We start from the raw sequence: 72,089 nt of genomic DNA on the forward strand, positions 1-72,089 counted from the left end.
CCTCTCACCAGGTTGACCCGGAAGGGTGTTGCTTTTTCATGGGGTCCGGAGCAGCAGACCTCGTTTGAGACACTTCGCCAGAAGTTATGCGAAGCCCCTGTGTTAGCCCTCCCGGAAGGGATGGAGGATTTTGTGGTGTATTGTGACGCATCGATATCGGGGTTGGGTGTAGTGCTTATGCAGAGGGGGCATGTGATAGCGTATGCATCGAGGCAGCTGAAGCCTCATGAGACGAGATATCCCACCCACGATCTGGAGTTGGGGGCAGTGGTGTTCGCCCTCAAGATCTGGCGTCACTATTTGTATGGGGTTCGGTGTACTATATACACGGACCACAAGAGCTTGAAGTATTTAATGGATCAGGCCAATCTGAATATGCGTCAGAGGAGATGGTTGGACGTGGTAAAGGATTACGATTGTGAGATCCTGTACCACCCGGGCAAAGCTAATGTTGTAGCTGATGCACTGAGCCGTAGGGCGGAGAGTGCCCCGATTCGAGGCACTTGTATGAGATTGACAGTGATGACCCCGGTGTTGGACACCATTCGGGAGGCCCAGGCAGAGGTCGTGATACCGGAGAACCGCAAGAGGGAGCGGGTGATCGGGCAGGTGTCCGAGTTCGTTACCGATAGTCGAGGGCTGATGACCTTTTAGGGTCGGATTTGGGTGTCGCATGCAGGCGGGGCACGTACCATTCTGATGGAGGAGGCGTATAGATCGAGGTTCTCGATCCATTCCGGGGCCACGAAGATGTATTTGGACCTGAAGAAAGATTATTGGTAGCCCTGTATGAAGAGGGATGTCGCGTGGTTTGTCGAGAGGTGCTTGACCTGTCGCAAGGTTAAGGCCGAGCACCAGCGTCCGCATGGCAAGTTGCAGCCACTTGAGGTTCCCCAGTGGAAGTGGGAACAGATTTCCATGGATTTCATCACCAAATTGCCGAGGACCGCGAGGGGTGTCGATGCAATTTGGGTGATCGTCGACCGGCTGACGAAGAGCGCGCATTTTCTTGCTATCAGTGAGAGCTCTTCTGCTGAGAGGTTGGCAGAGTTGTATGTGAGGGAGGTGGTATCGCGTCATGGAGTACCGATCTCGATTGTGTCAGATCGAGATGTACGTTTCACTTCCAGGTTCTGGAAGAAGTTCCACGAGGAGTTGGGCACGAGGTTGCACTTCAGTACCGCTTACCACCCCCAGACGGACGGACAGAGTGAGCGGACGATTCAGACGCTCGAGGACATGCTTCGAGCATGTGTGTTGGACTTCGGAGGAAGTTGGGACACGTACTTGCCGTTGGCTGAGTTCTCCTACAACAACAACCACCATTCTAGTATTGGTATGCCTCCCTTCGAGTTGTTGTACGGGAGGAGGTGTCGGACTCCCATTTGCTGGGGAAAGGTAGGGCAGCGTGTGATGGGTAGCACTGAGATAGTGCTTCAGACGACAGAGCAGATACAGAAGGTTAGACAGAGATTACTGACGGCTTAGAGTCGTCAGAAGAGTTATGCGGATAGATGACGATCCGAGCTTGAGTTCCAGGTAGGAGACTTCGTACTCCTGAAAGTATCTCCTTGGAAAGGAGTGATCCGATTCAGGAAGAGGGGCAAGCTGGGGCCCCGGTACATCGGCCCGTTCAGGGTGACCACGAGGGTGGGCAAGGTAGCATATCGGTTGGAGATACCTGCGGAGTTGAGTCAGATTCATGATACCTTCCACGTGTCTCAGTTGAGGAAGTGTATAGCCGACGAGTCGACGGTGGTACCGCTGGAGGATATTCAGGTGGATGCGAGCCTGAATTATGCTGAGAAACCAATCGCGATCCGGGATCGGAAGATCAAGGTTATGAGGAATAAGGAGGTGCCCCTGGTTCAGGTCCAGTGGCAGCATCGGAGGGGGTCCGAGTTGACTTGGGAGCCAGAGTCAGAGATGCGGGAGCAGCATCCGGAGTTGTTTACAGCATGAGACTTCGAGGGCGAAGTCTGGTTCTAGTTGTTGGATTAGTGTCTAAGTCCGTAACTATATTTGGTATGTACTTGACCCGAGTGTGCATGGTCCTTTTGGGTTGCCTTCACCAAAGCAACTTGACAAGGTAATTTGATATGAGAGAGAAGATATTATGGTTTATTAATATATTATAAGAATAATATATTAAAGGAGAAATCATATTTATTTAATTAGTATTAGTCATAAATTAATTAGGAATTAATTTGGTGACTAAAAGAGATTAATTAAATAAAGGGGTATAAACTGTCAAATGTGTGATAGTTGAGTTTTGGGCTGAGAAACCTTATGGACTAAGGGGGAACGAAATTATGATGAGGGATCATCATATTTTCGTCCAAGGGCCTCATTCCAGAAGGTTCCTTGGGCTGCTTGGTGGCTAAGCTATCCATTAGGGTTTAGACTGAAACCCTAGCACCCTACAGTATAAATAGATGCCCTATGCTTCAATTTTAGGCCACTTGATTCCAAGGGAAACCCTAGGGCCGAAATTAGCATCCTTCCCCTCTCTCTCTTAATTGCCTTCTTGCTTCAAGGTGTTTGTGAGCCATTAGAGGCACTACAATTGTGGTGCTTGCTTTCAAGAGTTCAAGAGATCAAGGAAACTAGTTGTTATTGCAATATAACAACAAAGGTATGTCTTCTACACTTCTATATGATTTTCGAAAATTATAGAAGCATGCTAGGGTTTATTTTGTGTTCATATAGTTGTATGTCTTATAGTGAAAACATAGATCCAATTAGGGTTGCATGCACACATAGGATTGTTTGTATAAAACCTATCAGTGGTATCAGAGACTTTGGTTTTTGTTTTCAATTTGATTTGATACATATTATGAATTTGACAAATTAGGGTTTATGGCAAGTAAACCCTAAGGCTTGGTGGTTTTCGAAAATAGGGTTAAGAAACCCTAGTTGGCGATTTTTGTAGGGTTCTTAAACTTTTTTGCCTAGCCTCCAAATTTCGAAATTAGGGTTATGAAACCCTAGGGATTTCGAAAATCCCTTGCCCCCCAAGACAAGATCCCAAAATTTTAGAGATTTGGATAATGCCATCTTTGTGATTATCAACTTAATTGTTTAAACTAGATAATTGAAGATCTTGAATTATCCTTTCCATAAATTTCGAAATCTAGGGGATAAAAAGGATTAGGATAAATTAATTGTTTAATTTTATGATAATCCTTCATGATTTAATAATTTAAATTAATTGTTTAATTTTGATAATTATTAAATCAAAGATTTTTGGTGTTTAAAATTTTAAATTAAATTGTCTAATTTTCGAAAATTTTAAATGCAACAAAGACACTAGTATTTTAAAATGTTTTAAAATACACCCTTATACAATTATGATATTATAAGATTAATTATTATATATATATGTATAAGAATAAGCTAGTCTTATCGCTAGTAGGCCTCATTCACGAAGCCAGTCTATAAGGTGGGTATAAGGTTGCTGCCTATAAAATGGCGCTTAATGGATGTACACTCACATCTACCGCTTGCTTGACTGGTGGAGGGTCGTTAGCCGAACGGATAGGATAGGGCACTTAATTCCTCATTATAAGTATAATGGAAATATTAAAGTAACTACATTGTTTTACAAATTCCCACTCTTAGTTACTTTAGGGTAAAATGTGAAAATGATGCTATTCCATGGAATTACACTTTGTACCCCTGTCAAACGTTAGTGGAGCGTGCGTGGTTAACCAGCACACTAATTTGGGATTGACATTGGTGACAAAGGGTGGCTCGATGTCTTATCATAGATCAATGGAGCGTGCGTGGCTAACCAGCACATTGATTAGGTGATGAAGACATTGAGTGCACCATGATGATTCGCATGGTTATTCACAAACTTGTTTGCGATCCTCGGCATCCCAGTCGCAAATTTGAAGTGCATATCGAGATTTAAACATGCCATTGAAATGTTCAATGAATCTCAAAAGAAATCTAGGAATTTTCAAATACATTTAAAACTTAACCTCTTTCGTTTTTCATGGTGAAAATTAGTGAATCGTCATTCACTTACCTTCAAATTATTTACTTTTAGATTACGGCATCCCTTTTCTAAGTTGTAAATAATGTTGTTGGATCCTAGCCCTAATTTCTCATGTGGGTGTTTAATTAGGGATTCATTCTAATCAAACTTTGTTCCTTTCTATTTCAGATGTCAAACGCAAACGCAAACAACAACACTTCTGGGTCATTCTCGTTGATGAACCTGTGTCAAAAAGTGACATTTGATGGCTCGAACTTCAACGAGTGGATGAGATACATTCGCATGATAACTCGTTATGAGGACAAAGAATATGTCCTAGACGAGAAGCTTGAAAGGATCAACCCAGAAGAAGCTACTCCTGAAGAGATGGCCGCCTTTGAGGCCCACGGGCGTGATGCAACGAAAGTTCATTGTATCATGTTGGCCACCATGAACCTCGAACTCCAAAAGTCCTATGAGGACATGTATCCATATGAGATGCATCAAGATTTGCTGGACAGGTACCACCAGAGCGCGAGGCAAGAGCGCTATGAGATCATCACCAACATGATCACCGCTAAGATGGGGAGTGGAGAATCCCTAACTGCTCATTTGCAAAGAATGCAAAGATATGTTGATCGTCTTCTCAAACTTAATGTTAAGTTTGATGAGGATTTGGCTATCGACATCATCCTCCACTCCTTGCCTTCCTGCTACAGCCAGTTCAGAATGACCTACCACATGAATAAGGAAGAGGTCACCCTAAGTAAGCTTCAAGGGCTCCTGAGGACAGCTGAGAGCAACCTCAAGGACAAATCTGTTGCATCATCCTCTACTGTAGCTGCTCCTGTGTTGGCAATTGGCCAAGGAAAGGGAAAGAAGAGGAAGGCTCCTTGCAAGAGCCACCATAAGGGTAAGACCCAAGATGGTTCCTCTTCTAGTGGGACCAAAGCAGGTTCTATTAAGCCCTCTTCTGACCCCAAGGAAGCAGAGTGCTTCTACTGCCACCAGAAGGGCCACTGGAAACGAAGCTGCCCTAAATATCTGCAAGATATTAAGGATGGGAAGATAAAGCCCACCTTTGCAGGTATGTATTTAATTAAATCTAATAACTCATCATTTGCTACTTCATGGGTTCTTGATACAGGGTGTGGTTACCACATTTGTTCTGATATGCAGGGCCTAAAAAGAAGTAGGGAAGTGGAGCATGGAAGGATAAGCTTGATCATGGGAAACAAGAAGTCTTCACCAGTAACCAAGATCGGAGTTTATTCCTTAGTGTTGAGTAATGGGTTAGGACTAGATTTAAATAATTGTTGCTATTCGCCAGATATGGCAAGGAACATCATTTCTTTTCATGGTTTGTTTAGACAAGGTTTCAGATATTCATTTGATAATAGTAATGGTTCTATTAATGCTTATTTGAATGGTGTCTTTTATTTCAATGCATTACTTTGTAATGGGATTTATGAATCTGTGTTAGTTATTGACAATTTAGGAAATGATGTTTTGAATATTGATTCGTCCACAAGTTTGGACAAAGCATGCTTGTGGCATTGTCGCCTTGGCCATGTGAACAAGAAACGCATAGCCCAACTCCAAAAGGATGGAGTCTTGGAGTCTTTCGACCTTAGGGACGATGACGTGTGTGAGTCTTGTTTACTTGGGAAGATGACCAAGTCACCCTTTACTGGCACATGTGAAAGGGGTGAGGGTGTATTGGATCTCATACACACAGATGTATGTGGACCCTTTAGATCCACCACAAGGGACGCTTGTCGCTTCTACGTGACTTTTACAGATGATTATAGCAGATATGGATATATCTACTTAATCAAGCAGAAGTCAGAAACCTTTGAAAAGTTCAAAGAGTTCAAGAATGAAGTAGAGAATCAGTTGGTCAGGAAAATCAAGATGCTTCGATCTGATCGAGGGGGAGAGTACCTAAGTCTTGAGTTTCACGACTATCTGAAAGAGTGTGGAATAGTTTCACAATTGACGCCTCCTAGAACGCCACAATTGAATGGTGTGGCTGAGAGACGTAATCGAACCTTGTTGGACATGGTTCGCTCTATGATGAGTCGTGCTTCGTTACCAATCTCATTCTGGGGGTATGCCTTGGAGACTGCCGCCCATATCCTTAACTTAGTTCCCACCAAGAAGGTTACCAAAACACCTCACGAGATGTGGACAGGGAAAGCTCCCTCGTTAGCACATATCAAGGTTTGGGGTTGTGAAGCTTTCGTAAGACGAGAGACTCACGACAAGCTAGAACCTCATAGTGAGAAGTGTTATTTCATCGGCTATCCACAGAAGTCTTTTGGTTATCTCTTCTATAGACCAAATGACAATGTTGTCTTTGTTGCTAGGAGAGGGGTTTTCAGAGAAAGAGAACTCATAAGCCAAGAAGACAGTGGGAGTCAAATTGACCTTGAAGAGCTTCAAGAGTCAGGAGAAGAAGGAACCTCTGACACTGGCATGCAACCTGAGGAGGAAACTCCTGTTGAACCTATTGACCAGTCCTTACCTCTTAGACGTTCAAGTAGAGTTATTGTTCCACCCCAGTTTTATGGTTTCCATATTACTACTGACGGGGATACGTTTATTAGTGATAGTACACTAGTGAATCTGGACGAACCTAACAGCTACAAGGAAGCCATGGCAGGCCCAGAGTCTGCTAAATGGAAAGAGGCAATGGACAGCGAGATTCAGTCCATGTATGACAACCAAGTTTGGAATTTGGTTGATAATGTACCAGGTCGTAAGACAGTCGGGTGCAAGTGGATCTTCAAGAAGAAGACAGACATGGATGGGAAAGTGCACACTTATAAAGCGCGATTGGTCGCGAAGGGCTTTACTCAAACTCCTGGAGTTGACTATGATGAGACCTTCTCACCAGTTGCGAAAATAAAGTCTATTAGGGTAATGCTTGCAATAGCTGCGTTTCATGATTATGAAATCTGGCAGATGGACGTAAAAACCGCTTTCCTAAATGGGAAGCTGGCTGAGGATGTTTACATGAATCAGCCAGAGGGTTTTGTCAATGCGAAGCATCCAAATAGAGTGTGCAAGCTTGAGAAATCCATTTATGGATTAAAGCAAGCATCTCGCAGGTGGAATCTTTGTTTTGACGAGAAGGTCAAAGAGTTTGGTTTTCTGCGAAATGAAGATGAGTCATGTGTATATGTCAAGGCCAGTGGGAGTATAGTGAGCTTCCTCGTATTGTATGTCGATGACATACTACTCATAGGAAACGACATCCCAACATTGCAGGAGGTCAAGTCCTGGCTTGGGAAGTGTTTCGCTATGAAGGACCTCGGAGAGGCTGCATATATTCTGGGAATAAGGATAGTGAGAGACAGAAGCAAGAGACTGATAGGACTCAGTCAGGATACATACTTGGAAAAGGTACTAAAACGTTTTAGTATGGAAAATTCCAAGAAAGGGGAGTTACCAATCCAATGCAATACCAAACTGAGTAAGACTCAGAGCCCGAGTACAGAGGCAGAGATAGCTGATATGAGCCGAGTACCTTACGCTTCCGCAGTTGGCTCGATTATGTATGCTATGACTTGTACTCGCCCTGATGTGGCTTTCGCTTTGAGCATGGTCAGCAGATATCAAGGGAACCCTGGTAGGGCACATTGGATTGCTGTCAAGAATATTCTTAAGTACCTACGAAGGACCAAGGAATGGTTTCTAGTCCTCGGTGGGAGTGATGACTTAAGGGTGCGAGGGTACAGTGACGCTAGTTTCCAGACAGATCGGGATAATTACCGATCACAGTCGGGCTGGGTCTTTACCCTGAATGGAGGAGCAGTGACTTGGAAAAGTTCCAAGCAAGAAACTGTAGCTGATTCAACGTGCGAATCAGAGTACATTGCGGCGAGCGAGGAGTCAAAGGAGGCTATATGGTTGAAGAACTTCATTGGAGACCTTGGAGTTGTGCCATCCATAAAGGAGCCCATGGAAATTTTCTGTGATAATGAAGGAGCGGTTGCCTTAACCAAGGAACCAAGGGATCATGGCAGATCTCGACATATCGACAGGAAATACCATTTTATTAGACATCGGGTAGAAGAGGGACTCCTCGTTGTGAAGAGGGTATCGTCAGAAGATAACCCAGCAGATCCCCTCACGAAGGGACTGAGTAGGGTTAAACATTTGCAGCACGCTAGGAGCGTAGGGCTGAAGGACGATATTAGTTTAGATTAGATAGGTAGGAAACTTGTAATGGATGATCATGTATTCAACATTTGATGATTAAATAAAGGTATGTTATTTATAAGAAAGCTTCTATCTTGTGTTGATTATTTATCTATTGTTTCAATTTTGCATGTTTTGACTTCCTGAATAATAAGATTATTCGAACAGTCCACAATCGTTCATATGTTGGAAGTAGATATGAAGGAAGATTGTCATAAATTTGTTTGTAGATTGTCTGAAAAGTTTTAGACATAGCAAAGGTTTGCTGCAAAGTTTATGAGTGCTTATGAAATTTGTATTGAGCATTGGAATAGACCCACACTTGCTGGTATCACTTCATGAATGTTATCACAAGTGATCGCAAGATGATAATATCATATAATCTTTAAACCTAGAGATATGGTTATTGTTTGCTGGTTGATTATACATTGATAATGCGAAAACGCATCAGTAACTTGATGTCATAAAACGCATTATTGTGTGTGGTTTAACTAGTAAATGATAAAGGCATATTAGTCGACGTTTTTCTGTTCCTTTTATTCTATGAGAATAAAAGCGATATCTTGGCCACTTGATGATTTGGTTTGACTTATGTGCCGGGCCCGGTCAGGATGAAGTTGATGTGTTCAACTGAGTTCTATGTCGAACAAATCAGAGATCAAGAAATAAAATGCTAAACAATAAGTATTGTTAGCATGATATCTAGAACAGAGGATTATACGATCCCTTATCTGAAGGACAGATTATTGGTCAGAGTTGACAGCGGCTATTGAAAGCTACGATTGCTAATCGGATACGGAAGTCATATGTGAGATGTGGTTACTAGACTTATCCAAGTGGGAGACTGTTGGATTAGTGTCTAAGTCCGTAACTATATTTGGTATGTACTTGACCCGAGTGTGCATGGTCCTTTTGGGTTGCCTTCACCAAAGCAACTTGACAAGGTAATTTGATATGAGAGAGAAGATATTATGGTTTATTAATATATTATAAGAATAATATATTAAAGGAGAAATCATATTTATTTAATTAGTATTAGTCATAAATTAATTAGGAATTAATTTGGTGACTAAAAGAGATTAATTAAATAAAGGGGTATAAACTGTCAAATGTGTGATAGTTGAGTTTTGGGCTGAGAAACCTTATGGACTAAGGGGGAACGAAATTATGATGAGGGATCATCATATTTTCGTCTAAGGGCCTCATTCCAGAACGTTCCTTGGGCTGCTTGGTGGCTAAGCTATCCATTAGGGTTTAGACTGAAACCCTAGCACCCTACAGTATAAATAGATGCCCTATGCTTCAATTTTAGGCCACTTGATTCCAAGGGAAACCCTAGGGCCGAAATTAGCATCCTTCCCCTCTCTCTCTTAATTGCCTTCTTGCTTCAAGGTGTTTGTGAGCCATTAGAGGCACTACAATTGTGGTGCTTGCTTTCAAGAGTTCAAGAGATCAAGGAAACTAGTTGTTATTGCAATATAACAACAAAGGTATGTCTTCTACACTTCTATATGATTTTCGAAAATTATAGAAGCATGCTAGGGTTTATTTTGTGTTCATATAGTTGTATGTCTTATAGTGAAAACATAGATCCAATTAGGGTTGCATGCACACATAGGATTGTTTGTATAAAACCTATCACTAGTGGGGGAGAACTGTAACATCCCGAAATTCAGGTACAACTATTTAACCCTTCTCTATTGTCAAGTTGTCAAGATTGGTCCCTGAGTGGGAAATGTTGCAAATGAGCATGCCGGGCGTACTGGAGAGTACGTTGCGCGTACTCATGCGCTTGAAATGGATGCAGACTCTTTAAGGTACGCTGGGCGTACCAAAGTTACGCTGGGCGTAACTGGTCCAGACTCAAAACCCTAAATGAGACTTAAGCCCTATATAAAGAAAGCTTTGGCCTTATCCTCAGCCACCATATGAGAGAGTGAAACCCTAAAAAAGAGCCAACCTTTGTTCTAAGCTGGTGTGAGTGTTTTTGGAGCTAAAAGTGCCTTTATGTGTTAGTAAAGAAGAAGAGGAGATTCTTGTGAAGGCTAGAAGTTGGAGTATGAAACTGGGAATTACGCAGGGCGTAATCCCAGTTCGCGCAGCGTAGGGGGCCGCATATCCCGATTCTGTGAATGGGCGGGTACGCTCAGCGTACAGTCTTGGTACGCGCAGCGTAACCCGGAGAATTGACCTTCGTTGACTTTTAGGGTTTTGGTGGGAAGAGTTTGGTCGTGCATTAGGATTTGCGGTTGTGGTGGCCATGACTTGGGAGGAGTTTGTTACGAGATTCCAGGAGTAGTTTCCACTACCGATAAAGGTGCAACAGCTGGTGAGGGAGTTTCAGGACCTTCGTCAGACTACTGATACTGTGGCAGAGATCACTGTCAATTTTCGAGAGAAGGATTTGTTAGTTTCGCAGTATTCTGCGGACGAGGAGATGAAAAAGTCAAGGTATCACGATATGTTGAGGGATGGCATCAGAGAGTTTATGAGCCTTTTAGAGTGCAAGACCCTGAATGACATGATTTCTAGAGCCAAGAGCGGGAGATTGAGTTGCAACTTCGATTGAAGCGCGGGCCGGAGAAGATTCAGACCGCAGTGGGCCATGCGAAAAGGCCCAAGACCGAGGATTCGCAATTGGGAGGCCACCAGGGTCGAGGCCATTGTGCCAAGTGTGGGAGGGCTCATGAGGGGAGCTATCGTGAGAAAGGAAGGGGTTGTTTTAGTTGCGGTCAGACTGGTCATTTTAGCAGGGATTATCCTCGAGGCTCGATTCCGATGTGTTTTCACTGCAATCAGGTGGGCCACAAGAAGACAGATTTTCCAAGGTTGATGAATGGAGTAGTGAGAGCACCCACTCCAGTTATATTGAGGATTACTAATGGCCATGAGGGCAGGGCGGAGGCTCCAGCAGCGAGGATCCGAGCATTGCAAATGAAGGCAGGGGAGACCAGAGTTTCATCAGATGCTATCGCGTGTATGTTTCAGTTTTATTTTCTTCATGCATTATATATATATATATATATATATATATATATATATATATATATATATATACACTTTTGGATCATGAGTTTGTATGTGTAAGACATTATTTTCGGTTTAGTTACCCCCCCCCCCTAAAAATCATAGTTCTTTATGATTGACAAGTTATTATTATCGAGGGTCGCCATATGTCATTTTGCACACTGAGAGTCATGATTGGAGCACATCTTGTTGAGATGTACATAGGCTTTCAGACATTATTAGTGTGGGACCTTGGTGTGAGCGAACTGGGGGTCTTTCTCAGAGAGTCAGTAATCAGATCGACGTGTTAGTTTAGCACAAGGGGTCAAAGGGAGTTGTCGTGTAAGCTTGTTTGATTATTGGAATTCGAAATGGTTGAAGAGTGTAAGGGATTGGTCAGAACGCGAGTGCAAGGGAGTTGCTACAAGGTTCATGTTTTCAGTATTGTGAGTGTGTTCCTCACATCAGAAGATTTTAGGAAAATATATCATGGAAGCTGGTTGTCCCCTTCTAGGACAACGAAGTCATAGTTCAGAAGTACTTGTATATCTTAGGTTGGATGTCAACTGATTGTTGATTAGATCTTTGATCCAATCGTTACCATTAGTAGGGTATGAGCGGTAGTGGCTTATCAGTCGTGGGAGTGGGTGATGCTTTGGTCGCATGTTTTGTTCAGACGTTGGGATTGTCAAGAAAATTTAAATTGTATCTGTTGGTGATATACTGAGTGCATCGATCTTTCGTCAACTGGTTTGTTGTATTGGTGATTCGTCCATTCTGGTCAAGGGTTTATTGTTCTTTGTCATTAGCTGAGGTGGCCCAAAGTTTAGGAATTGAGATTCAGGATAATGCTTTAGATGTCGCAATGTCTTCTTGCTTGGGCAGCGAAGCATTTAATCTGTTATGGGGTGTGGGTACCTTAGCTTGTATAGTATTGGAATCTTAATTCTGGTAAGCTCATGAGAATAATAGTGGAGTAGTGAAGTTGCGAGATGGTTCGGAAAACCATTGATTCCGAGGTTTCCATAGTGTAGTTGAATCCAAGTGGGGGAGAACCATTTAGATTAATGGGAATAATTCCAGGTGCGAAACAAAGAGGAATTCCATACCATATTCAAGTGGAGAGCTGGTTCTAGTTGCAGTTTGGATTGAGGTTTGCACAAGAAATGGGGATTCAAGAAATTCCACCCGAATGTGTGACATATAAGTAGTGATGCATGTCGCATTTGTGATTAGGTTTAGGTTGAGGGTTGTGTTAGAGCCTATCTGCATGTTCTTGTTTGATAAAGGATTTTGGGTTCGAAACATGACCCAGACACCTGATTGGGGTATAGTCGGATGCGGTTTCAACTCATGATTGATTATGGTTTGGTATGGTTAATGGAGGGCAAGACCATGGGATAGGCCCATGGCTTTTATGGGATTTTTGTAAGACTATGGGGTTGCCGTAGCATACACAAGGTTAATAGGATGTTTTGGATGTGTTGTAAGTCTAGGATGAAGTCATGGCATACACCAGGATGAGATAGACCATCGCAGGAGTGGTTGTTGGACTGTATGAGGATCACAACGCATGCATGGGTTAAGTCGGAGTTGTGTTGGTATTTAAGGGTTTTACATGCAATAATGCAGATAAATCCTTATACACTTAAGGGTACATGCAACCTATTAGATCTAGGCATAACACTATTGAACTAATATTCTATTGAACAAAAAGAACCCTATAACCCTAGCTAATTTCGAAAATTATAAACAACTTAGGGATTACATACCTTTTGATTGTTGTAGTAAACAATCAAACAATCCTTCTTGAGAATCTATTGGAAGCTAGCACCAAAAATCTCGTGCCTCTGATGGTACACACCCAAACCCTAACAACTAGGAAACTTGAAGAGAAGAGGAGAGAGACAAAATTTTGGCTATGCTCTTGGTTATGAATGAATGGCTGAAAATTGTTGGGTGAAAGGCTCTATTTATAGTTGATAAAGAAACCCTAGATAACCCTTACTTGGTTAAAATAATAATATCTTAAATCAGGTAATTATCTGGTTTCCTAATTATCTCCAAGGGATATTCTAGAACCTTAAGGAAACCTATAATTTTTGGCCAACCTTGGACTATTCTAGAATCTCTCTCTTGTTCAACTATTGAACAAATACAACTTAGGTCCTTGCACTTTTAATTTATCCAATTAATCTCAAAATTAATTCCAATTAATTTCTGATTAATTCTTAATTAAATAGTACTATTTCTAAATAATATATTATTCTTATAACATATTAATAAATTCATTTATTGCTATTTATTAATCATATAATAAATCAATAAATCAGTATCTCTCTCCAAAAGTCTTCCTATTCAATTACCAGGTTTGAGGGCAACCCAAAAGAACTTTGTTAATAACTCAAGTATATACCAATTTAGTTAGTGGCTTAGACACCTAATCCAACAGTCTCCCACTTGGATAAGTCTATAACTACAATTTCCAATATAACTTCTAAATTATCAGCAAATGGTGCTTCTAAAATCAACTCCATTCTCTGATCTGATCAAACATTAGTCCTAAGATAAGTAATTAAATATTCCTTCATTATACAAGATATCGTATGGAAACGAGACATGGATTAGAATCAATCTCATTGTCCAAAATTATGTTTCCCGATTTCCTGATTTGTGAAACGTCCCAAATTTCAAAGGCAAATTTTTCATTTTTATTTATTAAAAATATAAGTCTTATAAAACATTGCGATCTATTATTATATAAGAGATTACCTTATCGAAAGTCTATAAAATTTTGTTGTAACATCCCGAAATTCAGGTACAGCTATTTAACCCTTCTCTATTGTCAAGTTGTCAAGATTGGTCCCTTAGTGGGAAATGTTGCAAATGAGTACGCCGGGCGTACTGGAGAGTACGCTGCGCGTACTCATGCGCTTGAAATGGACGCGTAATCTTTAAGGTACGCTGGGCATACCAAAGTTACGCTGGGCATAACTGGTCCAGACTCAAAACCCTAAATGAGACTTGAGCCCTATATAAAGAAAGCTATGGCCTTATCCTCAGCCACCATATGAGAGAGTGAAACCCTAAAAAAAGAGCCAACCTTCGTTCTAAGCTGGTGTGAGTGTTTTTGGAGCTAAAAGTGCCTTTGTGTGTTATTAAAGAAGAAGAGGAGATTTTTGTGAAGGCTAGAAGTTGGAGTGCAAGCTTGGATCTGAGTTCTACAGAGGGAGAAAATTCACTTGGAGGTAAAAAGTTCAGAACTTTCCTTGTTGTTATTGTTGTGTGCTTCTTGGACCAATTTTTAGGGTTTTTGGTCCCAAGGTGGAGACTTTATGAGCAAAAGGTCTCCATAATCTTAGATCCTCTATATTTCAGAGTGTTATGAGTTGTGGATTCATAAAAATCCAACCTTGGACGTGGATCTTAAGTCATGCATGAGATCTAAGCTTTATGAGGAAAGAGGAGAGGTGTTAGAGTGATTAGTGACCTTTACAGCGATGCAAAGGCTTAAAGGTTCCGACTTTATGGAATAAGAAGCTTAGAGGAAGTCATATCTGATAGTTGGATAAATGTCTGAACCGATTAAGACCCAAAATCAAAAGGAGTATGAAACTGGGAATTACGCGGGGCGTAATCCCAGTACGCGCAGCGTAGGGGGCCGCGTACCCCGATTCTGTGAATGGGCGGGTACGCTCAGCGTACAGTCTTGGTACGCGCAGCGTAACCCGGAGAATTGACCTTCGTTGACTTTTAGGGTTTTGGTCAACATTTGGACTTTTAGGTCGGGGAGGGGTAAAATGGTCTTTTACCCTTCTGTGGGATTGTGGAAAGGATTTAATTTAGCCTTGAGAGCCGTTAATGATTTGAAATAATTACTTTATGTGATTAGGCGGGGCTAGGTCGTTGTTTCGAGATTCAGGGATATCAAGCACGTGAGTTACTAGACATCATACGAGGTGAGTCTTCTCACTATACTGTACCTGGAAGGGTACTTATGTGTGACCGGAAGGTCTTGTATGCTATGAGATGTATGTGATATATGCGGTTATGTGATATGTATGTTATGTATGGTATGGACCGAAAGGTCAAGATGATATGGACCGGAAGGTCAAGAGGTTACGGACCGGAAGGTCGATACAGGTAGGACCGGAAGGTCTACCTGGATTTGGGACGGAAGTCCCTGAGACACATGGATCGGAAGATCCTACAGAGTTATGGCCTGGAAAGGCGTATGTGTGGTATGTGGTATTTTGGGGAACTCACTAAGCATTTATGCTTACAGTTGTTATGTTATGTGTTTCAGGTACGAGCGAGGATCGCGGGAAGGCGCCGGCATGATCCGTACACACTGAGAGGATTTATGTATTTGGAGATCTTGGGATTTGTTTATTGTGTTAACATGAGATACATTAGATTACTATGATATTTTATGAATGAAAGTATGTTTTAAAAATGAAAAATTGTTTTGAAAATTCACGTTGTTACATTTATTGACATTACGATGTCGATACAGTCATAGGTGAGCCTTTCCACAGTCAGATGAAGAAGTTGTAAAGCAATTATTCAACAACTGTAAGCCGAGGCTTAGTAAATTCCCTCAAAATATTCCATAGCACAACACAACAAATGCATACACATAATGGCCTTCAACATACAGTTGGTACGCCCTATCTTTGCCTACAACATATAGTTGGACCGTACCTTGGCCTTTAGCATAAATCTAGTCTGCCCGAGTCTAATGGCCTTCAGCTCAAGGCTGGTCACCCCTCAACTCCATAGATAATAACATACACATATAACAACAGTCCACATAATAGGCAACTAACTGTCCTAACCTAATTGCCTAAGTGCATAGTACATGGTTGCTATATCCTAACATACAGAGGATACATACTGGAGTATACAATATAATTAGCAGAACTCACCATGATAGATTCTCAGAGGATTAACAGTCAATCGGTCAGTTTAGTTGACGACCAACACTTTAACCATGATTAACCTATATTACTATAGTTTATTAGTTTAATGGGAATATGTAATGTAGGATAGACCTAACACTAATCCCAATGAATGTCGATAGTTCTATCAAATAAGGATCAGCTAGGTCGGACAGTTAGGAGGCAGGATCATTTCGGCGTATAGCTTTTATGAAATCCAATAAACAAGCCAACGTGACCATTCTAGGCACTTTTCCTATAATTAGATCAATTTTTATTACAACTTGGGATTACTGCTAAATCTTAATTATAGGTTCCTAGTAACGTCTTATAACTACAATTATAAATTACACAGAGGCAGAGTAAGTGTAGCTCACTTACAGACTGCTATTGATGAGAACCGGGATCTAAGCGGGCGGAATACTAACTCGGGTGATGGGGAATTTCGGTTACAACTAGAATGCCATAAGCAGAAAACAATCAAAACAATTCAATTGATTAGGTCACATGCAACCTAGTTTGATCTATGTCTTTAATCTATTAGCAACATACTATGAATCACTAGCATAAAAAACTTTCCTATGAATAAACTAATTCATAAGATAAGAAAACTAACCTTTAGATTGTTATTGTAAACAATTTTGAATCCTTCTTCTTCAAAAACTTTGGTAGCTAGCACCACAAGCGTCGTGCCTCTGATGGTTCACTCCCAAGGCTAGCAACTAAGGATTATGGAGAGGGAGGAGGAGAATTTCGGCCAGAAGTCTCTTAGGGTTAGGAGTGCCGAAAATGTGAAGGCCAAGGATCCTTATAAAGGTGAGGTAACTTACAGCCAAAGCTAGGGTTTAAGGGAAGAAACCCTAATGTTGGGTTTTAGATCGAAAATAGTTTCATAAACTTGAAAAATATGGCAACGGAAGACTTTAATTTTTGAAATTACATAAACATTTTATACTCACCAAGCATCTTCTTGCAAGTTACAGAAAGATTAAAACACCAACCAAAGAAGAGGTGAAGAAATAACAACCTTTGTAGTTCTTTGGGTCCTCTTGGGAGGCTTGGAAGTTGATGAATAATGTGGAACCTTTGAGACACCAACAATGACTCAACTTGATGTAGATGCTAGTCCAAAACCCTTAAACCCTTTAGCTTTAAGTTCATAACCAATATGAACTTAAAGAGGGCATGTGAAAGCAAGTAATCTCCAAATCTTCAAAGCAAAACTAGAGAGAATAAGAGGGAAGAAAACTAGTTTCGACCACTAGTAGGGAAGAAGGAATGGTGCACTCATTCAAGAGTGAAAGCCTCTTATTTATATGCATAAAGTGAAGGTATTAACCATTAGGTCTTAACACTTTAAGCACATATGTCCCCATGTCATAAACATGTCTCCCATGCTTCATTACTTTTGAATAAACTACTGGAAAGACCATACTTTTCATCTTTTTATGCAAATTTCAAAATTTATATATAAAAGAGAAAAGTTGGTTTAAATTTTATAAACTCAAGGTTTATAAAATATAAACTTTGTCTTTTGAGTAAAAGACAAAAAGGTTTCAACTAGTCCAAAAAGGTGTACACAACTTATTAATTCTTACCATATGAATTATGTAATGTTACTTGCTAATATAAAACTATTATTTCCATGAAATAAATAATTTCCAATTTAATTATAAGAGTTTTATTGAATATTTATGAAAATAAATTTCTAATATATAATCAATTGTATCAAGTTGTTGTTAGTGTGACCCATCAGTATCATATGTTATTTAGCAATATCACTTTAATATGACTCTTCAACATACTGGATCTTTACCCTAATCCCTTAGCTTGGTGACCAAGCAGCCCACAAGCCTCCATCCAATAGAGGTTTGTGACCAAGCAACACCATTGCCATGTCTAGAGCAACACCATTGCCATGTCTAGAGCAACACTTTAATTTATTGATCTTTACCCTAATCCCTTAGCTTGGTGACCAAGCAACACCATTGCCATGTCTAAAACTCTTTAGACAATCTACAATTCAAATCATGATAGTCTTGATTCACTACTTACTTTCAAAAGTATGATCGATTGTGGATGTTTGAATACTCCAATTATTTGGGAAGTAAAACATGAAAAATGAAACACAAACTAAACAATAGACAAAATGTAGTAATCCAACTCATAAATAAATCTCCATTATTTAATCACCAAAAATCAGTTACATTTATTTTGTTACAAGTTTCAGAACTAACAACTACTAAAACTAATATCATCTTTCAGACCAATGCTCCTAGCATGTTGAACATGCTTGACCTTACTCAGACCCTTTGTGAGAGGATCTGCAGGATTCTCTTCTGATGATACCCTCTTCGCGACAAGGTGACCTTTTTTTACTCTATGTATGATGAAATAGTATTTTATGTCGATATGTCTTGATCTTCCATGATCTCTTGGTCCCTTTGTTAAGGCAACCGCCCCTTCATTATCACATAAAATTTCCATTGGCTCCTTGATGGCTGGAACAACTCCAAGGTCTCCAATGAAGTTATTCAACCAAATAGCCTCCTTTGATGTTTCGCTCGCCGCTATGTACTCTGATTCACAGGTAGAATCAACCACCGTCTCCTATTTGGAACTTTTCCAGGTTATCGCTCCTCCATTTATGGTAAACACCCAACCAGATTGAGAACGGAAGTTGTCTCTATCTGTTTGAAAGTTGGCGTCATTATACCCAGTTACTATCAACGTATCACTGCCACCAAGCACAAGGACCCAGTCCTTAGTTCTTCGCAGGTACTTGAGAATATTCTTAACTGCTATCTAGTAAGATCTACCTGGATTTCCCTGATAACGAGTGACCATGCTCAAAACAAAATCCATATTAGGGCGAGTACATGACATAGCATACATGATAGATTCAACTGCAGAAGCATATAGAACTCTACTCATTTATGCTATCTCTGCATCAGTACTCAGGCTCCGAGTCTTACTCAGTTTGGTATTACTGTATATAGGCATTTTTGCTTTCTTGGAATTCTCCATACTAAAACGGTTTAGCACCTTTTCCAAGTATATACTTTGACTAAGTCCAATTAGTCTTTTACTCTTGTCTCTCAAAATTCTTATCCCTAGAATATATGCAACCTCGCCCATATCCTTCATAGCGAAACACTTTCCAAGCGAAGACTTAACCTCTTGCAAGATTGGAATTTCGTTTCCTATGAGAAGTATGTCATCAGCATACAATACTAGGAAGGTTATTATACTCCCACTGGCTTTGACATATACACAAGATTTATCTTCACTTCTAGAGAAGCCAAACTCTTTGGCCTTCTCGTCAAAGCAAAGATTCCATCTACGAGAAGCTTGTTTCAATCCATAGATTGATTTCTCAAGCTTACACACTCTATTCGGATAATTTGCATCCACAAAACCCTCTGACTGACTCATGTAAACATACTCAGTCAACTTCCCATTAAGGAAAGCGGTTTTGACATCCATCTGCCAAATTTCATAGTCATGAAACGCAGCCATGGCTAGCATTACCCTAATAGATTTTATCTTAGCGATTGGTGAGAAGGTCTCATCATATTTAACCCCTGGGGTTTGAGTAAATCCCTTCGCAACCAATTGAGCCTTGAAAGTGTGTACCTTTCCATCCATGTCGGTCTTCTTCTTGAAGATCCATTTGCACCCAACTGTCTTACGACCTGGTACATTATCAACCAAATTCCAAACTTGGTTGTCATACATGGACTTGATCTCGTTGTCCAGTGCCTCTTTCCATTTGGTAGCCTTAGGGCCTGCCAGTACTTCCATGTAGTTAATGGGTTCATCCAAATTTACCAGTGTACTATCACTGATAAACGTATCACCATCTTTAGTAATATGGAAACCATAGAACTCAGATGTGATTCTAACTCTACTGGAACACCTAAGAGGTAATTACTCGCCAATTGGTTCAACAGGAATTTCTTCATCAGGTCGAGCCCTAGCGTCTTCAGCGATTCCTTCATCGTTTGATTCCTGAATTTCTTCAAGATCAATTGTACTCCCACTGTTCTCTTTGCATATAAGCTCTTTCTCTTGAAATACTCCCCTTCGTGCTACAAAGACCACGTTCTCACTAGGTCTGTAGAATAAATATCCAAAGGATTTTGTGGATATCTGATGAAAATACATCTCTCACTTCGAGGTTCAAGCTTGTCGTGAGTCTCTCTTCTAACGAAAGCTTCACAACCCCAAACCTTGATATGTGTTAACGAGGGAACCTTGCCTATCCACATCTCGTGAGCTGTTTTGGCAACCTTCTTAGTTGTCACAAGATTTAGAATGTTCACGACAGTCTCTAAGGAATACCCCCAGAATGAAATTGGACGAAAAGCTCGACTCATCATGGAACGAACCATGTCCAACAAGGTTCGATTATGTCTCTCAGACACACCATTAAGTTGTGGTGTCCTAGGAGGTGTTAATTATGAAACTATTCCACATTACTTGAGGTAGTCGTGGAACTCGATACTAAGATACTCACCGCCTCTATCGGATCTAAGCATTTTTATCTTCCTGCCCAATTGATTCTCGACTTCATGTTTAAACTATTTGAATTTTTCAAAGGTTTCTGACTTATGCTTGATTAAGTAGATATAGCCATATCTTCTATAATCTTAAGTAAAATTCATATGGAATCGATTTGCATCCCTTGTGGTAGATCTGAAGGGCCCACACACATCTGTGTGTATGAGATCCAATAATTTCACCTCTTTCAAAAGAGCCAGTGAAAGGTTATTTTGTCATCTTTCCCAATAAACAAGACTCGCATGTATCATCTGACCTTAAGTCAAATGATTCCAACACTCCATCCTTTTGGAGTTGGGCCATACGTTTCTTGTTAACGTGTCCAAGACGACAATGCCACAAACTCGCTTTGTCTATGCCATTTGACGAATCAATTTGAAAAACACTATTACCTAAATTGTCTACAATCATCATAATTTCATACACACCATTACAGGGTAAAGCTTCAAAATAAAAAACACCATTTTTATATGCAGAAATAGAATCATTCTCATCATCAAAAGAATATCTAGAACCTTGTTTAAACAATGCGTGAAAATAAATGATGTTTCATGTCATATCTGACGAGTAGCAATATTTTATTAAATCTAATCCTAACCCGCTACTAAGCACTAAGCCATAAACTCCAATCTTGGTGACAGGTGAAGAACGCCTATTCCCCATGATTAAGTTCATCCTTCCATGATCCACATCCTCACGTCTTTTTAGCCCCTGCAAATCAGAACAAATGTGAAACCCGCATCCTGTATGTGGGACCCAAGAACGAGAATATGATGAGTTATTAGATAAGATAGTGTAAATACCTTCCGAGGCTGGATTCACCTTGCCATCCTTGATATCCTGCAAGTATTTCAAGCAACTTCGTTTCCAATGTCCCTTGTCATTGCAGTAGATGCAAGTGGCCTCTTTGGGGTCAGAGATAGGGGAGCACCAAAACTAGATTTTCCTTTGGGTCCTGTACTTGACGACCCAACTTGGGACTTTCCTTTACAGTTTTGCTTGGGAGGACCTTTCCTCTTTTTCCCTTTCCCTTGTCCTATGGCCAAAACAGGAGCACTAGCAGGAGTGAAGGCAATACCTTTTCCCTTTATTCCTGCTTCAGCTGTTCGAAGGAGGTTGCGCAATTGAGACAAATTAGTTTCATTGTTGTTCAAATGATAGATCAATATGAACTGATCATAACAACTAGGCAAAGAGTTCAACACTATGTCAATTGCCAACTCTTCATCAAAATTCACGTTGAGCTTGATTAGCTTATCCACGTATCATTGCATTCTCTGAACGTGGCTACTAACAGACTCACCCTCCTTCATCTTGCTAGCAATGATGGACTTTACCACCTCGTACTTTTCTTGACGAGCTCGCTTATGGTATTTCTCCATAAGGTCCTTGCTCATCTCATACGGCCAGTAATCCTCATAGTTCCTTTGCAATTCTGGAGTCATTGTGGCCACCATGATGCACGTAACTTTTGTGGCATCATTATAGTGTTTCTTGTAGGCAACCATTTCTTCAGGAGTGGCCTTTTCTTCGTCGATCTCGTCCAAAGGTCTCTCGAGGACATATTCCTCATCGTTAAAACGAAGATCCATTTTATGTTGCACATATAACCGTTATAGTTGGTGCCATCCAATTGCACCTTCGAACAGATGTTCAACAAGGATAAGTTGTTGTTGTTGTTGGTGGTGGAGGAACCAGAAGCATCAGTTGGAGTAGACATCTTTAAGATAAGAAAGATAGTTTTAGTTAGATAAGAATAATCCTTAATATAACACCCAAATGAAATATCAAGGCTAAGATCCAACTAAATAATTTACAACTTAGAAAAGGGATGCTGTAATCTAATTGCAAATTATATAAAGGTAGTTAAATGACGATTTACCAATTTCACAATCGAAAAATGAAATATGAACGAATTTGGTTTTAAATGTAATTCCTAGATCTTTTGAGATTCATTGCACTCTTCAATGACATGTTTAATCTCTATTATGCTCTTCCATTTGTGACTGGGAGGTTCATAAACAAGATGTGAATAACCATGCAAATTTGCTTGGTACTCTCGATGTCATTTATCATCTCATTTTAATGTGTCGGTTAGCCACACGCGCTCCATTAATAAATGATAATTTTCGAGACACTCATTTCCACTCTTTATTTGTCCCTATTAGTGTGTCGGTGAACCACACGCACTCCACTTACGACTCATAAAGTGCAATGTGCAATTTCAAGGGTTAGCATACAAATTCACATACTCCTAAAGTAACTAAGATTGGGATTTGTTTTTTAAAAGTTTTTAGTTACTTTATAATTCATTATACTTATTAATGATAAATTATTTTTCCTATCAAACTCGTTCGGCTAACGACCTTCCACCAATCAATGAAGCGGTGGCTGAGAGTGGACACCCATTCAACCACCATTTTATAGACAGTTTCCTTATACCCCCCCCCCCCCCCCTTATAGATCGGCTTCGGGAATGAGGCGTACTAGCGGTTCGAATGACTCATCTTATACATATAGTAATATTAGACTTTTAATGTTACATATAGTACAAGGGTGTATTTTTAAAACTTTTCAAAAATACTAGTTTACATTTTAAATTTCGAAAATTAAACCTTTTAATTTAAATTTAAAAAATAATATTTGACATTAATTATTAAGTTCCATAAATATCCAAATTAATTATTTAACCATAAAAAAAATCAATTATATTAATCATAAAACAATTAATCAAGTCAAATATTAATCTCCTAACTTTAAGGAATTCATATTATCAGGATATATTCATCAAAATCGGATTTGACAAGTAAATATAGCATATAATCATCCATGAAATCAGTTTAGGCAGATTTGGTCCAGATTTTCGGATCTGACCGAGGTCACGTCGTGAGCCTCATAGCTCACATCGTGACCTGCGACTAAACCAAAACCAGGTTTCTTTTTCGATTCACCAATGTGCAAATACATGAAAGAAATCCCTAGGTTCTGATAGCACTGATGGGGAATCTCAGTTACAACTACAATGCCATAAGCGGAAAACAATCAAAACAATTCAATTGATTAGGGATCATGCAACCTAGTTTGATATATGTCTTTCATCTATTAGCAACATACTATGAATCACTAGCATAAAAAACTTTCATATGAATAAACTAATTCATAAGATAAGAAAACTAACCTTTAGATTATTAATGTAAACAATTTTGAATCCTTCTTCTTCAAAAACTTTGGTAGCTAGCACCACAAGCGTCATGCCTCTGATGGTTCACAACCAAGGCTAGCAACTAAGGATTATGGAGAGGGAGGAGGAGAACTTCGGCCAGAAGTCTCTTAGGGTTAGGGGTGCCGAAAATGTGAAGGCCAAGGCTCCTTATGTAACGTCCGCAGATTCGAGTTAGTCAATTTAGAGACAATAAGCGTTAAAAAGACTTTTTTTATAGGAGATTATTTAGAATAAATAATCTTAACCAAAGTATAGTATATGTAACAAGGATTACGTACATATAAAGAACACTGAAATCCGACATATAACGAAGAAGTTATGACCCGTCGAAGTTTTGCGACAAAACCGGCACGACACCGTGTATCCTAAAAAGTGAATTTTTGACAAAATACTTTTTATCCTTAGCAATCTAAACTAAAGTCGTATTATATGTTAAACCGAGAACGTACATAAAAAGAACGTCCAAATCTGACTTTGTTTGAAGAAGTTATGATTTTTCTAAGATTTAGCGTAGCAGTACACAACCTGAAATTGAATTTTAGATCGATCGATTTTTAGCCAACACAACCCAAATGAGAATTGAAGATCTCATTAATAGGAGCTCAATGATATAAAGACAGTCGAAAACGGACGTCAGATGACAAAGTTATGAATTTTTAACGGATTTTAACTGTCTAAGCCTGTTAAAATATAACTTTAAAAATAAATTCAAAATTAGCCGACAAAGTTTAAATGAAAGTTGTAGATCCCGTCGATACCTACGCGTGGATATAAAGAACGTCAAAAACGGAGCTCGTATGCGAAAGTTACGGATTTTAGAAGATAATTAGTTTTTGAAGTAATTTGCGAGTGACACGTGATACCATCTCAGCCACAGCTTCCTCCCCACGCCTTGCCACCAGATGGTGACACTTGGCACCCCAAGACATCGTGTTGAGCCAGTAACATGTAGTTTTGGTCAGTTTCCCAGCCTATAAATAGAGGCACAAATATCCCATTTCTTCACGCCATTCTTATCCCACTCTCTCCCAATACCTCCAAACCTTCTCTTCCTTTCCCTAGAACTTCCTAGGTGTTAGAGGCGAGTCCCGGAGTGCTAGAAGGCTCCGAGAAGAAGAGATTTCGACTCAGAAGTTCTGCCTGCACAGAGCCCGGTTCCTCGCTACACCCCCTTGTAAGTGAGTTATGTTTACCATACTTTACGTATAACTTATGTTTAATTTCATTATCGTTATTATGAACCTATAAACAAGATTTATTAGTAATTCCAAGTCGTTATACTGATTGATCTACTTACGGGGATGATGTCTAGGCTGTGATTTAGTGAGGTGTTTAAAGTGGGCTTTCCAAACAGTATACTTCGTATGCTAAACGGACCCTACCTCCGATATGATCCTACCTGGTTGTTCCATACTTGATAGATCATGAAAGTAGAATTTGAGTTAATGATAAATATATACTAATAATTAGTCACAGTAAATATTAGACTAAAATCTAGTAATAATAATACTAGGTTTCGTCAAAGGAAAAGACGATTGTTAGAAGCGAAGCGCTGCCCGAATTTCGAGTCATCAGTTTAACAAGTGAGTGCATAGTTACTTTCATCTTACACATGGATATGAAGTATTTAATATAAATTACGTGCTATGTGTGCGTATTATCTGTGTTCTTGATATCTATGTTGGATGAACGATTTATACATGTTTATTTGATTTAAAACTGTATATGTATTTTTATACCTATAAATATATTGGGTAAAAATGGGTAGATGAAAAAGGATGTAAAAGATGAGAGATGAAAGATGATACAGATGTTGAGAGGTGTAAGATGATGAGAAGCCGTGACCTTAACGATGATGTCATCTAGCAGAGTATAGATGACAACCACAGACTATTCTAGACAGTCTAGTGGAACGCTAGCAGACTCACAACCTGTAGGTGTTTGTGAACGAAGTGTTCATCAGATGTACTATAAAAACCCTGGCAGCTATGGACTTAGTGCCTTACGAATGAACTTTGGCAGTTATGGATTTAGTGCCCTATAGATGAATATTGGCAGCTATCCACTTAGTGCCTAATAGATAACCTCGATAGCTATGGACTTAGTGCCTGTTAGATAAACCCTGGCAAAGATGGACACCGTGTCTATTCCTTAGGACAATCCTTAGGAATAAATATTGAGGAATAGATGATTCTTAGGGAAGATACTTAAGAATAAAGAAGATAATGGGGATGGGTAATCGGGTTAATTGTTTGATGATTAAACATAATAATTATATTATTGTGGGTTGAAAACCGTATGTACTCATCAGGTTTCCCAACCTGACCCACTCGGTTTATTTATATCACATGTATCGATATGAATATACATTACACTGAGAGATTAGAGGAGATGTAAGTCGTTAGTGTAAATGAATGTAAGGTCTGTTTATGCTTATGTTTTTGTATTGACGATGACATCCCAATGTTTTAAATAAGAAAATACATTTCTTCGGAAATGCTTTGATAATATCATTATCATGTTTTCTGGGAACAAATTCTTCAATATTATTCTTTAAAAAGGATACTCTGATTTTTAAATAAGCATAAATAAAATTTTTAAAATGACCGTGAATTTGAAGACGTCACACCTTATATAGGCGAGGTAGCTTAGAGCCAAAGCTAGGGTTTAAGGGAGGAAACCCTCATCCCTTTGCTTGGTGACCAAGCAGCCCACAAGCCTCCATCAAGGAGCATTTGGACGAAAATTCTAGGCCCTCCCTAGAAGTTTTCATCCAACCTCTTTCAAGGAGATTCTAGAGCCTTTTCCTCAACTATTAATAAATTGTCAAACAACCCTTGCACTATAGATTAATCCAGTTAATCGCAAAATAATTCCAATTAATTTCTAATTAATTATTAATCAAATATCATAATTTCTAATTAATATATTATTCTCATAATATATTAAAAAATTATATATTCCAATTTATTAATCAAATAATAAATCATTCTCGCTCTCTCCAAAATAATCCTATCCAATTACTAGCTTTGAGGGCAGCCCAAAAGGACTGTGTTACTATCAGTTCAAGTTTATACCAATCATAGTTTTGGTCTTAGACACCTAATCCAACATCGGGATCTCCTAATTAAAGGCTACTACTTAGATGAGTTCTAAGGGTGTCGCAGGACTACGTTGCAGGCTAGAAACGAAGGAAAAATAGGCTAGAAGAGGTTAGAACTCAAGAGGATTGGCTATATGGGTGTGGAGGATGAAGCTTATAAGGAGCACTTTATTTATAGGCGAGAAAACCATATGCAAACCGCGCAATACCATGTGCGTGTCGCGTGCATGGGTGAGGTGGATCCTCTGGATGGCTGACACGTGTCCGCAAAGGGCTGGGGCAGCGTGGCTAGCTTCGTGCACAAGTTACGTGCGACGCGCGCGTGACAATTTTCATATTTTCAAAATTGCATAACTTCTCCATACGATCTCCGATTTGGACGTTCTTTATATCCACAACGAGATCTACAACTTTCGTTTAGACTCCGTCGGCTAATTTTGACTTCATCATTCTCATCCGGAGTCTATTTTCGACTGTCTTTATATCGTTGAACTCTTATTAACGAGATCTACAATTCTCGTTTAGATTGTGTCGGCTAAAAATCGATCGATCTAAAATTTGATTTTTGAGTTGTACACTGCTATGCCGAATCTTAGAAAAATCATAATTTCCTCTAATGGAGTTAGATTTAGATGTTATCTATATGCACACTCTCGGTTCAACGACAACTACAACTTTCATTTAGGTTGCTTAAACTAATAAGCCTCCTATCTAAAACTCACTTTTCACGATATGTTGATACGCGTCGGTTTAATAGAAAAACTTCGAAGAATCATAACTTGTTCATATGAAGTCAGATTTAGGCATTCTATATATCTATGGAAATTGTATTAACGTTTCCTATGTGTCTATGATGATTATTTTGGCTTAATATTAATATATTTTTATTTCCTATTTTTATAATATTTACAAGCTACGGCTATGGTGAAAATAGGGTGTTACAACTCTCCCCCACTTACAAGGATTTTATCCCCGAAATCTAACTAAATAACTCTGGGTAGTTGCTCCTCATCTCTTCTTCTGGCTCCCAAGTCCATTATGATCCCTTTCAGTGTTGCCACTGAACCTTCACTAGGTTAATTACCTTGTTGCGCAAGGTCTTTGTTTTCTTATCCAAAATTGCCACTGGTTTTTCCACGTAGTTAAGACGCTCGTCTATGTGAATGTCTTCCAAAGGTATGATTGTGGATTCATCCGTAATGTACTTCCTTAATTGGGAGATATGGAAGGTGTTATGGATGTGACTGAGCTCTTCTGACAGATCCAACCGATAGGCAACCTTGCCTACTCGAGCAATTACTCGAAAATGTCTGATATACCTAAGACCTAACTTGCCCCTCTTCCGGAACCTGATGACACCCTTCCATGGTGAAACCTTTAATAGGACGAGATTTACAACCAGGAATTCAAGATCCGTCCTACGTCGATCTGTATAACTTTTCTACCGACTCTAGGTGGTATACAGTATCTCTCGCACTTGCTGAATAAGTTCGATTGTCTTGATCACAACATTAGTGCTCCCAATGACTCATTGGCCAACTTCTCCCCACCATATGGGCGTTCGACACTTTCTTCCATAAAGCATCTCAAAGGGAGGTCTACCAATATTGGAATGGTAGATGTTGTTGTATGAGAATCTTGTTAGTCGTATATATGTTTCCCAGCTCCCACCGAAATCAAGCACACACGCCCTTAACATGTCTTCAAGAGTTTGAATAGTCCTTTCGCTCTTCCCATCAATTTGAGGGTGATAAGTTGTGCTGATATGCAATTGGGTGCCCAACTCATCATGGAACTTTCTCCAAAACCGAGAAGTGAAACAGACATCTCCATCAAAGACTATTGAAACTGATACTCTGTGCCGATAAACTACTTCCTTGACAAATATCTTTGCAAGATTCTCAGCCAAGGAGCTTTCTTGTATGGGCACGAAATAGGCACTATTGGTTAATCAATCCACTATCACCCAGATAGTGTCCACTCCACGGGGAGTCTTCATAAACTTGGTGATGAAGTTCATCGTTATTTTTTCCCACTTCCACATCGGGATATCTAGAGGCTGCATCTTCACATGGGGCATTTGGTGTTCGGCCTTGACCTTCCGACAGGTCAAACACCTTTCGACATACCAGGCTACATCTCTCTTCATACAAGGCCACCAGTAACTGTGTCTGAGGTCCATGTACATCTTTGTAGCTTCTGGATGAATTGAAAACTTGGACTTGTGCTCCTCATCCATTAGTTTTTTTCGAGTCCCTCCTGAGTATGGAACCCAAACTCTGCTATGTAGAGTCAACAATCCACAACTATTTATTTCGAAAGCTGAGATCTTCTTAAACAACCCAAAAATACTAGCAAAAAATTCTGTTTTCAAAATCATTTAGCAAACATAAATCTCATCGCCATAGTATCAAATAATGAAACATGTATCTCAAAATCTCATAACAACTGTTATCATATCACAATCTCATATAAAATATCAGAGTAGAACTCCCAGGGTGGAAACTATGGTGTGTGCCATGCAATCATCCCGATCCCTTCCTTTTGCTAGTGGAAGTACCTAAAACCAAAACTGAAAACTGTAAGCACGAAGCTTAGTGAGTTCCCCCAAAATACCACATACCATACACATACATCATGCAACTAGGAGATACAAAGCCCCGCCCACACTCTGCTATCTCTGAGATACGGGCCCCGCCCACACTCAGCTATTTCGGGATATAGGCCCCGCCCACACCCGCCTACTAGGAGATACGGGCCCCGCCCACACTCCTCTACTGCGAGATACGAGCCCCACCCACACTCACCCATTAATCCAACATACAAGTATCATGCAGACAACAAGTATAGCTAATTCTAACAGTCAGACATATTTCCATATCCAAACTATACTACGAGATACGGGCCCCGCCCACACTCAACTACTAACATTTCATACTAAGGGCCGGCCTTGGTGCCTTAGACCCGTTCCTACTGAAAGGAAACTCACCTCGCGTAACTGGCTGCTGAAACTCTGAGTGGAAAAATATCTTGCTGCTGCTCCGGTGGCTCTCCGGCTATAATTTCCACAATGACACTTAGTCAGAAACGGATAACTATCCTTAGGGTAAAATGACCATTTTACCCCTGGCTAAAATCCACATCCTAGTCAAAGTCAACTTCCCAGTTGACCGGACTCGCCGAGTTGGCCCGTCAACTCGCCGAGTCCTGATCCTCTCATCTACCCCCAACCCGACTCTACTCGTCGAGTTTAGCAAGAACTCGACGAGTTCGCTTTCAATCATAACATCGGGTCAGTCTTCATCTGAGTCGCCGAGTTTCTCCTGAACTCGTCGAGTTTATCTTCATCATAAGAACGTGTCTAGTCTGTGACTCACCGAGTTGTATGAACAACTCGTCGAGTTCGTCTTCAGGAGTTGGGAGATGGCCTTGGACTCGACGAGTATGTTCCTATGCTCGCCGAATCCCATGGTTTCCAGATCCATGGCTATGTCTATTTCATTGAGTCCTTTCCCTGGACTCATCTAAATCCCTTCTAAACTCAATTGGGTTCCTTTGAATCATAACAGTTTTGGGAACCAACCCACGACTCGCCGAGTCCCAAGAGCGACTCGTCGAGCCTATGCATGTCCAAGTCTATAACTCGATTTCTGAGGTGCAAAACTCATCCAAAAGGCAAATCTAGGCTTCTAAGATTGGTATGACACGTAAAGTTATGAACTTTACGTTCATGCATGGAACCTTTATGCTTAAAGACCAAAAATGGGGTTTGTTTCATATATGGGGTTCTTATGGCCATAAAGATGGCACCTTTATGCCATAAGGACCCTCCAAGGTTCCAGATCTGAGGGTAAATCGACTTGGGACGTCCAAGTCTCAAGGGTCAAGCTTCTTGGACCCAAAACTCCATAAAAGTGACAATAAGAAGATCTATGAAACTACAAGTCAAGTATGAAGCTTGATTACCAGAAAGTGAAGAGGAACTGATGTTGTTCTTGGATCTACTCTTTCTCCCTTGAATCTTCTACCTTCAACTCTTTCACTATCTTCAAAATACACCAAACAACTCTCAAAATCACCAAGGAAGCTCAAGATTACTTAAGGAGGATTAGGGTTTCAGGATAAATGCTCTGGAGGTGATGGAGGCTGGACAAGTGGCCCATAATGTTGCTTAAATAGGGTGCAAACCTCAAATATTAGGGTTTCCCCCAGACTGGCCTACTCGTCGAGTCAAGGCGCGGACTCGCCGAGTAGATCACTTAAACCCGCGTCCAATCCTGGCATCTACTCGACGAGTTAGGGCTACTACTCGTCGAGTAGCTCTTTATGAAATGGCATTTAATGAATTAAATACGTACCAGGAAAGGGGCGTTACAATTCTCCCCCACTTGTCTTAGACTTTATCCTCGAAGTCTGATGTATTTGAAAACAACTCTGGGTAGTGCTCCCTCATCTCCTCCTCGGGCTCCCACGTCCACTCTGAACCCTTGCGGTGCTGCCAATTCACCTTAACTAACTCTACACTTTTGTTCATCAGCTCCTTCGTCTTGCGATCCAAAATCGCCACAGGTCTCTCGATGTAGTTCAGGCTATCGTCAACCTTAAGTCAAATGATTCCAACACTCCATCCTTTTGGAGTTGGGCCATACGTTTCTTGTTAACGTGTCCAAGACGACAATGCCACAAACTCGCTTTGTCTATGCCATTTGACGAATCAATTTGAAAAACACTATTACCTAAATTGTCTACAATCATCACAATTTCATACACACCATTACAGGGTAAAGCTTCAAAATAAAAAACACCATTTTTATATGCAGAAATAGAATCATTCTCATCATCAAAAGAATATCTAGAACCTTGTTTAAACAATGCGTGAAAATAAATGATGTTTCATGTCATATCTGACGAGTAGCAATATTTTATTAAATCTAATCCTAACCCGCTACTAAGCACTAAGCCATAAACTCCAATCTTGGTGACAGGTGAAGAACGCCTATTCCCCATGATTAAGTTCATCCTTCCATGATCCACATCCTCACGTCTTTTTAGCCCCTGCAAATCAGAACAAATGTGAAACCCGCATCCTGTATGTGGGACCCAAGAACGAGAATATGATGAGTTATTAGATAAGATAGTGTAAATACCTTCCGAGGCTGGATTCACCTTGCCATCCTTGATATCCTGCAAGTATTTCAAGCAACTTCGTTTCCAATGTCCCTTGTCATTGCAGTAGATGCAAGTGGCCTCTTTGGGGTCAGAGATAGGGGAGCACCAAAACTAGATTTTCCTTTGGGTCCTGTACTTGACGACCCAACTTGGGACTTTCCTTTACAGTTTTGCTTGGGAGGACCTTTCCTCTTTTTCCCTTTCCCTTGTCCTATGGCCAAAACAGGAGCACTAGCAGGAGTGAAGGCAATACCTTTTCCCTTTATTCCTGCTTCAGCTGTTCGAAGGAGGTTGCGCAATTGAGACAAATTAGTTTCATTGTTGTTCAAATGATAGATCAATATGAACTGATCATAACAACTAGGCAAAGAGTTCAACACTATGTCAATTGCCAACTCTTCATCAAAATTCACGTTGAGCTTGATTAGCTTATCCACGTATCATTGCATTCTCTGAACGTGGCTACTAACAGACTCACCCTCCTTCATCTTGCTAGCAATGATGGACTTTACCACCTCGTACTTTTCTTGACGAGCTCGCTTATGGTATTTCTCCATAAGGTCCTTGCTCATCTCATACGGCCAGTAATCCTCATAGTTCCTTTGCAATTCTGGAGTCATTGTGGCCACCATGATGCACGTAACTTTTGTGGCATCATTATAGTGTTTCTTGTAGGCAACCATTTCTTCAGGAGTGGCCTTTTCTTCGTCGATCTCGTCCAAAGGTCTCTCGAGGACATATTCCTCATCGTTAAAACGAAGATCCATTTTATGTTGCACATATAACCGTTATAGTTGGTGCCATCCAATTGCACCTTCGAACAGATGTTCAACAAGGATAAGTTGTTGTTGTTGTTGGTGGTGGAGGAACCAGAAGCATCAGTTGGAGTAGACATCTTTAAGATAAGAAAGATAGTTTTAGTTAGATAAGAATAATCCTTAATATAACACCCAAATGAAATATCAAGGCTAAGATCCAACTAAATAATTTACAACTTAGAAAAGGGATGCTGTAATCTAATTGCAAATTATATAAAGGTAGTTAAATGACGATTTACCAATTTCACAATCGAAAAATGAAATATGAACGAATTTGGTTTTAAATGTAATTCCTAGATCTTTTGAGATTCATTGCACTCTTCAATGACATGTTTAATCTCTATTATGCTCTTCCATTTGTGACTGGGAGGTTCATAAACAAGATGTGAATAACCATGCAAATTTGCTTGGTACTCTCGATGTCATTTATCATCTCATTTTAATGTGTCGGTTAGCCACACGCGCTCCATTAATCAATGATAATTTTCGAGACACTCATTTCCACTCTTTATTTGTCCCTATTAGTGTGTCGGTGAACCACACGCACTCCACTAACGACTCATAAAGTGCAATGTGTAATTTCAAGGGTTAGCATACAAATTCACATACTCCTAAAGTAACTAAGATTGGGATTTGTTTTTTAAAAGTTTTTAGTTACTTTATAATTCATTATACTTATTAATGATAAATTATTTTTCCTATCAAACTCGTTCGGCTAACGACCCTCCACCAATCAATGAAGCGGTGGCTGAGAGTGGACACCCATTCAACCACCATTTTATAGACAGTTTCCTTATACCCCCCCCCCCTTATAGATCGGCTTCGGGAATGAGGCGTACTAGCGGTTCGAATGACTCATCTTATACATATAGTAATATTAGACTTTTAATGTTACATATAGTACAAGGGTGTATTTTTAAAACTTTTCAAAAATACTAGTTTACATTTTAAATTTCGAAAATTAAACCTTTTAATTTAAATTTAAAAAATAATATTTGACATTAATTATTAAGTTCCATAAATATCCAAATTAATTATTTAACCATAAAAAAAATCAATTATATTAATCATAAAACAATTAATCAAGTCAAATATTAATCTCCTAACTTTAAGGAATTCATATTATCAGGATATATTCATCAAAATCGGATTTGACAAGTAAATATAGCATATAATCATCCATGAAATCAGTTTAGGCAGATTTGGTCCAGATTTTCGGATCTGACCGAGGTCACGTCGTGAGCCTCATAGCTCACATCGTGACCTGCGACTAAACCAAAACCAGGTTTCTTTTTCGATTCACCAATGTGCAAATACATGAAAGAAATCCCTAGGTTCTGATAGCACTGATGGGGAATCTCAGTTACAACTACAATGCCATAAGCGGAAAACAATCAAAACAATTCAATTGATTAGGGATCATGCAACCTAGTTTGATATATGTCTTTCATCTATTAGCAACATACTATGAATCACTAGCATAAAAAACTTTCATATGAATAAACTAATTCATAAGATAAGAAAACTAACCTTTAGATTATTAATGTAAACAATTTTGAATCCTTCTTCTTCAAAAACTTTAGTAGCTAGCACCACAAGCGTCATGCCTCTGATGGTTCACAACCAAGGCTAGCAACTAAGGATTATGGAGAGGGAGGAGGAGAACTTCGGCCAGAAGTCTCTTAGGGTTAGGGGTGCCGAAAATGTGAAGGCCAAGGCTCCTTATGTAACGTCCGCAGATTCGAGTTAGTCAATTTAGAGACAATAAGCGTTAAAAAGACTTTTTTTATAGGAGATTATTTAGAATAAATAATCTTAACCAAAGTATAGTATATGTAACAAGGATTACGTACATATAAAGAACACTGAAATCCGACATATAACGAAGAAGTTATGACCCGTCGAAGTTTTGCGACAAAACCGGCACGACACCGTGTATCCTAAAAAGTGAATTTTTGACAAAATACTTTTTATCCTTAGCAATCTAAAATAAAGTCGTATTATATGTTAAACCGAGAACGTACATAAAAATAACGTCCAAATCTGACTTTGTTTGAAGAAGTTATGATTTTTCTAAGATTTAGCGTAGCAGTACACAACCTGAAATTGAATTTTAGATCGATCGATTTTTAGCCAACACAACCCAAATGAGAATTGAAGATCTCATTAATAGGAGCTCAATGATATAAAGACAGTCGAAAACGGACGTCAGATGACAAAGTTATGAATTTTTAACGGATTTTAACTGTCTAAGCCTGTTAAAATATAAGTTTAAAAATAAATTCAAAATTAGCCGACAAAGTTTAAATGAAAGTTGTAGATCCCGTCGATACCTACGCGTGGATATAAAGAACGTAAAAAACGGAGCTCGTATGCGAAAGTTACGGATTTTAGAAGATAATTAGTTTTTGAAGTAATCTGCGAGTGACACGTGATACCATCTCAGCCACAGCTTCCTCCCCACGCCTTGCCACCAGATGGTGACACTTGGCACCCCAAGACATCGTGTTGAGCCAGTAACATGTAGTTTTGGTCAGTTTCCCAGCCTATAAATAGAGGCACAAATATCCCATTTCTTCACGCCATTCTTATCCCACTCTCTCCCAATACCTCCAAACCTTCTCTTCCTTTCCCTAGAACTTCCTAGGTGTTAGAGGCGAGTCCCGGAGTGCTAGAAGGCTCCGAGAAGAAGAGATTTCGACTCAGAAGTTCTGCCTGCACAGAGCCCGGTTCCTCGCTACACCCCCTTGTAAGTGAGTTATGTTTACCATACTTTACGTATAACTTATGTTTAATTTCATTATCGTTATTATGAACCTATAAACAAGATTTATTAGTAATTCCAAGTCGTTATACTGATTGATCTACTTACGGGGATGATGTCTAGGCTGTGATTTAGTGAGGTGTTTAAAGTGGGCTTTCCAAACAGTATACTTCGTATGCTAAACTGACCCTACCTCCGATATGATCCTACCTGGTTGTTCCATACTTGATAGATCATGAAAGTAGAATTTGAGTTAATGATAAATATATACTAATAATTAGTCACAATAAATATTAGACTAAAATCTAGTAATAATAATACTAGGTTTCGTCAAAGGAAAAGACGATTGTTAGAAGCGAAGCGCTGCACGAATTTCGAGTCATCAGTTTAACAAGTGAGTGCATAGTTACTTTCATCTTACACATGGATATGAAGTATTTAATATAAATTACGTGTTATGTGTGCGTATTATCTGTGTTCTTGATATCTATGTTGGATGAACGATTTATACATGTTTATTTGATTTAAAACTGTATATGTATTTTTATACCTATAAATATATTGGGTAAAAATGGGTAGATGAAAAAGGATGTAAAAGATGAGAGATGAAAGATGATACAGATGTTGAGAAGTGTAAGATGATGAGAAGCCGTGACCTTAACGATGATGTCATCTAGCAGAGTATAGATGACAACCACAGACTATTCTAGACAGTCTAATGGAACGCTAGCAGACTCGCAACCTGTAGGTGTTTGTGAACGAAGTGTTCATCAGATGTACTATAAAAACCCTGGCAGCTATGGACTTAGTGCCTTACGAATGAACTTTGGCAGTTATGGATTTAGTGCCCTATAGATGAATATTGGCAGCTATCCACTTAGTGCCTAATAGATAACCTCGATAGCTATGGACTTAGTGCCTGTTAGATAAACCCTGGCAAAGATGGACACCGTGTCTATTCCTTAGGACAATCCTTAGGAATAAATATTGAGGAATAGATGATTCTTAGGGAAGATACTTAAGAATAAAGAAGATAATGGGGATGGGTAATCGGGTTAATTGTTTGATGATTAAACATAATAATTATATTATTGTGGGTTGAAAACCGTATGTACTCATCAGGTTTCCCAACCTGACCCACTCGGTTTATTTATATCACATGTATCGATATGAATATACATTACACTGAGAGATTAGAGGAGATGTAAGTCGTTAGTGTAAATGAATGTAAGGTCTGTTTATGCTTATGTTTTTGTATTGACGATGACATCCCAATGTTTTAAATAAGAAAATACATTTCTTCGGAAATGCTTTGATAATATCATTATCATGTTTTCTGGGAACAAATTCTTCAATATTATTCTTTAAAAAGGATACTCTGATTTTTAAATAAGCATAAATAAAATTTTTAAAATGACCGTGAATTTGAAGACGTCACACCTTATATAGGCGAGGTAGCTTAGAGCCAAAGCTAGGGTTTAAGGGAGGAAACCCTCATCCCTTTGCTTGGTGACCAAGCAGCCCACAAGCCTCCATCAAGGAGCATTTGGACGAAAATTCTAGGCCCTCCCTAGAAGTTTTCATCCAACCTCTTTCAAGGAGATTCTAGAGCCTTTTCCTCAACTATTAATAAATTGTCAAACAACCCTTGCACTATAGATTAATCCAGTTAATCGCAAAATAATTCCAATTAATTTCTGATTAATTATTAATCAAATATCATAATTTCTAATTAATATATTATTCTCATAATATATTAAAAAATTATATATTCCAATTTATTAATCAAATAATAAATCATTCTCGCTCTCTCCAAAATAATCCTATCCAATTACTAGCTTTGAGGGCAACCCAAAAGGACTGTGTTACTATCAGTTCAAGTTTATACCAATCATAGTTTTGGTCTTAGACACCTAATCCAACATCGGGATCTCCTAATTAAAGGCTACTACTTAGATGAGTTCTAAGGGTGTCGCAGGACTACGTTGCAGGCTAGAAACGAAGGAAAAATAGGCTAGAAGAGGTTAGAACTCAAGAGGATTGGCTATATGGGTGTGGAGGATGAAGCTTATAAGGAGCACTTTATTTATAGGCGAGAAAACCATATGCAAACCGCGCAATACCATGTGCGTGTCGCGTGCATGGGTGAGGTGGATCCTCTGGATGGCTGACACGTGTCCGCAAAGGGCTGGGGCAGCGTGGCTAGCTTCGTGCACAAGTTACGTGCGACGCGCGCGTGACAATTTTCATATTTTCAAAATTGCATAACTTCTCCATACGATCTCCGATTTGGACGTTCTTTATATCCACAACGAGATCTACAACTTTCGTTTAGACTCCGTCGGCTAATTTTGACTTCATCATTCTCATCCGGAGTCTATTTTCGACTGTCTTTATATCGTTGAACTCTTATTAACGAGATCTACAATTCTCGTTTAGATTGTGTCGGCTAAAAATCGATCGATCTAAAATTTGATTTTTGAGTTGTACACTGCTATGCCGAATCTTAGAAAAATCATAATTTCCTCTAATGGAGTTAGATTTAGATGTTATCTATATGCACACTCTCGGTTCAACGACAACTACAACTTTCATTTAGGTTGCTTAAACTAATAAGCCTCCTATCTAAAACTCACTTTTCACGATATGTTGATACGCGTCGGTTTAATAGAAAAACTTCGAAGAATCATAACTTCTTCATATGAAGTCAGATTTAGGCATTCTATATATCTATGGAAATTGTATTAACGTTTCCTATGTGTCTATGATGATTATTTTGGCTTAATATTAATATATTTTTATTTCCTATTTTTATAATATTTACAAGCTACGGCTATGGTGAAAATAGGGTGTTACAACTCTCCCCCACTTACAAGGATTTTATCCCCGAAATCTAACTAAATAACTCTGGGTAGTTGCTCCTCATCTCTTCTTCTGGCTCCCAAGTCCATTATGATCCCTTTCAGTGTTGCCACTGAACCTTCACTAGGTTAATTACCTTGTTGCGCAAGGTCTTTGTTTTCTTATCCAAAATTGCCACTGGTTTTTCCACGTAGTTAAGACGATCGTCTATGTGAATGTCTTCCAAAGGTATGATTGTGGATTCATCCGTAATGTACTTCCTTAATTGGGAGATATGGAAGGTGTTATGGATGTGACTGAGCTCTTCTGACAGATCCAACCGATAGGCAACCTTGCCTACTCGAGCAATTACTCGAAAATGTCCGATATACCTAAGACCTAACTTGCCCCTCTTCCGGAACCTGATGACACCCTTCCATGGTGAAACCTTTAATAGGACGAGATTTACAACCAGGAATTCAAGATCCGTCCTACGTCGATCTGTATAACTTTTCTACCGACTCTAGGTGGTATACAGTATCTCTCGCACTTGCTGAATAAGTTCGATTGTCTTGATCACAACATTAGTGCTCCCAATGACTCATTGGCCAACTTCTCCCCACCATATGGGCGTTCGACACTTTCTTCCATAAAGCATCTCAAAGGGAGGTCTACCAATATTGGAATGGTAGATGTTGTTGTATGAGAATCTTGTTAGTCGTATATATGTTTCCCAGCTCCCACCGAAATCAAGCACACACGCCCTTAACATGTCTTCAAGAGTTTGAATAGTCCTTTCGCTCTTCCCATCAATTTGAGGGTGATAAGTTGTGCTGATATGCAATTGGGTGCCCAACTCATCATGGAACTTTCTCCAAAACCGAGAAGTGAAACAGACATCTCCATCAAAGACTATTGAAACTGATACTCTGTGCCGATAAACTACTTCCTTGACAAATATCTTTGCAAGATTCTCAGCCAAGGAGCTTTCTTGTATGGGCACGAAATAGGCACTATTGGTTAATCAATCCACTATCACCCAGATAGTGTCCACTCCACGGGGAGTCTTCATAAACTTGGTGATGAAGTTCATCGTTATTTTTTCCCACTTCCACATCGGGATATCTAGAGGCTGCATCTTCACATGGGGCATTTGGTGTTCGGCCTTGACCTTCCGACAGGTCAAACACCTTTCGACATACCAGGCTACATCTCTCTTCATACAAGGCCACCAGTAACTGTGTCTGAGGTCTATGTACATCTTTGTAGCTTCTGGATGAATTGAAAACTTGGACTTGTGCTCCTCATCCATTAGTTTTTTTCGAGTCCCTCCTGAGTATGGAACCCAAACTCTGCTATGTAGAGTCAACAATCCACAACTATTTATTTCGAAAGCTGAGATCTTCTTAAACAACCCAAAAATACTAGCAAAAAATTCTGTTTTCAAAATCATTTAGCAAACATAAATCTCATCGCCATAGTATCAAATAATGAAACATGTATCTCAAAATCTCATAACAACTGTTATCATATCACAATCTCATATAAAATATCAGAGTAGAACTCCCAGGGTGGAAACTGTGGTGTGTGCCATGCAATCATCCCGATCCCTTCCTTTTGCTAGTGGAAGTACCTAAAACCAAAACTGAAAATTATAAGCACGAAGCTTAGTGAGTTCCCCCAAAATACCACATACCATACACATACATCATGCAACTAGGAGATACAAAGCCCCGCCCACACTCTGCTATCTCTGAGATACGGGCCCCGCCCACACTCAGCTATTTCGGGATATAGGCCCCGCCCACACCCGCCTACTAGGAGATACGGGCCCCGCCCACACTCCTCTACTGCGAGATACGAGCCCCACCCACACTCACCCATTAATCCAACATACAAGTATCATGCAGACAACAAGTATAGCTAATTCTAACAGTCAGACATATTTCCATATCCAAACTATACTACGAGATACGGGCCCCGCCCACACTCAACTACTAACATTTCATACTAAGGGCCGGCCTTGGTGCCTTAGACCCGTTCCTACTGAAAGGAAACTCACCTCGCGTAACTGGCTGCTGAAACTCTGAGTGGAAAAATATCTCGCTGCTGCTCCGGTGGCTCTCCGGCTATAATTTCCACAATGACACTTAGTCAGAAACGGATAACTATCCTTAGGGTAAAATGACCATTTTACCCCTGGCTAAAATCCACATCCTAGTCAAAGTCAACTTCCCAGTTGACCGGACTCGCCGAGTTGGCCCGTCAACTCGCCGAGTCCTGATCCTCTCATCTACCCCCAACCCGACTCTACTCGTCGAGTTTAGCAAGAACTCGACGAGTTCGCTTTCAATCATAACATCGGGTCAGTCTTCATCTGAGTCGCCGAGTTTCTCCTGAACTCGTCGAGTTTATCTTCATCATAAGAACGTGTCTAGTCTGTGACTCACCGAGTTGTATGAACAACTCGTCGAGTTCGTCTTCAGGAGTTGGGAGATGGCCTTGGACTCGACGAGTATGTTCCTATGCTCGCCGAATCCCATTGTTTCCAGATCCATGGCTATGTCTATTTCATTGAGTCCTTTCCCTGGACTCATCTAAATCCCTTCTAAACTCAATTGGGTTCCTTTGAATCATAACAGTTTTGGGAACCAACCCACGACTCGCCGAGTCCCAAGAGCGACTCGTCGAGCCTATGCATGTCCAAGTCTATAACTCGATTTCTGAGGTGCAAAACTCATCCAAAAGGCAAATCTAGGCTTCTAAGATTGGTATGACACGTAAAGTTATGAACTTTACGTTCATGCATGGAACCTTTATGCTTAAAGACCAAAAATGGGGTTTGTTTCATATATGGGGTTCTTATGGCCATAAAGATGGCACCTTTATGCCATAAGGACCCTCCAAGGTTCCAGATCTGAGGGTAAATCGACTTGGGACGTCCAAGTCTCAAGGGTCAAGCTTCTTGGACCCAAAACTCCATAAAAGTGACAATAAGAAGATCTATGAAACTACAAGTCAAGTATGAAGCTTGATTACCAGAAAGTGAAGAGGAACTGATGTTGTTCTTGGATCTACTCTTTCTCCCTTCAATCTTCTACCTTCAACTCTTTCACTATCTTCAAAATACACCAAACAACTCTCAAAATCACCAAGGAAGCTCAAGATTACTTAAGGAGGATTAGGGTTTCAGGATAAATGCTCTGGAGGTGATGGAGGCTGGACAAGTGGCCCATAATGTTGCTTAAATAGGGTGCAAACCTCAAATATTAGGGTTTCCCCCAGACTGGCCTACTCGTCGAGTCAAGGCGCGGACTCGCCGAGTAGATCACTTAAACCCGCGTCCAATCCTGGCATCTACTCGACGAGTTAGGGCTACTACTCGTCGAGTAGCTCTTTATGAAATGGCATTTAATGAATTAAATACGTACCAGGAAAGGGGCGTTACAATTCTCCCCCACTTGTCTTAGACTTTATCCTCGAAGTCTGATGTATTTGAAAACAACTCTGGGTAGTGCTCCCTCATCTCCTCCTCGGGCTCCCACGTCCACTCTGAACCCTTGCGGTGCTGCCAATTCACCTTAACTAACTCTACACTTTTGTTCATCAGCTCCTTCGTCTTGCGATCCAAAATCGCCACAGGTCTCTCGATGTAGTTCAGGCTATCGTCAACCTTAAGTCAAATGATTCCAACACTCCATCCTTTTGGAGTTGGGCCATACGTTTCTTATTAACGTGTCCAAGACGACAATGCCACAAACTCGCTTTGTCTATGCCATTTGACGAATCAATTTGAAAAACACTATTACCTAAATTGTCTACAATCATCACAATTTCATACACACCATTACAGGGTAAAGCTTCAAAATAAAAAACACCATTTTTATATGCAGAAATAGAATCATTCTCATCATCAAAAGAATATCTAGAACCTTGTTTAAACAATGCGTGAAAATAAATGATGTTTCATGTCATATCTGACGAGTAGCAATATTTTATTAAATCTAATCCTAACCCGCTACTAAGCACTAAGCCATAAACTCCAATCTTGGTGACAGGTGAAGAACGCCTATTCCCCATGATTAAGTTCATCCTTCCATGATCCACATCCTCACGTCTTTTTAGCCCCTGCAAATCAGAACAAATGTGAAACCCGCATCCTGTATGTGGGACCCAAGAACGAGAATATGATGAGTTATTAGATAAGATAGTGTAAATACCTTCCGAGGCTGGATTCACCTTGCCATCCTTGATATCCTGCAAGTATTTCAAGCAACTTCGTTTCCAATGTCCCTTGTCATTGCAGTAGATGCAAGTGGCCTCTTTGGGGTCAGAGATAGGGGAGCACCAAAACTAGATTTTCCTTTGGGTCCTGTACTTGACGACCCAACTTGGGACTTTCCTTTACAGTTTTGCTTGGGAGGACCTTTCCTCTTTTTCCCTTTCCCTTGTCCTATGGCCAAAACAGGAGCACTAGCAGGAGTGAAGGCAATACCTTTTCCCTTTATTCCTGCTTCAGCTGTTCGAAGGAGGTTGCGCAATTGAGACAAATTAGTTTCATTGTTGTTCAAATGATAGATCAATATGAACTGATCATAACAACTAGGCAAAGAGTTCAACACTATGTCAATTGCCAACTCTTCATCAAAATTCACGTTGAGCTTGATTAGCTTATCCACGTATCATTGCATTCTCTGAACGTGGCTACTAACAGACTCACCCTCCTTCATCTTGCTAGCAATGATGGACTTTACCACCTCGTACTTTTCTTGACGAGCTCGCTTATGGTATTTCTCCATAAGGTCCTTGCTCATCTCATACGGCCAGTAATCCTCATAGTTCCTTTGCAATTCTGGAGTCATTGTGGCCACCATGATGCACGTAACTTTTGTGGCATCATTATAGTGTTTCTTGTAGGCAACCATTTCTTCAGGAGTGGCCTTTTCTTCGTCGATCTCATCCAAAGGTCTCTCGAGGACATATTCCTCATCGTTAAAACGAAGATCCATTTTATGTTGCACATATAACCGTTATAGTTGGTGCCATCCAATTGCACCTTCGAACAGATGTTCAACAAGGATAAGTTGTTGTTGTTGTTGGTGGTGGAGGAACCAGAAGCATCAGTTGGAGTAGACATCTTTAAGATAAGAAAGATAGTTTTAGTTAGATAAGAATAATCCTTAATATAACACCCAAATGAAATATCAAGGCTAAGATCCAACTAAATAATTTACAACTTAGAAAAGGGATGCTGTAATCTAATTGCAAATTATATAAAGGTAGTTAAATGACGATTTACCAATTTCACAATCGAAAAATGAAATATGAACGAATTTGGTTTTAAATGTAATTCCTAGATCTTTTGAGATTCATTGCACTCTTCAATGACATGTTTAATCTCTATTATGCTCTTCCATTTGTGACTGGGAGGTTCATAAACAAGATGTGAATAACCATGCAAATTTGCTTGGTACTCTCGATGTCATTTATCATCTCATTTTAATGTGTCGGTTAGCCACACGCGCTCCATTAATCAATGATAATTTTCGAGACACTCATTTCCACTCTTTATTTGTCCCTATTAGTGTGTCGGTGAACCACACGCACTCCACTAACGACTCATAAAGTGCAATGTGCAATTTCAAGGGTTAGCATACAAATTCACATACTCCTAAAGTAACTAAGATTGGGATTTGTTTTTTAAAAGTTTTTAGTTACTTTATAATTCATTATACTTATTAATGATAAATTATTTTTCCTATCAAACTCGTTCGGCTAACGACCCTCCACCAATCAATGAAGCGGTGGCTGAGAGTGGACACCCATTCAACCACCATTTTATAGACAGTTTCCTTATACCCCCCCCCCCCTTATAGATCGGCTTCGGGAATGAGGCGTACTAGCGGTTCGAATGACTCATCTTATACATATAGTAATATTAGACTTTTAATGTTACATATAGTACAAGGGTGTATTTTTAAAACTTTTCAAAAATACTAGTTTACATTTTAAATTTCGAAAATTAAACCTTTTAATTTAAATTTAAAAAATAATATTTGACATTAATTATTAAGTTCCATAAATATCCAAATTAATTATTTAACCATAAAAAAAATCAATTATATTAATCATAAAACAATTAATCAAGTCAAATATTAATCTCCTAACTTTAAGGAATTCATATTATCAGGATATATTCATCAAAATCGGATTTGACAAGTAAATATAGCATATAATCATCCATGAAATCAGTTTAGGCAGATTTGGTCCAGATTTTCGGATCTGACCGAGGTCACGTCGTGAGCCTCATAGCTCACATCGTGACCTGCGACTAAACCAAAACCAGGTTTCTTTTTCGATTCACCAATGTGCAAATACATGAAAGAAATCCCTAGGTTCTGATAGCACTGATGGGGAATCTCAGTTACAACTACAATGCCATAAGCGGAAAACAATCAAAACAATTCAATTGATTAGGGATCATGCAACCTAGTTTGATATATGTCTTTCATCTATTAGCAACATACTATGAATCACTAGCATAAAAAACTTTCATATGAATAAACTAATTCATAAGATAAGAAAACTAACCTTTAGATTATTAATGTAAACAATTTTGAATCCTTCTTCTTCAAAAACTTTGGTAGCTAGCACCACAAGCGTCATGCCTCTGATGGTTCACAACCAAGGCTAGCAACTAAGGATTATGGAGAGGGAGGAGGAGAACTTCGGCCAGAAGTCTCTTAGGGTTAGGGGTGCCGAAAATGTGAAGGCCAAGGCTCCTTATGTAACGTCCGCAGATTCGAGTTAGTCAATTTAGAGACAATAAGCTTTAAAAAGACTTTTTTTATAGGAGATTATTTAGAATAAATAATCTTAACCAAAGTATAGTATATGTAACAAGGATTACGTACATATAAAGAACACTGAAATCCGACATATAACGAAGAAGTTATGACCCGTCGAAGTTTTGCGACAAAACCGGCACGACACCGTGTATCCTAAAAAGTGAATTTTTGACAAAATACTTTTTATCCTTAGCAATCTAAACTAAAGTCGTATTATATGTTAAACCGAGAACGTACATAAAAAGAACGTCCAAATCTGACTTTGTTTGAAGAAGTTATGATTTTTCTAAGATTTAGCGTAGCAGTACACAACCTGAAATTGAATTTTAGATCGATCGATTTTTAGCCAACACAACCCAAATGAGAATTGAAGATCTCATTAATAGGAGCTCAATGATATAAAGACAGTCGAAAACGGACGTCAGATGACAAAGTTATGAATTTTTAACGGATTTTAACTGTCTAAGCCTGTTAAAATATAACTTTAAAAATAAATTCAAAATTAGCCGACAAAGTTTAAATGAAAGTTGTAGATCCCGTCGATACCTACGCGTGGATATAAAGAACGTCAAAAACGGAGCTCGTATGCGAAAGTTACGGATTTTAGAAGATAATTAGTTTTTGAAGTAATCTGCGAGTGACACGTGATACCATCTCAGCCACAGCTTCCTCCCCACGCCTTGCCACCAGATGGTGACACTTGGCACCCCAAGACATCGTGTTGAGCCAGTAACATGTAGTTTTGGTCAGTTTCCCAGCCTATAAATAGAGGCACAAATATCCCATTTCTTCACGCCATTCTTATCCCACTCTCTCCCAATACCTCCAAACCTTCTCTTCCTTTCCCTAGAACTTCCTAGGTGTTAGAGGCGAGTCCCGGAGTGCTAGAAGGCTCCGAGAAGAAGAGATTTCGACTCAGAAGTTCTGCCTGCACAGAGCCCGGTTCCTCGCTACACCCCCTTGTAAGTGAGTTATGTTTACCATACTTTACGTATAACTTATGTTTAATTTCATTATCGTTATTATGAACCTATAAACAAGATTTATTAGTAATTCCAAGTCGTTATACTGATTGATCTACTTACGGGGATGATGTCTAGGCTGTGATTTAGTGAGGTGTTTAAAGTGGGCTTTCCAAACAGTATACTTCGTATGCTAAACTGACCCTACCTCCGATATGATCCTACCTGGTTGTTCCATACTTGATAGATCATGAAAGTAGAATTTGAGTTAATGATAAATATATACTAATAATTAGTCACAATAAATATTAGACTAAAATCTAGTAATAATAATACTAGGTTTCGTCAAAGGAAAAGACGATTGTTAGAAGCGAAGCGCTGCCCGAATTTCGAGTCATCAGTTTAACAAGTGAGTGCATAGTTACTTTCATCTTACACATGGATATGAAGTATTTAATATAAATTACGTGTTATGTGTGCGTATTATCTGTGTTCTTGATATCTATGTTGGATGAACGATTTATACATGTTTATTTGATTTAAAACTGTATATGTATTTTTATACCTATAAATATATTGGGTAAAAATGGGTAGATGAAAAAGGATGTAAAAGATGAGAGATGAAAGATGATACAGATGTTGAGAGGTGTAAGATGATGAGAAGCCGTGACCTTAACGATGATGTCATCTAGCAGAGTATAGATGACAACCACAGACTATTCTAGACAGTCTAATGGAACGCTAGCAGACTCGCAACCTGTAGGTGTTTGTGAACGAAGTGTTCATCAGATGTACTATAAAAACCCTGGCAGCTATGGACTTAGTGCCTTACGAATGAACTTTGGCAGTTATGGATTTAGTGCCCTATAGATGAATATTGGCAGCTATCCACTTAGTGCCTAATAGATAACCTCGATAGCTATGGACTTAGTGCCTGTTAGATAAACCCTGGCAAAGATGGACACCGTGTCTATTCCTTAGGACAATCCTTAGGAATAAATATTGAGGAATAGATGATTCTTAGGGAAGATACTTAAGAATAAAGAAGATAATGGGGATGGGTAATCGGGTTAATTGTTTGATGATTAAACATAATAATTATATTATTGTGGGTTGAAAACCGTATGTACTCATCAGGTTTCCCAACCTGACCCACTCGGTTTATTTATATCACATGTATCGATATGAATATACATTACACTGAGAGATTAGAGGAGATGTAAGTCGTTAGTGTAAATGAATGTAAGGTCTGTTTATGCTTATGTTTTTGTATTGACGATGACATCCCAATGTTTTAAATAAGAAAATACATTTCTTCGGAAATGCTTTGATAATATCATTATCATGTTTTCTGGGAACAAATTCTTCAATATTATTCTTTAAAAAGGATACTCTGATTTTTAAATAAGCATAAATAAAATTTTTAAAATGACCGTGAATTTGAAGACGTCACACCTTATATAGGCGAGGTAGCTTAGAGCCAAAGCTAGGGTTTAAGGGAGGAAACCCTCATCCCTTTGCTTGGTGACCAAGCAGCCCACAAGCCTCCATCAAGGAGCATTTGGACGAAAATTCTAGGCCCTCCCTAGAAGTTTTCATCCAACCTCTTTCAAGGAGATTCTAGAGCCTTTTCCTCAACTATTAATAAATTGTCAAACAACCCTTGCACTATAGATTAATCCAGTTAATCGCAAAATAATTCCAATTAATTTCTGATTAATTATTAATCAAATATCATAATTTCTAATTAATATATTATTCTCATAATATATTAAAAAATTATATATTCCAATTTATTAATCAAATAATAAATCATTCTCGCTCTCTCCAAAATAATCCTATCCAATTACTAGCTTTGAGGGCAACCCAAAAGGACTGTGTTACTATCAGTTCAAGTTTATACCAATCATAGTTTTGGTCTTAGACACCTAATCCAACATCGGGATCTCCTAATTAAAGGCTACTACTTAGATGAGTTCTAAGGGTGTCGCAGGACTACGTTGCAGGCTAGAAACGAAGGAAAAATAGGCTAGAAGAGGTTAGAACTCAAGAGGATTGGCTATATGGGTGTGGAGGATGAAGCTTATAAGGAGCACTTTATTTATAGGCGAGAAAACCATATGCAAACCGCGCAATACCATGTGCGTGTCGCGTGCATGGGTGAGGTGGATCCTCTGGATGGCTGACACGTGTCCGCAAAGGGCTGGGGCAGCGTGGCTAGCTTCGTGCACAAGTTACGTGCGACGCGCGCGTGACAATTTTCATATTTTCAAAATTGCATAACTTCTCCATACGATCTCCGATTTGGACGTTCTTTATATCCACAACGAGATCTACAACTTTCGTTTAGACTCCGTCGGCTAATTTTGACTTCATCATTCTCATCCGGAGTCTATTTTCGACTGTCTTTATATCGTTGAACTCTTATTAACGAGATCTACAATTCTCGTTTAGATTGTGTCGGCTAAAAATCGATCGATCTAAAATTTGATTTTTGAGTTGTACACTGCTATGCCGAATCTTAGAAAAATCATAATTTCCTCTAATGGAGTTAGATTTAGATGTTATCTATATGCACACTCTCGGTTCAACGACAACTACAACTTTCATTTAGGTTGCTTAAACTAATAAGCCTCCTATCTAAAACTCACTTTTCACGATATGTTGATACGCGTCGGTTTAATAGAAAAACTTCGAAGAATCATAACTTCTTCATATGAAGTCAGATTTAGGCATTCTATATATCTATGGAAATTGTATTAACGTTTCCTATGTGTCTATGATGATTATTTTGGCTTAATATTAATATATTTTTATTTCCTATTTTTATAATATTTACAAGCTACGGCTATGGTGAAAATAGGGTGTTACAACTCTCCCCCACTTACAAGGATTTTATCCCCGAAATCTAACTAAATAACTCTGGGTAGTTGCTCCTCATCTCTTCTTCTGGCTCCCAAGTCCATTATGATCCCTTTCAGTGTTGCCACTGAACCTTCACTAGGTTAATTACCTTGTTGCGCAAGGTCTTTGTTTTCTTATCCAAAATTGCCACTGGTTTTTCCACGTAGTTAAGACGATCGTCTATGTGAATGTCTTCCAAAGGTATGATTGTGGATTCATCCGTAATGTACTTCCTTAATTGGGAGATATGGAAGGTGTTATGGATGTGACTGAGCTCTTCTGACAGATCCAACCGATAGGCAACCTTGCCTACTCGAGCAATTACTCGAAAATGTCCGATATACCTAAGACCTAACTTGCCCCTCTTCCGGAACCTGATGACACCCTTCCATGGTGAAACCTTTAATAGGACGAGATTTACAACCAGGAATTCAAGATCCGTCCTACGTCGATCTGTATAACTTTTCTACCGACTCTAGGTGGTATACAGTATCTCTCGCACTTGCTGAATAAGTTCGATTGTCTTGATCACAACATTAGTGCTCCCAATGACTCATTGGCCAACTTCTCCCCACCATATGGGCGTTCGACACTTTCTTCCATAAAGCATCTCAAAGGGAGGTCTACCAATATTGGAATGGTAGATGTTGTTGTATGAGAATCTTGTTAGTCGTATATATGTTTCCCAGCTCCCACCGAAATCAAGCACACACGCCCTTAACATGTCTTCAAGAGTTTGAATAGTCCTTTCGCTCTTCCCATCAATTTGAGGGTGATAAGTTGTGCTGATATGTAATTGGGTGCCCAACTCATCATGGAACTTTCTCCAAAACCGAGAAGTGAAACAGACATCTCCATCAAAGACTATTGAAACTGATACTCTGTGCCGATAAACTACTTCCTTGACAAATATCTTTGCAAGATTCTCAGCCAAGGAGCTTTCTTGTATGGGCACGAAATAGGCACTATTGGTTAATCAATCCACTATCACCCAGATAGTGTCCACTCCACGGGGAGTCTTCATAAACTTGGTGATGAAGTTCATCGTTATTTTTTCCCACTTCCACATCGGGATATCTAGAGGCTGCATCTTCACATGGGGCATTTGGTGTTCGGCCTTGACCTTCCGACAGGTCAAACACCTTTCGACATACCAGGCTACATCTCTCTTCATACAAGGCCACCAGTAACTGTGTCTGAGGTCTATGTACATCTTTGTAGCTTCTGGATGAATTGAAAACTTGGACTTGTGCTCCTCATCCATTAGTTTTTTTCGAGTCCCTCCTGAGTATGGAACCCAAACTCTGCTATGTAGAGTCAACAATCCACAACTATTTATTTCGAAAGCTGAGATCTTCTTAAACAACCCAAAAATACTAGCAAAAAATTCTGTTTTCAAAATCATTTAGCAAACATAAATCTCATCGCCATAGTATCAAATAATGAAACATGTATCTCAAAATCTCATAACAACTGTTATCATATCACAATCTCATATAAAATATCAGAGTAGAACTCCCAGGGTGGAAACTATGGTGTGTGCCATGCAATCATCCCGATCCCTTCCTTTTGCTAGTGGAAGTACCTAAAACCAAAACTGAAAACTGTAAGCACGAAGCTTAGTGAGTTCCCCCAAAATACCACATACCATACACATACATCATGCAACTAGGAGATACAAAGCCCCGCCCACACTCTGCTATCTCTGAGATACGGGCCCCGCCCACACTCAGCTATTTCGGGATATAGGCCCCGCCCACACCCGCCTACTAGGAGATACGGGCCCCGCCCACACTCCTCTACTGCGAGATACGAGCCCCACCCACACTCACCCATTAATCCAACATACAAGTATCATGCAGACAACAAGTATAGCTAATTCTAACAGTCAGACATATTTCCATATCCAAACTATACTACGAGATACGGGCCCCGCCCACACTCAACTACTAACATTTCATACTAAGGGCCGGCCTTGGTGCCTTAGACCCGTTCCTACTGAAAGGAAACTCACCTCGCGTAACTGGCTGCTGAAACTCTGAGTGGAAAAATATCTCGCTGCTGCTCCGGTGGCTCTCCGGCTATAATTTCCACAATGACACTTAGTCAGAAACGGATAACTATCCTTAGGGTAAAATGACCATTTTACCCCTGGCTAAAATCCACATCCTAGTCAAAGTCAACTTCCCAGTTGACCGGACTCGCCGAGTTGGCCCGTCAACTCGCCGAGTCCTGATCCTCTCATCTACCCCCAACCCGACTCTACTCGTCGAGTTTAGCAAGAACTCGACGAGTTCGCTTTCAATCATAACATCGGGTCAGTCTTCATCTGAGTCGCCGAGTTTCTCCTGAACTCGTCGAGTTTATCTTCATCATAAGAACGTGTCTATTCTGTGACTCACCGAGTTGTATGAACAACTCGTCGAGTTTGTCTTCAGGAGTTGGGAGATGGCCTTGGACTCGACGAGTATGTTCCTGTGCTCGCCGAATCCCATGGTTTCCAGATCCATGGCTATGTCTATTTCATTGAGTCCTTTCCCTGGACTCATCTAAATCCCTTCTAAACTCAATTGGGTTCCTTTGAATCATAACAGTTTTGGGAACCAACCCACGACTCGCCGAGCCCCAAGAGCGACTCGTCGAGCCTATGCATGTCCAAGTCTATAACTCGATTTCTGAGGTGCAAAACTCATCCAAAAGGCAAATCTAGGCTTCTAAGATTGGTATGACACGTAAAGTTATGAACTTTACGTTCATGCATGGAACCTTTATGCTTAAAGACCAAAAATGGGGTTTGTTTCATATATGGGGTTCTTATGGCCATAAAGATGGCACCTTTATGCCATAAGGACCCTCCAAGGTTCCAGATCTGAGGGTAAATCGACTTGGGACGTCCAAGTCTCAAGGGTCAAGCTTCTTGGACCCAAAACTCCATAAAAGTGACAATAAGAAGATCTATGAAACTACAAGTCAAGTATGAAGCTTGATTACCAGAAAGTGAAGAGGAACTGATGTTGTTCTTGGATCTACTCTTTCTCCCTTGAATCTTCTACCTTCAACTCTTTCACTATCTTCAAAATACACCAAACAACTCTCAAAATCACCAAGGAAGCTCAAGATTACTTAAGGAGGATTAGGGTTTCGGGATAAATACTCTGGAGGTGATGGAGGCTGGACAAGTGGCCCATAATGTTGCTTAAATAGGGTGCAAACCTCAAATATTAGGGTTTCCCCCAGACTGGCCTACTCGTCGAGTCAAGGCGCGGACTCGCCGAGTAGATCACTTAAACCCGCGTCCAATCCTGGCATCTACTCGACGAGTTAGGGCTACTACTCGTCGAGTAGCTCTTTATGAAATGTCATTTAATGAATTAAATACGTACCAGGAAAGGGGCGTTACAATTCTCCCCCACTTGTCTTAGACTTTATCCTCGAAGTCTGATGTATTTGAAAACAACTCTGGGTAGTGCTCCCTCATCTCCTCCTCGGGCTCCCACGTCCACTCTGAACCCTTGCGGTGCTACCAATTCACCTTAACTAACTCTACACTTTTGTTCATCAGCTCCTTCGTCTTGCGATCCAAAATCGCCACAGGTCTCTCGATGTAGTTCAGGCTATCGTCAACCTGAATGTCCTCCAGGGGTACTACTGCTGCATCATCCACCAAGCACTTCCGCAACTGAGAAACATGGAACGTGCTGTGGATCTGGCTGAGATCTACTGGAAGATCCAACCGATAGGCAACCCGACCCACCCGGGCCACAACCCTGAATGGACCAATAAACCTGGGCCCCAACTTGCCCCGCTTCCGAAACCTGATAACACCCTTCCAGGGTGACACTTTCAGGAGGACCATATCGCCCACCTGTAACTCCAAGTCCGAACGCCGCTTGTCGGTGTAACTCTTCTGCCGACTCTGATTAGTCTGGAGCCTGCTTCGGACTTGTTGAATCTGCTCTGTGTTCTTGAGTACTACCTCCATACTCCCCATGACTCTCTGACTGACCTCACCCCAACAGATTGGGGTCCTGCACTTCCTCCCGTAGAGCATCTCGAAGGGAGGTCGGTCTATACTGGAGTGATAACTGTTGTTATACGAAAATTCCTCTAACGGAAGATACGTATCCCAACTGCCACCAAAGTCTAGCACACATGCTCGAAGCATGTCCTCGAGAGTCTGAATCGTCCTCTCGCTCTATCCGTCTGTCTGAGGGTGGAAAGTGGTGCTGAAATGGAGACGAGTACCCATCTCGTCGTGAAACCGCTTCCAAAATCTGTAAGTAAACCAGACATCTCGGTCTGACACCACCGAGACAGGCACTCCATGACGTGCCACTACCTCTCGCACATAAATCTCGACCAACTTCTCGGCCGAGATACTCTCCTGGATCGGTATAAAATGGGCGCTCTTGGTCAACCGATCCACGATGACCCATATCAAATCAACCCCACGTGCGATCCTGGGAAGCTTAGTGATGAAGTCCATCGTGATATCCTCCCATTTCCACACAGGAATGTCTAACGACTGCATCTTTCCATGGGGCCTCTGGTGCTCTGCCTTGACCTTCCTGCAGGTCAGGCATCTCTCCACATAGCACGCTACGTCCCACTTCATGCAGGGCCACCAGTAATCGGGTCGAAGATCCCTGTACATCTTCGTCGCCCCTGGATAAATGGAGAACCGCGACTTGTGGGCCTCATCCATCAACACCTGCCGTACTCCTCCCCAGTACGGCACCCAAATCCTCCCATGCAGGGTCAACAATCCCCGACTATCGTAATCAAACGAAGCCACTCGGCCAACTATCCTCTCGCACTTCTGGCACCCCTCTTTCAGGCCCTCGACCTGCGCCTCCCTAATCTTCTCCAACAATGGAGTAACTACTGTCATCCTCAGGCAGATATCTCGAATCGGAATTGCTATCGCCTTGCGGCTCAGGGCGTCGGCCACTACGTTGGCCTTGCCCGGGTGATAGAGGATCTCACAATCGTAGTCCTTCACCACATCTAACCACCGACGCTGCCTCATGTTCAGATTTGGCTGATCCATGAGGTACCTCAAACTCTTGTGGTCCGTGTAGATAGTACACCGAAATCTGTAGAGGTAATGCCGCCAAATCTTGAGGGCAAACACTACGGCCCCCAGCTCCAAATCGTGTGTCGGATAACTAGCCTCGTGAGGCTTCAACTGTCTCGAGGCATAAGCTATCACATGCCCCCGCTGCATCAACACTGCTCCCATGCCTGTGATCGAAGCATCACAGTAGACTACAAAATCATCTACTCCCTCGGGCAGGGTGAGAATCGGCGCCTTGCACAGTCGCTGCCTGAGCGTCTCAAAGGCTGTCTGTTGCTCAGGACCCCAATGAAACACCACCGACTTCTTAGTCAGTCGGCTCAGCAGAACTGCTATCTTGGAGAAATCCTGGATGAATCTCCTGTAGTACCCTACCAATCCCAGGAAGCTCCGAATCTCGGATGGAGACCTCGGGACCTCCCACTGCATCACAGCCTCAATCTTGGCCGGATCTACCAATATACCCTCCTAGTTGACAAGGTGCCCCAGAAACTACACCTCGCGCAACCAGAACTCGCACTTGGAGAACTTTGCGAAAAGTATCTCCCTCCTCAAGGTCTCAAGCACCTCCCTTAGGTGTTCCGTCCCCTCAGTCTTGGAATAAACAAAGATATAATCAATGAATACTATCACAGACCGATCCAACATCGGTCTGCACACGCGGTTCATGAGATCGATGAACGCGGTTGGAGCATTGGTGAGCCCAAACGGCATCACCACAAACTCGTAATGACCATAGCGGGTCCTAAAAGCGTTCTTCTGCACATCATCATCTTTGACCCGCATTTGGTGATATCCGGACCGAAGATCAATCTTGGAAAACCAAGATGCTCCCTGAAGCTGGTCGAAGAAATCGTCTATCCTCAAAAGTGGGTAACGGTTCTTCACCGTTACCTTATTCAGATCCCGGTGCGACCCATCCTTCTTTTTTCACAAACAGGAACGGGGCTCCCCATGGTGAACTGCTCGACTTGATAAAACCCTTGTCTAGCAGCTCCTGCAGCTGCGTAGATAACTCATGCATCTCGGGAGGAGCCAATCGATATGGTGCCTTGGCTATCGGAGCGGCACCCGGAACCAGGTCAATCCGGAACTCCATCTGTCTCTCCGGAGGTATCCCAGGCAAATCCTCCGGGAATACGTCCGGGTACTCTTGCTCTACTAGTACATCATCGACCGTCGCCTTACCCTTATCCCGGGTATCCATGACGTAAGCAACATATCCCGTACAACCCTGCTGAAAGTAACGTCTCGCTCTCGCTGCTGAGCAGAGAATCGGTATGTGCTGTGGTCTCTAACCCTGAATCACTAACTCTCCCCCACTAGGAGTGCGAACCCTCACTAGCTGCATCTCGCAATCAATCATTGCCCCGTTGGGGCTCAACCAATCCATACCCACTATAACCTTATTCCCGTGCAGGGGAATAGGGACCAAGTCCACCGAAAACTGCTCATCAAATAACCGAAGTGTACATCCTCTATGAACTCTCGCGACCCTGGCGGTCCTATCATCTGCTATCTCAACGTCAAGTGGACAATCCAGCTCCCCTGGAGCTTTTCTAAATCGCTTGCTAAGTGCAAGAGACACAAACCATCGGCTAGCCCCCGAATCAAACAACACCATAGCTGAAATGTCGTTCACTAGGAACAACCCTATAAATAACACATAAACATGAGTAATGAATCAAAGTAATAAAGAGAAGGTGGAGAAAAATACATACCAAAAACCACATCAGGAGTCGCTCGTGCCTCCTCTGCTGTCAACTGGAAGGCTCTACTCTTCGCCACCGGCGCCTCCGCACGACCCTGGCGGCCGTCGGTAATCCTCAAAGTAGCAGGGGCGGGTACCGACACCTTCCCTGCTGCTGCTAAACTCGGACACTGGGACCTCTTGTGGCCCCTCTGATTGCACTAAAAGCAAATCAGGTCGGATAATGCAGTGGTAGTAGTGGTAGAGGTAGCAGTACAATCCCTGCTCACATGCCCTGTTCGGCCGCATTTGAAACAGCCCGAACTCCCCGCCGTGCACGCCCCCTCGTGTGACCTACGACACTTGTCGCAGCGGCCTCAGCCCTGCTGGCCCTTCCCTCGAGAATCTGTCTTGGGCTTCTTACCCGAGCCCTCCATGTCAGACACCGTCTCTGGCTTCCTCTTCTTCTCCATCTCTAAATCTATCTCCCTCTCACGAGCCCTCGCAGTCATGTCCTCCAGCGTCTTGCAGCTGGAGCGGATCACAAACCGGTGGATATCACTCCGCAACATCTCATGATATCGGGCCTTCTTTATCTCCTCGTCCGCCACATACTGCGGAACGAGAAGGGCCCTCTCCCTAAACTTGGCGGTAATCTCCGCCACAGTCTCTGTCGTCTGCTGGAGGTCCTGAAACTCCCTAGCAAGCTGCTGCACCTCAATAACAGGTGCAAACTCGGCCCTGAACCTGGTCGTGAAATCACTCCAGGTCATCGCATCCAACACAACATCATCTCCAATGGCTCTCCCGACCTCCTCCCACCAATCTCGTGCCCTGTCCTTCAGAAGACAGGATGCTAGTCTGACCTTGTCCCCCTCGGTACATCGGCTGGAGCGGAACGCGTTGGCGACATCCGCTAACCATCTGGTACTCGCAATGGGGTCCCAAGCCCCATCGTAGTCGGGAGCCCCACAAGCTCTGAACTCCCTGAAAGTCAACGTGCGCGATCCCATCATGGCCGCTATCTCAGTACGAAACACGCTCAGCTTCTCATCCAGAAGCTCTAAGATACCCTCCTTGACCGATCCAAAAATCATAGTAGTCTGGTCTAGTATGATGCGTGTGACCTCCGAGGAGATGAACTCCCTGGTCTGCTCATCTAACTGCCCAGCTCCTGAGCCTGACCCTGATCCCTCTCCTGCACCTGAGCTACCCACTGCTGGTCTAGAGCGTAAAACCACCATTCTGAAAACACATCATAATAAGCGTCAGAATACTAATATAACTGGAGGGATCACATACACTACAAGTTGCCTGGTATCATCCCAGCCTTCTTTGATTCGAGTACGGATCTTCTGCTTTTGGTAGTATGGGCCCATACTACCTTCCACATCTATTTGTACTTTCCTCAAGAACTACCTTGACTCAACCAAGTCCCTTGTACTACTACTACTGCTGATCTCATGCTAACTCATCCTAGGCTTGCCCTAGGGTAATCACCAACCCACTCTCCGCTATCAGCTGCATAAGAAGTCCATGCTGCCTTTCCCTAACTAGCTCGTGAAAACTATTACATATCACTAAGACTATATAATTCTTCGAATGAGAGATCCTACCCTACAACGGTTGGACTCAAACAAGAGCTACGCAATAGGACTAGACCTAACCTTCTGAAATTATTTAATCCTTGCAATATGCAACGTAACATATTCATTTACTACTTAGTAAAAGATAACTCAGACTCCTAAAAGCACAAAGCAAGAAGCATTCAAGCATTGAGTACACATAATCAAGCATCTACTACTCTTGCTATCATACTGACTAATCAGTACTAGCATGCAATTCTCACAAAGTTGAACACATATAACAGGCACATAAGGCATCCTTCCTAGATCATTAGTCCTAGTCTAGCATGCTATTCTAATAAAGCTGATAATCATAGCATAAACTTGTATGGGTATTTTGGGAGTACTTACTTGAGCTCGGCTGATTGCATGCACCACACCCTTTTCTCTTTTCAAAGTTCCTTTCTTTATACTTTTCTAAAAATTGTTTTCTTTTCTCAAAATCCTTTTTATAAACATGGTTTTTCTTTTGAAAACTTTATACCACTTCCTTAGTTTGAGTTCAGACACACCCGAAAGTGTGCCCGAATCCCTCAAACCAAGGCTCTGATACCAACTTGAAACAACCCAAAAATACTAGCCAAAATTTCGTTTTCAAAATCATTTAGCAAACATAAATCTCATCGCCATAGTATCAAATAATGAAACATGTATCTCAAAATCTCATAACAACTGTTATCATATCACAATCTCATATAAAGTATCAGAGTAGAACTCCAAGGGTGGAAACCGTGGTGTGTGCCATGCAATCATCCCGAGCCCTTCCCTTTGCTAGTGGAAGTACCTGAAACCAAAACTGAAAACTGTAAGCACGAAGCTTAGTGAGTTCCCCCAAAATACCACATACCATACACATACATCATGCAACTAGGAGACACAGGCCCCGCCCACACACTGCTATCTCTAAGATACGGGCCCCACCCACACTCAGCTATTTCGGGATACGGGCCCCGCCCACACCTGGCTACTAGGAGATACGGGCCCCACCCACACTCCTCTACTGCGAGATACGGGCCCCGCCCACACTCAGCCATTAATCCAACATACAAGTATCACGCAGACAACAAGTATAGCTAATTCCAACAGTCAGACATATTTCCATATCCAAACTATACTACGAGATACGGGCCCCACCCACACTCAGCTACTAACATTTCATACTACGGACCGACCTTGGTGCCTTAGACCCGTTCCTACTGAAAGGAAATTCACCTCGCGTAACTGGCTGCTGAAACTCTGAGTGGAAACATATCTGGCTGCTGCTCCAGCGGCTCTCCGGTTATAATTTCCACAATGACACTTAGTCAGAAATGGATAACTATCCTTAGGGTAAAATGACCATTTTTCCCCTGGCTAAAATCCACATCCTAGTCAAAGTCAACTTCCCAGTTGACCGGACTCGCCGAGTTGGCCCGTCAACTCGCCGAGTCCTGATCCTCTCATCTACCCCAACCCGACTCTACTCGTCGAGTTTAGCAAGAACTCGACGAGTTGGCCTTCAATCATAACATCGGGTCAGTCTTCATCTGACTCGCTGAGTTTCTCCTGAACTCGTCGAGTTTATCTTCATTATAAGAATGTGTCTAGTCTGTGACTCACCGAGTTGTATGAACAACTCGTCGAGTTCGTCTTCAGGAGTTGGGAGATGGCCTTGGACTCGCCGAGTACGTTCCTGTGCTCGCCGAATCCCATGGTTTCCAGATCCATGGCTATGTCTATTTCATTGAGTCCTTTCCCTGGACTCATCTAAATCCCTTCTAAACTCAATTGGGTTCCTTTGAATCATAACTGTTTTGGGAACCAACCCACGACTCGCCGAGTCCCAAGAGCGACTCGTCGAGTCTATGCATATCCAAGTCTATAACTCGATTTCTGAGGTGCAAAACTCATCCAAAAGGTAGATCTAGGCTTCTAAGATTGGTATGACACGTAAAGTTATGAACTTTACGTTCATGCATGGAACCTTTATGCTTAAAGACCAAAAATGGGGTTTGTTTCATACATGGGGTTCTTATGGCCATAAAGATGGCACCTTTATGCCATAAGGACCCTCTAAGGTTCCAGATCTGGGGGTAAATCGACTTGGGACGTCCAAGTCTCAAGGGTCAAGCTTCTTGGACCCAAAACTCCATAAAAGTGACAATAAGAAGATCTATGAAACTACAAGTCAAGTATGAAGCTTGATTACCAGAAAGTGAAGAGAAACTGATGTTGTTCTTGGATCTACTCTTTCTCCCTTGAATCTTCTACCTTCCAACTATTTCACTATCTTCAAAATACACCAAACAACTCTCAAAATCACCAAGGAAACTCAAGATTACTTAAGGAGGATTAGGGTTTCGGGATAAATGCTATGGAGGTGACGGAGGCTGGACAAGAGGCCCATAATGTTGCTTAAATAGGGTGCAAACCTCAAATATTAGGGTTTCCCCCAGACTGGCCTACTCGTCGAGTCAAGACGCGGACTCGCCGAGTAGATCACTTAAACCTGCGTCCAATCCTGGTATCTACTCGACGAGTTAGGGCTACTACTCGTCGAGTAGCTCTTTATAAAATAGAATTTAATAAATTAAATACGTACCAGGAACGGGGCGTTACATCTTCCCTACAATTCTCTCGATTTTCTGGTTTTCTTCCTTGACTGCTTCACTCTGAGCTTGATTGATTATCTTAATTACTGGAGTGATCACTGTCATCCTTAAACAGACACCCTTCATTGGCGTACTGGTTGTTTTCCGACTTAATACATCAGCTACTATGCTTGCCTTACCTGGGTGGTAAAGGATTTCGCAGTTGTAGTCCTTCACTACATCCAACCATCGGCGTTGCCTCATGTTTAGGTTGGGTTGATCCATTAAATATCAGCTTTTATGGTCATCAACAGACACCCTTCAACTGTCTGGAGGCATATGCGATTACTCGACCTCGCTGCATGAGAATGGCATTGAAATCTATGATTGATGCATCGTAGTAAACTATCATGTCATCAACACCTTCTGGGAGGGCCAACACTGGAGCTTCGCATAACTTTTCCCTCAACGTCTCGAATGCTAACTGTTGCTCAGGTACCCAACGAAAAGCGACTCCTTTTTTCGTCAGAAGGGTCATGGGTACCACAATCTTGGAAAAGTTTTGAATGAATCTTCTATAATATTCGGCTAATCCCATAAAGTTTTGAATTTATGTGGGAGTAGTCGGGACTGGCCATTGCATTACTGCCTCTATCTTGGTTGGGTTTACTAGGATACCGTCCTGGTTGACAAGATGCCCAAGGAACTGGACCTCTCTTAACCAAATTTGGCATTTAGAGAACTTTGCATACAACTTTTCCTTCCTTAGAACTTTGAGTACCTCTCTTAGGTGCTCTTTATGTTGTTCTTGGGTCTTTTAAAATACCAAGATATCATCGATAAACACGATTACCGTTCGATCAAGCATAGGTCTACATACTCGGTTCATTAGGTCCATGAATGCGGTGGGTGCATTCGTGAGCCCGAAATGCATCACTACAAACTCATAATAGCCATACCGAGTTCTGAAAGCAGTCTTCGGTATATATTCTTCTCTTACATGCATTTGGTCGTATCCTTATCATAGATCAATTTTGGAAAACCATGACTGTAACGCCCGCAGATCCGAGCTAGTCAATTTAGAGACGATGAGCATCAAAAATGAGTTTTTGATGGAAGATTATTTAGAAGGATTAATCTTAACCAAGTTGTAGTATATGTTACAAGGGTTCCGTACATATAAAGAATGCCGAAATCCGAGTTATAACGAAGAAGTTATGGCCCGTCGAAGTTTTACGGCAAAACCGGCACGGCACCGGGAGACGTAAATAGTGAATTTACGGTAAAAGACTTTTTAGCCTTAGTGATCTAAAAAAAATTTGAAGTATTCGTTAAACCGAGAACATAAAAAAAAGAACGCCCAAATCTGACTTCGTATGAGGAAGTTATGAATTTTCTAAGATTTGGCATAGCAGTGCACGACCCGAAACTCGAATTTTAGTTTGAGCGGTTTTTGGCCTATGCGACCTAAATGAGAGTTGAAAATCTCATTAATAGGAACTCAACGGTAAAAAGACAGACGAAAACGGAGTCCGTATGTAGAAGTTATGAATTTTACGCGGACATTTAACAGTATAATCTCCTCCTAGTGTTAAATTTAAGATCGGTCGAGAATTAACCGACGGAGTCTAAATGAAAGTTTTAGATATTGTTTTTACCTACGCGTGGATATAAAGAATGTAGAGAGTAGAGCTCGTATGTTAAAGATATGGACGAAACTTGGTCCCTACTCTTCGAGCGCGATAAATTCGATACAGTTTTGTAAATCCGAGATAGAATGAGAATTAGCTGACGGCGTCTAAATGAAAGTTGTAGTACTCGTAAATACCAACGCGTGGATATAAAGAACGTCAAAAATGGAGTTCGTATGAATGAGTTACAAATTATAATAGTATATTTACGTATTAAAATAAAGTATAAATCATATATACGTACACACACACACACACACATATATATATATATATATATATATATATATATATATATATATATATATACAAATGTATATATCATTAGAAAGGTATCGACGATGCGGTTATTATAAGACTAGTGTTGAGTACTTTCGACATTAGTTTAGTACAAATATCGTTAAATCTATTTAAAATAGTATTATGAAGGGGTGTTTAGTCGTTTATATAACTATAAGGTCATTAAGTAATTATGGAGGGTAGTTTTTGTAAATTCAATTACTATAAATAAGAGGCTTGGGCTCTCATATTTCTTGTACCATTCTCTTGATTCAAGAGTCTTTCTCTTCTTATCCCCGAGCATTTTGGTCCCTTGTGATTCGACTTCTCTTTCTGTAGTTTTAATATAGTAAGGTGAACACTGAAGCGCTGCACGAATCTTTCTTAGAAAGATTCAGCGACGAAGTTCTGCCCCTGCAGAGCCCGACTCCTAGCTAAAACCCGCTTGTAAGTAAGTTATGCTTACCCTATTTTAATATAACTTATATTTAAAATTAGTATTGTTATTATGAACTTATAATAAATATTTGGGCTATTATTATGACTTATATAAGTGTCATTATAATATATTTAACTACTCGCGGTACGGGGAATCTGGTTTAAAGGGCCGCATAGGGTTGTTGGATTTCAGAAGTGCTATATGCCAAAATGGTCCTGCCCTCCGGTGTTTTATGTCTGGCCCCTGTCTGTACATAGTGGTTGGAAAATATTGTTTAAACACTTATATAATAATAATAATAATAATAATAATAATAATAATAATAATAATAAGACTAATAATTAGTCACGGTAAATATTAGACTAAAATCTAGTGGTAATAATATTAGGTTTTGTCGAAGGAAATTATTTTTAAGAAGCGAAGCGCTGTCTGAGTTCGGAGTCACCACCTTAACAAGTGAGTGCATAGTTACTTTCATCTTACACATAGATATGAAGTATTTTATATAAATTACATGTTATGTGTGCATATTATCTGTATACTTGCTATCTACGTTGGATGAACGATTTTATACATGTTTTTAATGATTTAAACTGTATATGTATTTATATCTACAAAATATGTTGGGTAAAACGTGGGTAGATTAATGATGAAAGCTGATATAGAGGAATATTAGCAGTATGGACATAGTACCCTATAGGTGAACATTGGCAGCAATGGACTTAGTACCCTATAGATGAGCATTGGCAGCTGCGCCACAACCTGTAGATGTTTATAATATACGATATACTCTAAACATCCTAGCAGCTGCGCTCCAAGGATAGTATCGGCAACTGCGCCTAATAGAGAACATCATAACCATGGTAGTTGCGCCTAAAGGACAATACCGGTAGTTGCGCCTCATAGAGAATGTCACAATTCTGGCAGCTGCACCTAAATGATAATATTAGCAGTCGTGCTTGACAACTGTGTCATTGGCAATGATAGACTTCGTGCCTATTCCTTAGGATAATCCTTAGGAATGAATGAACGATGAATAGCTGATTCTTAGGGTAGATCCTTACGAGTAAGGAAGATAACGGGGATGGGTAATTGGGTTGATTATTTGATGTTTAAACATAATAATTACATTATTGTGGGTTGAAAACCCTATGTACTCACCAGGTTTCCCAACCTGACCCACTCAAGCTTATTTGTATCATAGGTGTCGATATGAAGCTACTTTACACTGAGAGATTTAAAAGAGATGTAGATCACTAGTGTAAATGAATGTAAGTTCTGTTTATGCTTATGTTTCTGTATTAACGATGACATCCCAATGTTTTAAAATGAATAAAATACATTTCTTCGGAAATGATTTGATAACGTATTTATCATGTTTTTTCTAGGAACAAATTCCGCAACATTTTTATGAAAAGGGTACTCTGATTTTTATAAAGCATAAACAAAATCGGTCTTTTCTGGCCGTGAAAATGGGGATGTCACAGTTGGTATCAGAGCATTAGTTTAAGCGAACTAGGAATAAGGATGTATTTCTAGACTTAAACTTAGAATGCTAAGCGATGATCGTGAGGAGTGTGTCTAATATGTTTTAGGAAGTACGCCTGAATACACATAAGCACTAGCTTAATTAGGGAAGATGCCTAAGATGCTTTTATGTGCTTAATAATTTGTGATGCTTTATGCTATCGTTTGATCGGATCTATGGTCTGTTGCCGACCGGATCTAGAAATTTTATGTGTTCAGATTTCTAAACGTTTAATTACGATATTAGAACTGGCATATAATTTTTCGAGGTAATAAGGAGGAATACGCGTCTAAACCTTCATCTATCTTTATTCTCGTCTCAATACACCAAACGATTACTTTGGTTGTAACGCCCCGTTTCTCAGGTATTGATTTAATATAAAGTTCTTTGATTTCAAGGTCTACTCGACGAGTTGGTTGCCCTACTCGTCGAGTAGCAGCGGGTTGGTCCGTGTGTTTTAGTGACCTACTCGCCGAGTCCAAGAAGGACTCGACGAGTAGGAGCTGGCAGATGAAACCCTAATTCCCGGGGTTTACACCCTACTTAAAGAATCATAAGCCTCCCTCAGCCTCTTTACAGTCCCTTGAGAGCTCAGCAAAACCCTAATACGTGTGTGTGTACTCCATTGTGTTTTAAGCTTTGAAAGAGGATTATTGGGGAGAAAAGCTTGGAGAAACAAGTGGCTAGAAGCAAGGAACTTGTGGGGGGGTCAGAAATCTACCTCAGTTAGCATCATTTGGAGGTATCAAGTCGTCACCTTTACCTCATTTCTTTCTAGATCTCATTTCGGTGAAGTTTAGGGTTATTTTGGCTTGGTTATGATGATATTGTGGTGTATGAGCTAGATCTGAAGTTGCAACTTCAGATCTGGAACCTTCTTGGGTTCTAGATTCATAAAGTTTCGAGCTTGGTCATGTATGAAGCCATCCTTAAGTGTAAAACTCCATTATAATCTTAGATTTGTCATTTAGAGCCTTTAGAGCCATGTATGCACGTAAAGTTCGCAACTTTACGTGATCAACATGCCTTAGAAGCCTGGATCTGCAATATGGAGCCGCTGCATGGCTTAAAAAGGGTCTGTATGGATGAAGGATTGAAGGGACTCGGCGAGTCGCAAGGTCGACTCGTCGAGCCACATGAAGATGGCCATATACTCGAAGAGTTGGATGAACAACTCGACGAGTCCGTTGAAGATTGTCTTGGACTCGGCGAGTCAGTCGAAGACTCGGCGAGTCGGCTAGGGTTCTCTCAACCTTTGGACACGTATGAACTCAACGAGTTATAAGGGAACTCGACGAGTCAACCTAGGATTTCACGACTTCTCGAGTTCAGGAAGAACTCGACGAGTCGGTGAATTGCACTCGACGAGTTGGGTCAACATGGACTGTTGACCTTGACTGTTGACTTTGACCTTGACCAAGGGTTGACCAGTTGACCTCTGGGGGTATTTTGGTAATTTGGAAATTTATGGAAAGGGGTTTTATGGTGACTATAGGTGGTGGAGTTCGTGTTGGTGATTCGAGAGTTTGAGCCTATCACTTTAGTGCGACATTGTGAGGTGAGTTATCCTCACTATACTCAAGGGTCTAAGGCACCAAGGTCGACCCTTTGAATTGTATTGGTTATGTTATGCTAGTATGATTGTTAGATCGGTGTCCTAGAGGGTAGGATGATATTATGTGACATGTGGTATGATCTGTTAGTCCGGTATCCTAGAGGGTAGGATAATGTTATGCGGTATGTGGTGTGATTCGTTAGATCAGTTGTGTCTATAGACTATTATGTGATTATATGTTATATGTGCACATGTTTGTTTGGCGGTTGAGGCTTGTCTGCCTTGTGCGAAAGCCAATAGACCTGGGCATTCCAACTTGTTGGTTGTGGGCCTGAGGTATTCCATCCCGAGGATGATTGGACCCATAGTATGTTGGCATTCCAACCGGATGGTTGAGGGCTTGGGGTATTCCAACCCGATGGTTGACTGGACCCATAGTATGCTGTTTATGTTGATATGTGTATTGTTGTGGGTATGTGTATTTTGGGGGAACTCACTAAGCTTTCGGGCTTACAGTTTCAGTTTATTGTTTCAGGTACATCAGGGGATCGTGGCAAGGCAAAGGCGTGATCGTACAGCTCCTCACTTTTTATGACTTTGTTCTGGGATACTCTGATATTATACATTTTGAAAACAAATTTTGTAATGGTTAATGGTTTTGGAAATGTTTTAAAAGTTTTAAATTGGCTTGAATTTTTGGGTGTTACAAGTTGGTATCAGAGCCTTGGTTTGAGTGAATTGGAGGAACATTCGTGTGAATCCAGTCTCAAATCAAGGAAAGATTTTCAAAATAATTTTTAAATTGTTTTCAAAATAAGTAAGGGAGGATGCAGGGTGTACGATCAGCCGGAGCCAGTAAGTAGACCCCAAAATACCATACAGTTATTTGATTATGTGATGTGTTAGAACAGCATGCTAGTACTAGGCTAGGGATCTTCAGGAATTGCATGATAGAATTGTCTGATTACATGATGCCTGCTAGCCTAGGGTTTCCTTTATATGAGATTGACATCATTACTGTAGTTGCTTAGTGTAGGCATCACGGTTATACATAATTAAGATCTTATAGCCTGAGAATGTTTGATTTGGCCTTATGTTCTATTCTTGTTTGATTGGGAGCTTAGGGTAGGATTGGATATTCGAAAGTCTATAGGGTCCAGCGTTATGTATGGCTAGCATACATTAGTGCTGCTGGGTTGGTGGAAGTTTCATGGATGGGTGGGTTGTGAGAGGCCGGGAGGCCAGTCCTGAGATATTTAGCATTCCTCTAGGAGTGAGGATTGAGCGCTCGCCATGTTGTGTATTCAGTTAGGGCGTTGTGGTGATACTTGAGACAAATATGGGTAGGTGTGGAAGGTAGTAGGGGCCCATACTACTGAAAGCACAGGACCCATACGCGTAGCAAGGAAGTCACAACCCCCAAGGTTAGTCGGGAGTTGGCTCCCAGTTATTTATGTGGATTATCTGACATCTTATGGTATGTTTCAGAATGGTGATGACGAGATGCTTTGTGGCTGGATCCGGTTCGGGATCAGGACAGGGTGATCAGGAGGCCCCAGTAGCACCTGAGATTATCGGCCAGGAGGGGCCATTATTGACAGAGGATCGAGTCAGGGTGATCATCCACGAGGAGGTGGTCGAGATTGTCTGGGGTTAGATTCCGGAGTTGTTTGGGACTATCAAGTCCGCCATGATGGAGTATTTTGATGACAGATATGCAGCCCTTACTGAGACAGCTGCCGCTACAGCTACCGCGGCTGTAACAGTGGCAGGAGGGGGAGCGGGCCGAGTTTTTCAGTACCGGGACTTCGATAACACGGATTACGGCATCCCTCTTCCAGTTATAAATAGGTTGTTGGATCCTAGCCTTAATATTTCATATTGGGTGTTATATTAAGGACTTTAGATCAACTATCTTGAATATCTCCCAAAAGATGTCTAGTTCAGACATCTATGATCTTCCCAAATCTCTTGGAACTTTACTTCCTCCACCTCCTCCAATTATTCTCCCTAACCCACAAGTTCAAGGTCACTCAAGCCCTAATGGCAAGCAAGGTCTATGTATGATCACATCTTAGAGATGAAGTCACATATTGACAAGCCGGGAGAGTTGGGTGTCAATGTCTTGAGAAAGTTGGATGTTCAATCACTTTCTAAGTCACATAGTGAGTTCCTTTGGGACTACTATGAAACAGACTATGACATGAACCTTAGTGATCATATCTATTTGCTTGGTGTTGCTGAATCAACAATGATTTGGAACGATAGTAATGCAAATTTGATTAGAAGATCAACTTCCCAAAAACTTTATGGACAATGACAATGGTGACACTGGAAATCCAGAAATAGCATTCTCTTCCCAATGGAAAGGGATTGGCCATAGTCAACCCGATTGACCAAATGGTAAAGAGAAAGGCTAAGTCTGAGATAGTCCCATTACCAAAGGGTCCATATGTTTATTTTGCCAAAGGAAGGAGCGTTGATTGCAAAGCTGCCAAATTTACCTAAGGATGTTAAAGTCAATAAGTTTGACTCTACATCAGGTAGAGCCCATTATCTAACTCTGTTAAGTTCTATTCTGAGATCCTCATTACATGATGTGACTGGATCATATGTTGATGTTTTAATAATCAAAGAATAGAGAGAAATCTTAAAGGAAGTATATGCTGATTCTGATCGCGAAGGTGGATTTCGATCGCATCAGAATTTTGAGCAGTTGCTTAAGAAGTTATGATATATTGCTAAGGAATAGATAACAACAATTTTCCATGTGGATTGTAAGGATAAGTTTTTCCGCAAAGTTTTAAAATAAAAGAAAATTGTTTAATTTTATTTATTTGAAGTGTCCTTACAATGGCATTTGTGGAAAATTGTTGCTTATATGATTCCACTGACAGCAATATTGGAAAATGGATTTGATTCTTTCATTTGTGGTAGTGTCTAAATTTACCAAATCAGGAAAGTTCCTCATCGCCCAAGTTTCAATTGGACCGAAACTTGGAATCATGCAAGTTGAATAGTATGATGAATGAGAACTTTCAAGCATTGGAAAATCAAGACTAATTACTTGTTCACATGGATGTGTGAGTCAAGTGAAGGACTAAAGGGATCGAGTACACATTCTTGTGCACTGGTCATGTCCACCACAAAGCTCGTTAAGACTATTTGATTTACTAAAGTTTAGTAAATATGGTTATACTTACAAGCTTAAGTATAATTCTGAAACATTGGAAAAGTCTCAATGTATGGCAGAACGAATGGGAAGAATCAAATTAGGCAGAAAGATAAAAGTTTCTCAAATCTGAAAATATGGGATAGTACTTTAGTATCATGTTTGTGATCATCTTAATGATTTAGAAATCATATCACAATTAGTCCTCTAAAGGTCATCTTAGTGCATTCTTATGACTAAGAAGAGGAGTCATGAATTGTTGAAATGGTTAGATCAGGAAGATGAGTCATACTTCGTTCCAAAACAATTCTTAGAGTCATACTCCAAGATTGTAACTTGAGTGACATATCTTAAAGAAAGGTTTAAAACACTTGTCAAATGTAAGAGTAAAAGCGTCCTACTCTTGTACATTTGAAATTGGTAAGTTGTGATGTTTTGGATAAAACAAAGACCAACTAAGGCCAATTGTGTGAAGTGTTTGTCTTGATAAAGAATCTGCACTATCTCTTGAATATTTGGCAAGATAGTCTTATATGTCAAGAGGATAGTGGGAGTCTTAAAGATCCTAAAAAGAATTTCAAGAACTAATCAAGAATAAAACCTGAGGTTCTTCACTAGCACACGACTTGAGGTTTATAACCTATCGTGTTGACATATTCTGTGCCTATTCCAGTTAAAGTTGGCTTTGCATAGGAGTTATGAAAGTTCTCAATTGGTTGCATAACAACTTGGAGGCAATGGCAGGCCCTGTACTGCCAGGTGGCAAGAATTTAAGATTGCATAAGTTCAGTCCATATGAGTTTGGATTTGTCATTATCCTTGTCTTGTGACTATGGTTTTGACGATTCACATGGATAAGAACACATACACCATAAAATCTAAGGGTCATAAGGTTTCTCTCCGATTCATGAAAATGATGGTGAGGAAACACTTCCACCAAGTAGATTTGAAGCAGATGGCAAAAGGTCTAAACAATTGAGACTATGATTACGGCATCCTTTTTCATAGTTCTGAAATTGTTTAGACACACATGCATGCTATCTAAGGAAAGGTGTATGATTTTGATAAAGTTTTATCAAAGCATCTCGTATCAGAAATCTGAACTTTGGTAAGAAAGTCAATAAAGTATTGATTTCTAGAAGTCCAGCTGATTTTTGAGTACATGTCAAAGCTAGTGGGAGCATAAGTGTTATGCTAATAATCATCATGTTAGTGGGAGCATGATAATTATTGTTAGTGTTGCAAGTTAGCAATGTTAATTATAGAAAACAAAAGTTTCAATTCGTGAGGCTGCAGGGATTGAAAAAGTTGTTTTGCTATGATTAAGGGAGAGGATATACTTCATTTCAGTTCTAAAGGCTTAGATTGAGACCTTAATCATCTTTAGTCAAGAATATATATATGAATTTCATGTTGGATTGGTTCAACTTAAGCAAATTCTATATATTGCGTTCTCAAAATTCGATTATGATTACGGCATCCCTCTTCATAGTCAAAATTTGAAAACATGGCAAATAAAAATATTGTAGCAAAAGACTGGTCTAGAATCATGTCTTTATGTGAGACATCATGAATCGTGTACCATTTGCTTTGGGTACAGGATCGATTGCATGTGCTATAATATTTGTCATTTCTAAATTTTTCCAAATACCCAGAGGCATTAAGAAGGGAAAAGGTATAGAATTGGATATGACTAAAATGATTAAGCAATTGTCGAGGACAATCTGAGGTTTACCAAAGATTGGTTGCTCAGGGACAGTTGGAAGTATAGTGCTAATTTTGGAAGGACCATATTGACATATTCTGAAAAGAGGCATCTCTTATTCAGAAGTGATAGTCAAAATGAGAATATGGAGTTGTCTTCATAGGTGGAAGTTATCTGTGTAAGATTAGAAAACTTAATGCAAGAAGCATGTCCAAAGCAATGTACTTTGAATATGAGACTTAGTTTCCATGGAGTTGATCTCCATTGGAATACCTTATAATGACTCTTGACAAGTCTTTGTGACTTTGTACATATTCATTACAGGAGGGTCAGTGCATATAAGTTTAAAATCTAAACAGATTTCGATAAATGATAGGAATTTGAAATTCTCACATTTTTCGATAAGGATTTGGGTGTGTAAAATTAGAATCATTGAAATTATGTTCAATTGGTTTATTTCACAAAGTAAGGATCATAGACAAACATAGAGTGCATACTTGGTGTATGGAAAAGCTATTGTTTAAGAAAAACATAGTGTACATGCTTGGAGCATGGGACAACTAGTGTTTTTAATTCAAGTATAAAGTTGATAAAACCGAAACAATGAATAATGAGTAATCAGTATGGTGATAAATAAAAGTGTTTATTTATATTCATAGGGTTTGATACCATATTTGATTCATTTATTCTTGTGTTTCACTTTGCATGTTTTGACTTCCAGAATAACTAAGTCGCTCTTCCTGAATGATTAAGTTATTCAAACCATCCACAGTCGGTCATATGTTGGAAGTAGATATGAATCAAGACTGTCATGGGTTGGTTTGTAGAGGTCCAAGTTGGTAGACAAAGTGGTGCTACAACACTCATGAGTGCTCATAAGTTCTGAGTATTGGATTCAACCCGCGCTCATTTGAATCACTTCATGGATTTTATTACGAGTGATCATGAGACGATAATATCTTATATTCTTCAAACCTAGAGATATGAGTTGTTACTATGAGTTGGTTATACATTGATTGCACGAAAACGCAGTTGGTAACTCGATGTTATAAAACGTGCCTTTGTGTATGATTCAACAAGTAGTAGAACAAGTCATATGAGTCGAAGTTTATCCATTCCTTTTACCTTCGGGATAAAAGCGATATCTGTGGGCCCCTCAATGATTTAGCGATGACACATGTGAGTGCTTGGCCAAGCCAGAACTGATTTGATTTGTTCAATCAGTCAGTCATCATAAATCGAAAATCGGGAAACAACAAATTGACAGAGAGAATGATTATAATCCATGTCTCAGTCCATATGATATATAGAATGGAGGAATATATGATCCCTTATCTAATGGACGCGTCATTGATTTGTTCAGAGTTCGACAGCGGCTTTAAGAGCTACGATTGCTAGTCGGGTTATGAAGTCGTACTTGCAATAATAG

The sequence above is a fragment of the Lactuca virosa genome, chromosome 9 (assembly GCF_052849685.1).
Source record: "Lactuca virosa cultivar CGN04683 chromosome 9, Lactuca_virosa_CGN04683_v6, whole genome shotgun sequence".
Lineage (NCBI taxonomy): Eukaryota > Viridiplantae > Streptophyta > Magnoliopsida > Asterales > Asteraceae > Lactuca > Lactuca virosa.